Source organism: Gambusia affinis, linkage group LG12 (genome assembly GCF_019740435.1).
Source record: "Gambusia affinis linkage group LG12, SWU_Gaff_1.0, whole genome shotgun sequence".
NCBI classification, from domain to species: Eukaryota; Metazoa; Chordata; class Actinopteri; order Cyprinodontiformes; family Poeciliidae; genus Gambusia; species Gambusia affinis.
The window spans coordinates 645,101-717,189 of NC_057879.1; the positions used below are offsets into that span (position 1 = coordinate 645,101).

Sequence of the window (72,089 nt, forward strand, 5' to 3'; positions counted from 1 at the left end):
GATTGAACATTTTATTTTATATTTTGTCAATTCACAACAAATGTTGTCCCAATGCACTTTGAAATAATTTCAGTTCAATCACATGAACTCAATTGCTAGTACAATAAGCTCAGTTGATTATTAAAGTAGTTTAAAAAGTTTGTACCAACCGAAAACACAGCAGATAATATTGAGCCATTCACTGCAGCTTGACGGAAGCAATCCTCAGCTTGATTGTAGTATATTCATAATCGATGAAATGCTAGCTCCAGATACCACTATATTGCCTCATGTGTTTCAGGGAAGGCAGCAACTAAACAAACCTCCACTGAGAGGTTGTGGTCAGGTCTGTCCTTGTGTGCTGCTCTGTTTAGACACAAAAAATGGCTTCTCTGACGTCATCGGTGGAAAAAGACAAACAATTTAGAGAAAGGTTTCCGAAAAATAACTTACTGAATAACCAACGCAGCGATTTAAAACATAGCACTCCTGCAGCCTACTTGCCATCTCTGCAGCCTACTTGTAGGTCAAGTACAAGGCGCCAAATTTGGCCTCGATGAACACTGACACGATTTCAATTGGATCCACAAAAGCTTCAGTCATAAGGTTTGGCATCCACTCGAATTTTGCATCTTGGGAGATTAGAAGACATCATTCTTAATCCAGGTCCCAAAGTGCATGAATATCAGACTGACAGTTTCGTGTCTCTGCGCGTGTCATTCATTAACAACAAAAGTTCTACACTGTTGGCAGATTTGACATTTTCTAGTCCAAACACAGGGTAAAATTAAACCTGTAAAACCTGCCCAAATGCAAAGAAACAATATGCATATAAACCACTCATATAACTCACGTTAATCATCGTTAATTAGATGTGTTTTATTCACAATCTATTCCTAATATATTCTATATTCCTATATATCCTGTCTCTGCTGTTACTCTATGTTTAAGTCTTTTTCTGGCAGTCATGCCCCGATAGTGTTTGTAGGTAAAGTCTATTTTTCACTAAACATATGTTTCAGTGTTATGGTAACTCAAACTGGGAATGCAATCCTTGGTATTCCTGGTGCTCATGGAACACACCTACACACAAATACTAGCTGAAATCTGAAAACACTTGAGACCTTCTTTAAAAATGTGTTTCACTGCCTATTTTAATCGTGCAAACATCGTTAATTATGGAAACAGAAGAACCTGTTTGTTGGCACTACAGTGACTGAATTGCAAATGTCAAGTAGCATTGCACCAACATACTCCAGTTCTTCAAGCTGTGTTTTCTTAAAATATATCTCCAACATGCATTACGAAAACAAGCCACGTTTCCTCAAACAGGTGTCAACACTAAACCGTGAATATTTGAGGACACATTTTTCAGGAGACGTCTTATTGTGGTACCTCTGGAATTAAACTGAGCACCTGAGAATGACCAGTTTGACAAAATGCTTATAACGGTCCAAATGCAAGCCATTATTTATCTTCTGTCAGTTTGTGAATCAAAATTATTTTTATTCAACCAAGAAGTTTGTTTCTGATTAATTTGACGACTTATCTGTCTAGCTAAGGCTGAACTTAAGGTTGGAAGGTCTCCTTGCCATCACCCTAAGATTTTGTTTGGGACGGACTTTTACCATTTTAAACCTGTCAGAGTGGATGAGGGTGGAAGTGCCCAATTTAATACATCCATGTGACTGGAACTCCAAGTCAATGATTTAAAGGAGTGATACAATACTTTAGGCAATAAAGGGCATCATGTAATGGAATACATGAGTCCAAAGCCCAAGGGATGCTAATTGGGTTCCCCACCCAGCTTCCCCACATTTTTGTGATATAACAGATACATGATGTTTTCATTCTACCTCAATCAATTTTCCCGTGTTTAAGTTGGAATAAAGTAATGTTTCTTTAGCCTTTGAAGAACTGTTAAAATAAGTTTTTATAGGACCTTATATTGTGCAATTTTTCAATCTATGAAAAATTGCACAATATAGGGTCAAAGGGTCAAAACATGCAAATATTATTCTGGGACAAATGTTAAAATAATACTTGTGCATTGAGAATAAACAGAAAACTCATCCAAATCCCACTGAGTAATGTGGGAGACCAGAATGTTCACTGGGTCCATAAAGTAGAATGGAACTAAACAAAGGGTCAGGGTTACGTCCAGTCTGAACACGAGTGAGTCAGCTGTTGAATGAGATGCTTCTGACGACATCAGACTTTATTCATCCCTTAAATCTTCTATGATTTAAGGGAAGTGTAAATCACTACTCAATCGACTACTCAAAGCATGATGAATAGTCATCATCCTTTGATTACTCATCAAGTAGTCAAAGCATGATGAGCTTTGACTACTTTTCTAGGAAACTGATACTCTCCAAATAAGGACATTCCCACAAGATATCAGACTTTACTGAGCATAAATCTTGTGTTTCGTCTAACCAATAAAGGAGTGAGTACAGCGTTAACCATCCCTGAGGCCTCAGTCAGCTCCCTCAGGAATGCACTTGGCTGAGCACAGCACAGATCAGATTACTGCTGATTTTCTTGTTTACTCCATTCACGAACTAATAAATCTGTGCTGGTAAAACTCATGATGTGTTGGTCAGGCATGCAAAGAGCAAAATCATCTACTTGGTTACAACAACACACGCAGATTCATCAACTTTAAACTACAGTAGCTCATCACTCAACAATTTTATTAAATAACTTACACATGGTGCCAAAAGGCTTCATGGCACCTTAGTTTTCTTACCAAGAGTCAAAGAAACATATCAACCCACTAGCTTGTCAGTGGCTTGGTATAACCCTACCCTACACTGTAAAATCCAACAGCTACCCTGACATACAAAAATTAGCTTCTGCTCAGCTCAGCACACAGGATGGAGAACGGAGGGAAACTTGTTGGCTTCAATGTTTATGTAAAACAATAATCTGTGAAAAACTTGTTTTTGCACCATTAAGACATTTAGCAGTGAGTGAATGAGGTTGATTGACGGCACTAAGACCCTCCTCCTGGTTCTGATCGGTTGTTTTGGCCGGAACGTTGCAGAACGTTTAGCCACTCACAGCAGCTCCGGGACAGGTGGAGGAGATTCATTGTTTTCACAGATTATCTGTCTGATAACAAACTGTCATGACATAATGACAGCTTTAACAAATATGGCAAAAACATATCTATTTTTTTACTAAAGTCATATACTGCAGCTTGAATAAAATGCAACTACAAAGCATTTTTTGAGAAGCATTTTTGAGAAATCATGTCTGGATTTTTGCTTCAAGTCTATTTTGCATGTTGCCTGTGACTGTTGCTCATGGGGAGAGACATGCCAGGAATCTAAAACTAATAGAAAAAAAATGTAAGCAACCTTGGATGTTAAATTTATGAGCAGTAAATATTGTGCTAGTTATCAGTATTGAACCAAAGAAATCAAGACCGTTGCATGCTTTTAAAATTGTGACGCTTTTAAGGGGTCAGATAGATGAAATTGTAACAGCAGATATGTGTTAGAAGTGGGCGGGCCCAAGATTCCTGGCGGCGGCCCGGCACTGATGAATCCAGTCGGAGTGCTGAGTTTTGTCCAGGAATTATGCAAGTGGTGACATCTGGAAACTCTCACTTCTTTATAAGTGGATTTAAGAAAAGTTATCAAGTGATGCCTACACTGAACAATGAAAGTGGTTGAACCAACTTAATTGAATTGCTTCAATTGGTAACAAGTAATTCAGTTAAGTTTATGCAAGTTAATTCATTAAGTTGGTTTAATTTAAATCAGTGGTTTGATTTAAATCATTCTTACTCAAATAATTCAGTTTACTTTAAATAAAGAAATAAAGTAATACAGGATCTTTTCTTTAAAGATTTTTGGCTCAATTGACCTTTATTTGAGAGGAGTTAGACAAGAAAGTGGATAATGAAAGAGGGGGAAGACATGCAACTAAGGTCATCAGGTCAGGAATCAAACCTGCGACGGCTGCATGGAGGCCTTAGGCCTCCTTATGTTTGTTGTGCTCTGCTCCTGGTTGGTACAGGATCTGTTCCTGGTGAAGCTTGACTCATGACGTCAGATGTAGGAAACGAATGTGGCATTGAGTTTAACTGTTTCAAATAAAGACAAAGTAAAAAGTTCCTTGAAGTTAAAGATTTGTAACTTTTAAGTTAATTCAACACAGTTGTCATTGCTAAACCAAAAGAATTAACTGAGTTTAATGTAAATAAGTCTATAACATCAACTACAGCCACACTTTTTAGAGTGCATCTATTTGTCAGCATGTTTATTCCTTATCAAGGTTCTAAATGTGTGTACTATTTTATTGACTTTATTATTTTAAAGATGTTTCTAGATATCACTGAAGATTATCTTTAAGGTTGATACAAAAGGAAGAAATATAAAAAGGATGATCAAAGTATAATCTGAGTTATTGCCCTTATTTATTATGTTTAATTGTAATTCAGCTTAATTTATTTTAGCTTATTGAGGAAGCTAAGATCCTTCAAAGTCTGCAGCAACATGCTGCAGATCTTCTATCAGTCTGTTGTTGAGAGTGTCGTCTCTTCAGCCGTCATCTGTTGGGCAGCAGCATCAGAACCAGGGATTTAAAAAGGCTCAACAACCTGATAAAGAATGTTGGTTCAGTTCTGGTTCTGGTTCCGTGACGACTGTGGGTTGTAGATGATGATTCAAAGAAGGATTCTTCATAAAATCAATAAAATGATGGACAACCCTGAACATCCTCTTCAAGAGACTGACTTGAGAAAACAGAGAATCTTCAGTCAGAAGTTTCTTCAGACTCACTGAAATGCAGACTGCTACAGGAGATCTTTCCTGCCCACAGCCATCACCATGTACAATAACTCTTTGAAGAATTTGAATTATTGAGTTACAACAATGTTTAATTTCCATTAGTAATCAATAAAGTATTTATGAATAGAATTGAATTGAGTCTTTTTAAGTGCTATTGGTTTTATTTTTTTTAGCACACAAATCAGATTGCTCAAGTAATTATAACTTTGAGATACTAAGTCAGTTCAACTTCATTAAGTGTTATATGGACTAAACTGAGTAAATTTCACATGCATTAAACTCATGTATAAGTGCACTCTACAAAGAAAGCACAAAGTTATCTGTACTTATTTTTTAAAGTGCAATCCGTTTACCTGCTTTTTTAAAGTAATGATAAGTAATTAAATTCTACAGTGTAGGTTTTGTGCTTAAAGTTGAAGTATGTAACTTTTATAAGATATCATAGTTTTCCTTTGTTTGTTAAAACATTCTGACAGTATAATATGAGACAAGCAATATGTGAAAAATCAAACTCTTCCATCTCCTTCCTGAGCCACTGTTGTCTTCTGAAGAAAAGTACTGCTTCCTGTCAGAAACAACCAATCACAGCCACGAGGACGGTATTAGTGTTGTCAATCACACATGTGTATGCACTGCTCGGTGTACTAATGGTGGAGAAACAACTTTCCATTCTAGCAATGACAACATTTATCCAATGGCCATGCTAACTATCATCTTATATATTATGTTTTATTATCGAAATGGATCTTGTTTTACCCTTGAAGCTAGAAAAAAATTGGTAGCAGCGACATTCCTGCCACTTAGATTATGGAGATGTTTTATATATGAATGCTTCGACCAAATGTCTTCAATCATTAAATACTGTGTATCATTGCGCATTAAGATTTATAACCAGTAGTAGACATTTGACACATCATTGTGATTTGTTCGCGAAAGCTGAATGGCCTCCATTAAGAGTACGGAGAAACAATCATTTAATGATCCTGATATATAAATCTCTACTCGGTCTAACCCCAGCATATTTATGCACTCTTCTACATAGAACTGTCAGTTCTCGTTCTCTATGCTCCAATAACATTGTTCTTCTGCATGTTCCACGCTTTCGTACTAAAAAAGGGAAGCAGGCAATCAGTGGTTTGGCCCCCACAGCGTGGAATCAGTTGCAGTCGGAACTTAAGATGTTGGAAATGATCTCACTGGACTTATTTTGAGCAGTGCTTAAAGATAGGCAACTAGATTTTATGAAACAGTGTCATTGTTTTTAAATTGTTTTATACTTGTGAATATGTATTAATTAGTTTTATTTTGTAACCAGGTTGCTATGTATTGCAAATTTTTGCCTAGGTCCCTCTTGAAAATGAGATCTAGATCTCAACAGGGTTCACCTGCTTAAATAAAGGAAAATGAAAAGAAATGAACTAGTCTGAGCATTGATGGAAGCCTCTGCTCTCAGGAAGAAGCTGCAGCTTAGCAAAGAGTAAGTGCATACACAAGCATTATTGTCAGCACTAAGGCACTCCTTTTGGCTCTGATTGGCTGTTTCTAGTTAGTACTGGGAGTACTGGGAGATGACAACTTGATCTCACAGATTATCTGCCTCATTTCAGCAAATCTGTAGAAGCACTAATGTTTTTCATTTCCATTTGGTAACACCTCTATTGGCTGAGAGGAATTTCCAAAAGCGAGCAGAGAGTCCGACCAGAGACTAAGTGTGAATGCGAGAAGTTTTGAGTACAAGCGTTACAAGTTTTGAGAAGAAAGACATGAAATCCTGCTTTCAGACTGACAATGTGTGCTCTTGGATTATAGCAGAAAAAATCCTCCATAGGCTAGGAAACTGGAATAGTATTGTGAAAATGTCAATTCTGCTAAATGTTTCAGAGGTAAGATCAAATTTTAAATAGCATAATCTCAGTAGCACTGGAAATTGAAATGATGACATTTGTTAAAAAGTTATAGCAAAAACCCTCACCAAGTCACTTTTGACCCACTTATCTGGCTAAGGGCTAATGTGAAGAAAATGAGCAAATTCCCTGGAACTAAAGCGGTTTATTGTGAGTCTGATCTGGGTTAGGCCACAAAGCTTCTCGGTTGTCAAGGCAACAAGAGCTCAAGCTGTTTTTTTCTTACAAAAGAACCACTGATGAGAAGAATAGCTTGTTTTAATTTCCAGACCACAGGCCTTTTTCACACTACATGCCATTCCAATGTGTTACTCACTGCTTTGTCCTTTCTTAGTCCTCTTCAGAAAAAAAAGGACTGAAACTCAAGTTTCCCAATTTTCAAATGAATGTGTACAATTAGTCATAAGGCATTCATGCTCTTCAACACAGGCTTTTGGGGAGGAATTCAGACTGAGCCCCATATGTGCAAACATGTGGAAAGAATCAGCACACAGCAGGCGGACCCTGCATGTTCCCCTAGCTCCACCTCACAGCAGCTCCCACGCTCTCTGCCCTGCTACATAAAAAAAATCTGAGCCGCTGAAAACCAGAGGAGATTCTTTTCAGCTCAGGTAGTTAGTGAAGGACATCAGATTGCCTTGGAACGGGTTCTAGTGTTTTAACATGGCATGTATAAAAACTCTGCTGTCTGTGGGAGCATGTATGACTGCTTGGAGCATGATCACAGGTAAGTCATCAGATCATTGTTTCCTTCTGTTCTGGTACAAGTCATCTGCACCAGCCTCTCTATGAAAACTCCACACAGTGCACTTGAAATGGTACTGTCATGTTTATGGTTTACTTCTGTTGGATAGCATGTCATTACTGAATAAAACTAGTCTATTGGTCTGTAAGAGAGAAGTTCAACTGTCTGCAAACAACCTATGTAATTTAACAATGATGTACATTTTATATACATTGTTAGATGATATTAGGTTGGATATTGTCTGAATGTTTACTGCCTTGCCAGTGTATCCCTGTGGATAAACAGCCTTCTTAGAAACCCACCGGTCAGAGCTTATTAGTTTATCTTCAGGAACTGTTTAGCTTTGCTCCTTTTTGGTGTTCCACCTCACATCTGATTCAGAGTAAAAAGTTCATGTTTACTCTGCTGGTTTAAGGAATACAGAGGAACTTAACACTTTCAGCATGTGATACCCTGCTTTTTACTGAGCCTTTTCAATGATTCGCATGCAGATTCAGATAAAAACTTTACTTTTAGCAGAAATCAAACACTATGGTCAGCACTTATCAGTCTCTTTTACTGATCTGTAACAAATTATAATTCTGTGGGTGGAGATCTTGATAAATGGCTTGTACTTGTGCTTTATCAAGACCAGAGGATCTCACACTACATTCAGTCAGTCACTCATTCACACAAAGATTCACACACTCAGACTAACAGAGCCTGACAGACTGACTCAGGAGTGTATGACTGATAGAGTGACACATTTGGCCAAGGTCACAATGACAGAAGTGGAAAGAGCAGAGATGGATCTGGCAACATGTCGATTGCAGGACAAACTCCTGTCGCCACATTGTAGTATCATAGTAATGTTAGCATCATTCACATTGTAGTATCATAGTAATGTTAGCATCATTCACATTGTAGTATCATAGTAATGTTAGCATCATTCACATTGTAGTATCATAGTAATGTTAGCATCATTATTAAAGATGCAGTATAAAAAATATCTTTTATACATTTGCTTAAATTATCACCAGGTCGTGACAGTATAATATGACACAAATAATCTGTGAAAAAAATGAAGGTCCTGAGCCTTCTCCCTATGGACCGGCCATAAAATACACAGCTCCATCAGAAACAACCAGTCAGAACCAGAAAGAGGGTTTTAATGATGTACATTTACAGATAGCTCACCACAGCAAAGCCTTCCATGAATGCTAAGGCTAGTTAGCATGTCCACTGATGATGGCAGATTAACAGTTTTTCTGGAACACTAAGCTGTTTCTCTGCAATTAGCACAATGAGCAGCGTGTAGATGAGGATGATTGATAGCACTAAAACCCTCTTACTGGTTCTGATTGGTTGTTTGTGACCAGGGTGCATTTCTTCGGACGGTATTAATAGCTCAGGGAGGAGGTGGAGAAGCTTGATCTTTTCACAGATTATCTCTCTTATATTTTACTGTCTTTGGCTGCACAGTGGCACAGTTGGCAGCAAGAAGGTCTTGGGTTCGATTCCCAGCCTGGGGTTTTTCTGCACGGGTTCTCTCCAGGTACTCCGGCTTCCTCCCACAGTCTGAAAAAGAAAAGAAACATGACTGTCAGGTTAATTGGTCTCTCTAAATTCTAAATTCAAGTGTGTGTTGTGTGTGCATGGTTGTTGGGCATGTCTGTCTCTCTTTTGCCCTGCGACAGACTGGTGACTTGTCCAGAGTGACTCCACTTCTCACCCGGAACGTTAGCTGGAGATGGGCACCAGCACCTCCCGACCCCACTAGGGACAAGGGTGTTAGGAAATGAATGGATATTTTGCTGTCAGGAAGACATGGTGACAGTTTGAACAAATATGTAAAAAACACATTTTTGTAAAGGTTGCATACTGCAGCTTTAAAGAATACAATTGTCTAAATTAACAATAACACTTTCAGACACCCAAAGAATGCAGAATGCAGAATCTCAGGTCCATTGGGTTGAAGGGTGTACATTGCAGCTGGAGTTTTCTATTGGTTGCCACGGTACAACCTGGTGGATGTCTACATCACAGCTCACCTTAATGTATAAAACCATCTCAACTCAGACATACACCCCCAAGTATGGTGAGGTGGGAGTTGGAATGGTGAGCATTGATCAGTAGTGTTTCTCAGCTTTGCACATGTGATTTCTTTGCGATGTGGACACAGAGAGGAATCAAGCAGAACGTGTTTTACTCTCAAACAGAAGAAAATAAGGAAGAAAGATCATAGAATCACAAAAAGTAAAGCCACATATCATAATGCTAAACATTCGGTGAAAGGAGTAAAAATCCCTTCCATTCTAAAGAGACAAATGTTTTCTGTTTATATTCCCAGGTGACACTTCTGTTCCCAAAGCACAGAATGTTCATTGGACATCTCTAGATTTTCAAACTATTCTCAAATGGACTGTTGAAGAGTCTGAGCATACATATACCGTCCTGTACTCTGAAAAGTAAGTGAGGACACATGTTTTTATCCTGCCTTTGTTGATCAGTTGTTGCCTGTTAGACTTAGGCAGAGTCACATGACTTGGAATCTAGATTCCATGACTTGAGTCACAAAATTGTGACTTCAGACTTAACTTGGTAAAACCTCAAAAGACTTAGGACTTAACTTATACTTTCATACCAATAACTTAAGACTTCAATTGAATGTGAAACATTTTACTCGAAAAGACTTGAGATCTTAAACCAAGTAGAAAGTTTGTTTTCTGTCTGGTTTCATGTTTATGCCTGCCACATAACAATTAAACTGCTCCAGCCCAGCGCATGGTCCTGGCCATTTCCCAGCAATTCCACCTCCTGTGCACTGCTTCTACTGTTCCGTTTATCTGCTTTCATTCTGCATACTACAAAGAAAGCAAAGATGATGACGGTGCTGGCGATGTCTGTTCATCCAGAGCTATCCAAGAGGTTTGGGAAAAGTTGGCAAAGAAAAAAAGATGACTTGTGCACAGAGTCATCCAACCATCCCATTGGTTACAGCAGCACCATTCTATAAAATAGTGTTAATGCATTTTCAGTAAGACTTTAAATGCAGACAGAAGAATGTTCCTCCAGACCTGTTTGTAATTTCAAGCTGGTGTCAGTTGAAACTACCAACTGTCACCAGCGCAGGTTTGGCTGGTCCATGTTCTGACTGTGGGGTGAACTTGATCTGGTGCAGTGGCAGGACAATGTGTTTGGGACCACGGTAGTTTTCGCTCAGCTCTGGGATCCCAGTAAGGATGGGAAGCAGTGACAGGTGGTTAGCAACGTCGGCTCCGCAACTGAAATAGAGACCGCGTCCTGTCTGCAGAGTTTTAAAAAGGCCAGGGTCAAGGCTGGAGTATAGTCACCAACTGTATGTACTCTGGATCCAGGGTTACTTCAAAGTTGCTGTGCCTCACTTCGCCAGCAAAGACAGAGCTCTCACATGCTTATCTATGTCTCACCATTTCATTCCCCTTCCTTCAGAACGTCCATTAGGAAGATATAAATTGAAAGTAGGTAAATTCAATGCATTCTGGGATTAACAGTTTTGTACCAGTCTCATTGCTCCTTTTTCAAAGACTCAACATCGTTCTGTCCTTCTTGCCTGGAGAGCCAAAAGTGTACATGGCAAGTCTCTGAGCTTTGGGTCTTAACCTAAAGTGCATCTGAGCAGGTAGATGCTGCAGTAATCAACTCTACAACAAAGCCTGTTTTGATACAGATGAATAAATAATTTGATTTGTTCATTAAATGATTTGATCTTTGTCAAATAATATTATAAATCAGGGTTTATTGTTGCATTTGGTTGACATGGGGAATATTTGAAATGTCTATAGGAAATAGATTTTATTTTGTTTTTCATTCTGGGGATAATTGTTTTCCCTCTTTTCTGACCGTTTAATTTTTTTGGCAAATATTTCCAGAAAAAAGAAACATCATTACTATTTTTCCTACATTTTGAAGTTCAGCTTCTATACTGGATGTTCAGACAATCCACAACACTTTTCAAAATTAATTTAAGAATTCAGATGTTATGAATTATTACCCAGTAATTAATAAAAGTAATTGATCGAATGACTTGTTTAATACTTGAAATCAAAAATCTAGGATTTTATCTTGACTTGGTGCTTGCACGTGTTTACTAGGGATTTCACTTGAAATTTGACTTGAGATTTACTTGTGACTTACTAAACAATGCCTTCGTCTAACCTCTTCTTGTTTACAACATCTGCTGTTTATTTCTTTGGTCTAAAATAATTGTCTTGTCGTGTTTGGAGGTTTTTCTTCTGCTAAGATCTAATTTTGTCATAAACCTTTCAGAAATCACAACTGGATGGAAGTTGATAACTGCTTCAGCATATCAGAGACTGAATGTGATATGACTCAACAGCTTGAAGCCTCGGACAAGTGAGACTTTACTGATGACATTTAAGTTTACTTTATAAAATAAATATTTTTTTCTCAGAGAATTTTATTTTTTACTCGCCTTTTGTATCACCATTAATTCATTATGATGAGTTAAAATGATTTCTACCATCTCTTGTAAAACTCAAGAGACAAAGGTACTTTTACTGAACACTTGAAGGGATCTAATTTGAAGTTTGACAAGAGTGTAGTATTCTTTTATGAAAGCAGTTGAAATGTTATAGAAAAACTTTAGGAAGGGTCAACTTTTCTTAAAATTCATCATAAATTTTGGCAGTCCAGGAATATTCACCTTTTATTCTGTATGTCTACATCAGTGACGTGCGGTGAGGTTCATAGCTGGTGAGGCACTGACGTCATCAGAATCAGATTTGCAAATAGATGCATAGATTGACAGCAGTTTACAGGTTATGTTTCACTTCTGCATCCTTACACATACAAACTGTAGCTCACAAAACACACATTTCCTTAAAAAACAAAACAAAATAAATGTTATTACTGTCTTACCCAGGGCCGGATTTAGGAGGATGGGGGCCCCTGGGCTGGAGTCAGGATGGGGGCCCCTGGTTGTTTGTTTTGTTTTAGAGGATGAACAGAAAATGACCGAACAGTAAGTTTTAACAACTTACAACTTTAATAAGCCAGTTGTCACAAACTACAAACAACTCTGAACTCTTTTCTAGAAAGACTAAACCACATGTTGGGGTTGAAACTAGAATATGATGCTTGCATCACAAAATAAAATCACTGAATAGTTATTGTTGCCTGGACTTCAACACAAACTATAAAACAGATTGAGTGCAAGAAATGCAATGCTCAAATATACTTTTACAAAGCAAAGCGAGTAAAACAATATTTATACAAATATCCCCAGCATTTACAAGTCCATATAAGTACAAGTGGAATATATCAAAACTCAAACTTTTTCTTTGGTTTTAAAGTTCTTGGTAAATAGTGGAGGAAATAAATGTCAAAAAAGTGCTTCTCTGCCAGTCAGACAGAACATGGATATAAACAATATCTTCTGGAAAAAAGAGATCAGGCATACTGTAGTTTTCAGAAAATATCCTGACCCAGGTAAGTCCAAAGTGCTGCCCTCTGAAGGATTTTTAAAGTTTAGGCATTTGCGTTCAGTTGCGTGCTTCCAGTCACTGAAACCAGTTTCAAAGTTTGACTGAGTATTAGCATTGCTGAAAATGCGGCATGCAAAACAAAATGCAGCTCCGTGGATGGAGAGTAGAGCACTCACCATTTAACATCTTGCTTTTAAAGTGAGATTTGGAGAAGTGACGCTTTTGATGCTTGTACACCCGTTCTGATGCTTGAAAGCCAACATTCATAGAGACTGAATGTGATATGACTCGTCAACAGCTTGAAGCCTCGGACAAGTGAGACTTTACTGATGACATTTAAGTTTACTTTCCACAGAACCAGTCCAGCCACCGACTCAGTCACGTTAAAGGTTCTAATCTTAGTGCCGGTGTTAGCATAGCTAAGGGTTTGAGGAGCGGGGATAATAATGTTTCCGCTCCATCTCCGCTAACAGGTTTAAAAAAGCCTGTCAGTTTAGGCATTTTGTTTGTCGCCTCTTTGGCGCGATGCTCTTTTTCTTTTCTCTTCCTTCTTTTCTGCGCTCCGCTGTCATATTTCCTGTTGTCCGCCATTGTAAAATAATATTCCCTTGACGCTCCTCCTCCCCAATGCGTAAGATGCGTCAAAAGTGGACCAATAACAAGCAAGCATTCAAGATGGACGTTTGCCAGAACAAATTGGAACATTTTTCATCGGTGCTGTCAAAATCATGGTAGTCATTGATTAAATTCTGACACTATCCATTCACAAAAATATAAAACATCCTTCGTCGAATGCAGCCCCGGGCTGCAGCCCCGGTAAGCCCCTGCTAAAATCCGGCCCAGGTCTTACCTCTTCCCGGATCGTTTAGCCTAGCTCGCTGTCACTTACTCGGCAGTTGAGGAGTGAACAAGACGAACGTCTGGGATCTTGAGCGCCCCCTGCCATGAGGCAAGAGAACTGCCTGCCTCACCTCGAACCTGTTCTCCGCTCATTACACGAAACACGTTACACAAACACAGTTGGTGACAAAAAGCACTGTACATTATATACATAAGCTAAATTATTGGAAATAAGTTCACATATTAAATTTGTTTAAACCATTTTATTGACGCCGTACAGCAACATGCTCTCTCCGCTTAGCAGCCAGCGCAGAGCCAGGGGTTGCGCAATCCAAGGTGAGGCAGAGCTCGCTGCTGCCTCACCGGCATCGCTTCCAAGCATTTGAATGGGAAAATAAGAAAATTCAGCGATTTTGAACAAATAAAAATCGAAATTGGTGAAGCTACATGAAAAATAAATATTTTTTAGTACAAACCACCGGATGAATATAACAATTTAAATGACTTTATGATTATATATTTTCTTTCTTTCCATGATGGCTGGTGAGGCACTGCCTCACCTGCCTCCCCTGACCGCACGTCACTGGTCTACATTTATATGTGTTTCATCAGGTCTGAAGAAATAAAATTAGCAGCTATAGCTATTATCTTCCTGTTGCTTCCTGTCTTTGTAAATTCAATGTTTCCTGCTCAGGGTGTTAGTTGCCTTGAAATCTATTCCCCAAAAATACCACAGACTTGTAACTGTCTTTGAGACAACATGTGCTAAGAATTGACTTCATAAATATAAAATTAATAGAATTAAACTGCCTGATCAAATTTGAGTGAAATGCAGACAGGAACTGATGTGCTAAGGTTTGCTGCCTGCATCACAACCTCGTAACCTAGACACGTGAGCGGCTTTAAAAGTCAAAGTAAATGCTGATGTTAAAATCAGTCAGGCAAACTGTGCGAGTTTGGATGGGGGTTGGTACAGAACAATCAAACCCCAGAAAGAGAAGAACTTTAGGAAAGATTTTCTGTCTTCACAGGAACTATGAAGCTGATATCAGAGCAGACTCTGACCACCTTTCTGAAGAGTTTGGCTCGGACTATGACTTTCCTCATACCTATGCCCCAGTGTTTAATCCCTACAAAGAGAGTAGGTATCACATTACCAAACACCCACACACAGACATGTGAGCACTTGACAACTTTTGCATTTTCTTCTTTATGACTTTCTTGCTGATCCAAATTCCATTTTCATCCATTAAAACTTCCCCCCCCAACTTCAATCCCTTTTTCATCAAAGACCATAATCTGGCTCCACCTCTTTAGTTTAGAATTTTCTCCTCATTATTTTACCAAAAATGTTAATTGAAACATCAAAGTCAAGAACAGACACTAAAAGTTATGTCCATCAACTTATCTTCTGTCCTCTCCCTAATGTAGTGCATTTTATCGCTCATTAGGTGCTGGTGGCCATCTCCAGCAGGGTACGCCCTGGACAGGTCGCAGATGGATAGATAGTTAGATAGATAGTTAAAAATAAATTCTGTTTATTTGCGTAACACAAATTCATAACACATCTGATCAGTTCAAAGCAATCATGCAACAGATTCCAAAACAACAGCATATATTGCAAATTGATTGTTATCAATCCTTGAGGGTTTGTTACATGCATTCTCAGTCTGAGGGATTGACTTTACAGCAATCCCTCAGACTGAGAATGCATGTAGCGACAGTGGAAAGGTAAACTCCTCTCACTGTGAGGTTCTATTTGATCAAGTGACAATTGAAGCTACTACTATGATTACAACTATATCTGTTAACAACTTTTAAATACTAACAAAACAAACATATGCTCAATAACCAGGGTGTTTTCCTAGCTGAATACTTTGAGTTACACAAAATGGCAGTATATATGTGTATATATATAACTATTTTTATTCTGTTTTATGTCTGAAAAAGATAATGGACCCAGATACCAAGTTAGAATACATCAAACTAATCATTATAATTTTTTGACTCAATCAACATTGTAAGCACTAAAAATATTTATTGTTGTTAGTGAGTGATATGTGGGCTCACTTAGCTTCAGTACCTGTGACGTAACTTTCACTGATTCCTGACATGTTAAGCCAGACAAAACATCTCATTATCACTGCTGTCTCATATCGGTAGGCAATATCAGCGCTTTGGAATTTTCCATCACGGATGTTGATGAGGGCACCGTCATCCTCAACATCACACATCCGCTGACCTCCATCACTGTGGGAGGGAAGCGGCAGACCATCAAGGACATTCTGAAAAATGATCTCGGGTATAAGATCATCTACTACAAGTCTGGAAGCACAGGAAAGGTATGCTGCTTATTTGAAAACAGTATCTATGTCAGCGCTTTAGATTTAGAAACTCTGTTTTATATCAACAACTGTGATGATGGTCAAGCCCTTCTTGTTTTTAAATGTTTTTAAACTTCAGTTCAGTGAAACATATATATATGTGTGTGTGTGTGTGTACAACAAATTACAAAAACATACATAATGAATGAAGGAATGTATGTTGAAGCTTAAAGCAAGCAAGAGAACAAAAGTTAGAACTGGGAAAAGGAAAAATACAACAAAATTGGGCAGATTACATAAAAAATTCAATTGAAATTGACAAAGTTTTTAAGGCTTTTGCATTGGTGCAGGACTTTAAAGAAGACAAATATGAAGATGCATAAGTAAAAATAGGCATTCAAATTTTACAGCAGTGGATATTAAATTTTGCTAAATTAACCAGAAAGGATGAATGATGGTTTCCTCAGAGTTGTTGCAAAATGAACTTTTGGCCAACATCTAAATATTATAATATTATCACAATAACATCTATGAAAAATGTAGAAGCTGAATTGCTCATATAGTCTCTTAATTTAACAAGATGTGTGAGTTTATGAAAGATAAACTTAGAGTAGTAAGTTGTGTTAACTTTTTATAAATTTTGTTAAACTTCCAAGAGTTGGATAAACTAGAGTTTTTAGGTTAGCACTTAAAAAAGTGAGAGAAGAAAAAGACAGGAGTGGGAACTATTTCCCAATGTTTTCAGTGGCGTGTTTTTTGTCTCCTGTGTGGCATCATGAATGAGATGGAAGTGTGTTTGTTACATTGATCTAACTCTTGTGTGTCATTAAAGCAAATGTTGGTTTTATTGCTACTAACAGATTGTAAAGCTTGAGAATTCACAGTAAATGTTTTGGAATAGAATTCATTGCGATGTTTAATAACTTTTATTTATCTGAACAGAAATTTTGTTTATGTAACTTGAAACAAGAAATTAAATTATTCTAAAGAAAAAGGCATAGTAATTTTAACTGGATATTGTGAGTAAAACTATTAGAGAAATGTGAGCTTTTTAACTAGGTGAGAGAAGTTTTTTTCTTGCATATTATGAAAAGAAAAAATTGGTTTAAATGAAAGAATAAAGCCCAGGTGGAAGACTGAAGGGAGATGAAAATCAAGCAGAATTGCATAGCAAGGAAAAGTCTAGAATCATTTACCAGCAAAGTGATCTAAAAAGCTGTTTCAACAGTTAAATAGCTTCCTGATGACCAACTGCTTGATGTTTATCACTCTGGTTTCCATGCTCACCACAGTCCTGAGAATCAAAGTGTTCAGTGGCATTCACATCAACAGACTATGGAAGAACCACAGTGCTGGTTCTGTTGGACCTCAGTGTGGTGTTCAACACAATTGACCATAATTATTGAAACATCTAGAGAGCTGGATTGGACTCTCTGATACAGTACTAAACAGGTTAGGTTTAGCACCAGTTAACTAACCTAACTGGTTAAATAAAGGTTACCAGCCTTGATCTGCTCTGCATCCCCAGAACTAGAACCAAACATGGAGAAGCAGCATTCAGCTTGTATGAACCACACATCTGGAACATCTGGGGTGGAGGTGGGTAGAAGCACAGTGGTGCAGGTGGGAAGCAGGTGGATCCACAGATGATGAGATTTTAAAGGGATTCTTGATTGAGGATTGGCTGCAGCAGGGATAAAGTGAGGATGCATCACCCAATGCAGCCTCACCTGCATAATGGCCATGATGGTCTTATGAAGCCACTCATTTGCACAAAAGGCTTCATAATGGCCTTTCTTCACTACTGGCCTAAAGGAACACTAACATGATAACAAGAAACCTCTGGCAGAACCAGAACCTGGCTCAGTGTGAGCAGCTATCTGCCATGAGCTGGGGGTTTGAGACGACAGAGCAGCCAAACCATAAAACCCCACAAATGCATTGATCTAGGTGTATTTTAAATGTTTAAGGAAAGATCGTTTGACTTTCATAAGTTATGAGAAATAAAATGTCAAAACTGAAAAAAACCCTGTTTCTTATTTAGCAGTTCTCTTGATGTCAGAGCTCAGGATCTAAAATGGTTTAAAGTATCTAGTTTTTACTCCACAAATAGTTTAGTTTGAAGTGGATTTTTAGTGGAGTGGATCTTTGTGCTTTCAACAGTGAGAGTCAAAAATCTGATTTCTATCTTACAGAAAGATAAGATTGCTGACTCCAGCTCAGTAGAAGTTTCAGGACTGGATGCTGGACAGAGCTACTGCTTCATGGTGGCAGCTTTCATTCCCTCCCGACCTAAAGCCACCCGACTTGGAGCCTGGAGCACACAGCAGTGTAGACGAGGAGACACACACTTCACACAAGGTGCTTGCACATAAAACAGCAGCAGAGAAGCATTAAGTGTTTTATCCATAGTGTAGTGAAGCAGTAGAGCTATTGTAATTAGTTACTTTCTCTCAAATATCAGTCATTTATGTGTGGGTATATGTGGGTAAACTATGTTTCTAAACATTTATTAGATTTCTGTAACCTCTGTTAAGATAAGTAAGACATTTGAGCTGTGAAAATTCACCCACCTTAAGCTGCGAGGGAGATTTTACCATCTTGTTGAAGATGGGTGAATTCAGCCTGGGTGTCTAATGTGTTTGAATACTAAATGCTGCATATATAGAAGAAACACAAATTAATGTGAAATATACATCTTAGTACAGTGGGGAGAACAAGTATTTGATACACTGTTGATTTTTCAGGTTTTCCCACTTGCAAAGCTTGAAGAAGACTGTAATTTTTATCATAGTTACTCTTCAACTGTGAGTGATGGAATCTAAAACAAAAATCCAGAAAAATACAATGTATGATTTTTAAATAATTAATTTCCATTTTATTGTGTGAAATAAGTATTTGATCATCTATCAACCAGTAAGAATTTTGGCTCTCACAGACATGTTAGTTCTTCTTTAAGAAGCCCTCCTGTTCTCCACTCATTACCTGTATTAACTGCACCTGTTTGAACTCGTTACCTGTATAAAAGACACCTGTCCACACACTCAATCAATCAGACTCCAGCATCTCCACAATGCCCAAGACCAGAGAGCTGTGTAAGGACATCAGGGATAAAATTGTAGACCTGCACAAGGCTGGGATGGGCTACAGGACAATAGGCAAGCAGCTTGGTGAGAAGGCAACAACAGTTGGTGCAATTATTAGAAAATGGAAGAAATACAAAATAACGGAAAATGTCCCTCGGTCTGGGGCGCCATGCAGGATCTCTCCTCGTGGAGCATCATTGATCTTGAGGAAGGTGAGGAATGAGCCCAGAAATACACGGCTGGACCTGGTCAATGACCTGAATAGAGCTGGGACCACAGTCTCAAAGAAAACAATCAGTAACACTCTACGCCGTCAAGGATTAAAATCCTGCAGTGCACGCAAGGTGCCCTTCCTCAAGCCAACGCATGTCAAAGCCCATCTGATGTTTGCAAATGACCATCTGAATGATCCACAGGAGGAATGGGAGAAGGTCATGTGGTCTGATGAGACAAAAATAGAACTTTTTGGTTTAAACTCCACTCGTCATGTTTGGAGGAAGAAGAATGATGAGTACAACCCCAAGAACACCATCCCAACCGTTGAAGCATGGCGGTGGAAGCATCATTCTTTGGGGATGCTTTTCTGCAAAGGGGACAGGACAACTGCACCATATTGTGGGAAGGATGGATGGGGCCATGTATCGTGAGATTTTGGCCAACAACCTCCTTCCCTCAGTAAGAGCACTGAAGATGGGTCGTGGCTGGGTCTTCCAGCATAATAACGACCCAAAACACACAGCCAGGGCAACTGAAGAGTGGCTCCATAGGAAACACCTTAAGGTCCTGGAGTGGCCTGGCCAGTCTCCAGACCTGAATCCAATAGAAAATCTTTGGAGGGAGCTTAAAGTCCGTGTGGCCCAGCGACAGCCCCGAAACCTGAAGGCTCTGGAGGAGATCTGTATGGAGGAGTGGGGCAAAATCCCTGCTGCAGTGTGTGCAAACCTGGTCAAGAACTACAGGAAACGTCTGATCTCTGTAATTGCAAACAAAGGTTTCTGTACCAAATATTAAGTTTCATTTTTCTGGTGTATCAAATATTTATTTCACACAATAAAATGGAAATTAATTATTTAAAAATCATACATTGTATTTTTCAGGATTTTTGTTTTAGATTCCATCACTCACAGTTGAAGAGTACCTATGAGAAAAATGACAGTCTTCTTCAAGCTTTGCAAGTGGGAAAACCTGAAAAATCAACAGTGTATCGAATATTTGTTCTCCCCACTGTACCTTACTTTGATGTCTGAAAATTTTTACTTAATAGTTTAAGCAGATCATAATCCTGAGCCCTTCCATCATGTCTGCAGGTAGGACAGTCATTAAAATGTCCTTCTGTAATATGTAACAAGTATATCTGAAGCTGGGCTCCAGTGTATTAGGCCACGTTGCAAAATATGTACCAGAGAGTTGTAGAACATGAGATTTAGGTGAGAAAATTCTCCTATAATATGACTGCTTCAGTGTCAATACAAATTTAAAAACGAACAACTCGTGTCAGGCAGGGACCAGAGAAACACAAGTGTTCTCAAAGTGAGCAGGTCTCTTCACAGAGCTGGAATCCAGCTGCTCTGTGGGATCAGAAAACCTGGAGTTTCCCCACAAACAAGTTTCCTACATGAAGTATTTTTCTAACCGTGACTCTTTCTGTTCCTGTAGATTTAAGCCTTGGAGCTTGGGTTGGCATCATCTTCATCCTAATCACAGTCATCATTGTCTTCATCACAGCAACTATCCTCTGCTGCAGAAGAAATCACAAAAGGCACAAAAACATCCAAACAGCTCAGTCATCAGTTCCTATTTAAGGCGCACAGTATTTTCTGTCTGTCCTTTTTTTACATTTATCTGAACACATTTCATGCTTTCTGATAGGAGGATGAATAGATGTGCATAATGAAGAAAATAAGGTTTTCAGTCACCAACTCCAGATTGATCCTCCTGCTTTATTGTTTATCAACAAAAAAGTTAAAACAATTCAGAAAGTCAGAACATTGCATTTCCATTAACAGAAAGTTGCCGGTATTACAGCCAAGGAAATGTTAAGTACTTCAGCATTGTTGTATAATTTTTAGGCTGGTTTTCTGTATAGCAACAACAATAAATCAGATAAAGATCCTTGAAAGTAGTTTTCTTTTAGTGTACCAACAATATAAAGAAGAAAGTTTATCTTGTTTATGTGGATGTTCTGATATTTTTTACTTCAATAGTTTATAAATTCTGTTATACATTATATTCCAATAAAAACGAAAAAATATTTCCTCCTTTCTTTCCATTGCACAGACTGAAATGACACTGTGTCGTATAGAGTCACTCCAAATCTTCGTGATTGCTGACGAGGCTGATGGTTGATTACTAACTGTGTTTAGCTGGGAGAGAAAGCAAAGAGGCAGATTGAGGAAAGATGCATAATCAACCTGAGATGAACAGAGACTCAAGGAAACAACAAATCAGCTGGAAAACAGCAACACTGATGTAGGAGAACAAAATACAAATGCACAAAGAACACAAAGAATAAATAAAAAAAGTAAATACTAAGAAACAACCTATGGCAAGACCTTTTCAACAATAGTGGTGGTTTCTGATATGGGCAACAACTGCCCAGGGTGGCATCTTGTGGGGACAGCATGATCGCCTCCACCCTGCCTCCATCCTCCAAAGTCTCTGGGCCCCTGCTCTTACAACAGAGGATCTGGATGCAAATAGTAGGTAATACTTTGTGTTTGTTTATTGTGTTATGTTTTTATTGTGTAAATCACATTGAAATACTTATAGCTAAAATGTGCTATGCAAATAAGCTTGACTTGAATATCACAGGACTTGAGCTGTTATAAACAAACAACAAGGAAGATGGATCAAGTTCTTTAAGATAGTATTTGACATGAATTGGTTCTAAAATATTAACTAAGTTGAATTCATGGATTAATAGTGATGAATTCAGTGTTAACACCAAGGTCAAATATGGCTGTCAAACTGATGGTTTCACTGACAATACTGGATTTGCCGGTAATGGAAAAACTGGGCAGATAAATGGTTGTTATGGTAACCAGTGCAGTTGTAACTGAAGGCAGGACCTGGTAAGTGGGCAGCAAGCCAAGCTGAAGTCAGATTGATTTATCAGCCATCGTGTGTTACAACTCCAAGGTCTTATAAATATAGACCATGCATTCCATTTCACTTTCAAATATGCAAAATATCTTTAAGGTTTAATGTTTCTCCATGACATTGTCTGTCACTTGGTGCTCCTTATATTAAGATGATGTCTCATGTACAATTCAACTGGCACTCTAAATAAATAATCAGACTAGCTGTTGGACTGACAGTTTTATTCCTGGAATACTTCACAAAATGTACCATTTACACTAGAACAGTTTTTTTTTTTATCTGACAGACAATAAACACATTATTACAGCAGGAAACTGTTCCTCCAACAGGTTCAAACACAATTTCGCTGACTGTCATGTGACTTAACATGGCTTTTAACAAACAAAAAGATTAATGAATAAATAGAGACTGTTTAAATGAGGAGGCACAGATAAAGTGTCAACAACTCTTCTGCATGGGTAACATTTTCTGGTTAAAATTGCATTTGCAATCTATAGCATACATAAGAATAAAAAAAGATGGTTTTAGACATTTCCTAAAATGTAACAAAAACCATGCATAGATAGAAAATTTTAATTTTATAACAAAACTATTTGTTCTGTTTATTTATTGGAACTCCCTGTCAGATAATGTAACTTGGAGCAGGTTGTCAGGATTCTAACTGCATCAGTTAATTTCACAATAAAACTGGGTTATGCAAAAATTGATCAGCAAATACATGAACACATTAACAAGAAATAGTTTATTAAAGGAAGATAAAGTATAAAATCTTTCATAACCTGAAAAAGATGCTTTCATCTCATTGCAGCCCTATAGTAGAGTTGATGTATTTCTGAGTGTCATTGGTTGTAGCATTAAACATTTAGTTCCTGTTGCACTCAGTCGATTCTGGACCCCAGTGGCTGCATCAGGCAGTGCATCAGCCCTCTTCTGTTCTTTCCAAGAATCTCTTATGTTTTTCACACCAAGAAACAAACATGATTTTTATGTTTAAATATCATGTCCCGTAATAAAATATTTCAATATTTCTTGCTTATATATGTAAAATCTGGTTAAAAACTGAAGTTAAATCTGTGTTTTGCATGTACCAATAATTTCAGATTCATGGTTCAGTGTGCTTGAATGAGATATTGCATGTTTACTCTGCAATACACAGATGTTCTAAACTGGTATTGGTCGGTCCAACATCGTGTACATGATGCATATATACTGTACATAACAGAGTAAATGTGTTTTACTTTAAAATATCTCATGCACAATAAAAGAGGAATCATATGGTTGGCTTGCTCAACTATGTTCATCTGCTGTGTACAATGGAAGATTTTCAAACACTGAACAAGAAGCAATAATGTTTCAAAAAGACACCTTTATCTTTTCCACACACGACGGCTCGCAGCCAAACTAAAGGTTAGGTCACTTAGCATCCAGCAGAGAATATCTCACTGTTTATAGTTGAACTCTTTCATGTTTTGGTTGTTGTTGTGTGAAACTGCATGTTGCCCTGTAAAAACAGATTTAATATTTGCTACCAATCATTTCACAGTGTTTTTATGTAGCCATGAGGTTTTTAGCGTGAGGATTTAGTTTTCTGTATGTTTATTTCCTTCCTGTGTTGTCCAGTCTGCCTCTTGATTAGGGTTCGTCTCCCCTTATTACCTTCCCTGTGTATTTATACTCACCTGTGTCTCTTGTTCCCTGTCGGGTCCTTGTCTATCATCAATTGTCAGAAGTCTTACATAAGTTGTCGAATGTTTGTTCCAGTTGCTACCAGAATCAAAACTATTACTGCTGATCATCTGTGCTGCCTGGATTTTTGTGCATCAATTTGTCATTGAAAACCATCATTTTTCCACTATTGCTGGGTCCTGCCATGTCCATCCGCACTACTACAAACCGCACATCTTGACATGCAGTGTCTTAAAACATTTTTGGTCAAGATCTTTTTGAGAGCAGTGTGAAGACATAATATCACAGGTGATGGATACTTATCATACATAACAGTCTCCTGTAAAATATCCACCAACCCAAACTTAGATTCCCATTTGAACAAACATATTTCATAGCACTTCTCTTCTTTTTCTACCATTTTATGCCAGTCAGGATTTTCCCTGGATTTTCGCTAAAATCTGCCCCTGTAACCGATATGTTGGAAGTGTTTGGCATTTCTTAGGAAATAAATAAGTAAATGAATGATTAAATAAGACTCTACTCAGAACATGCCAGACAGAGTGCCACACAAGCAATGTGAGGCTGATTTTCAGGACTAAAACCAAATCGTGGCACTTGGACTCTATTCTTAAAAAGGAGATATTTGCTGCCCCAAAGCAGTGGCTTTGGTTAAAATTTACCAATCAACCACACAACCACTTTATTATGTAAATTTGTTCAGTTGCTTATTGGAAGGAATATCAAATAAGCTCATCACATAACGGCAACTCAATGAAACAACTTGCTGAAGCTCAAACCGACCCAGCATGGTCGGGCCGAAGTCCTGAATCTGTCTGATGAAAATCACATCATTTTGTTCTCAGCCTCATGCTGCCTGCCTCTTCTTGTCACAATCTCCCTGGTGAACTTTTCACCCCTCTCAGCATGTGAAACCAATGTGTGTTTAGTCTGATGGTTGTTTAGGAGGGAAAAGTGATAAGACACCAATGTTGACCTTTCATTTCAACTACTCAGATTCATTATTCATTTTCTACATCTGTTCGACTGAAACACTGAACTCCCCTCCTCGGTTCTGGTCTGAAAAAGTAAAATGAGATTTTTCAACTTGATGGTTATTATTTCCTGCTCCGAACTTGTGAACTCGTAATAATTGTTCCTCTCTGCTGTGATCTCTGGATCTACTTTGCTGTAGTAAACCATGCATATGTTATACCACCATAATACATTCTGCAGCAGGAGGACTGTCACAGGAAATCAGCTTGCTGTATTTTCTGGATCTCTAAGAGTGTGCAAAAACTAACGCCCCACAACCATGTGACTGCACGTCAACAGTTTCAGGCAGATAATGCACTCAGAGAGCAATGTTGACATTTCTCTTCAAATATTCCACTTCCACTATCTGGTTTTTGTATCTATAAGAAATATGAATACTTTTGAGGAAAGTTTATGTTACACAGAAAGTAATTCTGTACATTTGTATGGTTCTTCATTAAATAACCACTATAATAATAAGACTCTTGGGGAGGGAAACGGCATTGTCGTTGTCCATGGAGGAGGCTGGCTGAAGAAAGTTGTGGGGCTCTCGCTGTGCACATTTCATAAAGCCGAAATATAGGATTCAAGGAGGCAGCGGTAACCCTGTTGGCTAGGGGTGTAATGGATCCTGAAGTGGAAGAGGTGTCACTCAGGTGATCTGCACCTTTGCATTAAAGTTGTGTGTGAAAAGACCGCAACCACATAACTGCACGTCAACTGTTCACCTTTCCGTTAAGCATATGGTAGACTACAGTGTTTCAGAAACTATGGATCTATTGTAAGAACTATTGTAAGAACTCTCAGGTTTCAGAGAACTCTCTGAAAAAGACCAAATAACCAGTGAGCAACAGTTGTGTTGACTGACATGCCTTGCTCATTTCACATGTCAGAGAAGGACAGACTGCTTCAGAATGGTAGAAATAGAATACATTCTTGTTCCAAAGTATGCAAAATGTCATGAATGAATGCAAAGATGGAGGACCTAGAGGTGAATGACAAACAGCAGCAGAAAAGTATAAAACAAAAAAGCTCTATTCCAGCAAAGGACAAGAAACTGCACCTACAATTCATACAGGAGAACGTGTCCGCTATTGTCATAACTATAGGTCTTGATTTTAGCTGTCAGGGACAAAATTTGGTGAAACAAGTTGAAAGCATGGATTCATCCAGCAAATAGTATTTTACGCCACTGAAACTGAAACGGTTTACCATGCACCAACGGCCCCCACAGTCACCAGACATCAGTCCTACAGATCATCTTTGGGATGAGATGGAACAAGATATTCACATGAGAAATGTGAACTTCTCATGTGAATATCACTGTGCTGGAGACAAGCACACCTGCAGCAGTGACTATGTTACCATGGAAATAGACCTGAACCATAAAGGTATGAACTGCACAGCAGAACTAAAGATCTCCAGCAGATCTTTTGAAATTCTTCAGTTTGTGGCTGAAAGGTGGGCCAGCATATCTGACTGATGATGAATTAGATGAGATCTGGAGAGCCTGGTGTTTGGTGTTGTGTTTATTTCAATGTACTTAAAAACTTATGATGTCTGTAGCATATTATCCTGTTGAAAGGAGGCACCAGTGACCTACATGTCTGTAGGTCACTGATAGATTTTGCTCAAACTGGATGGGTATACAAAGGCAACAAGCTCACAATGTTGTTTTGTGTGAGACTCAATTTGGTTTAGCAAATAAAATCCTTTCTATATTTTATTACTGTGTGGAAGAAAGGAAATAATATTTGCTACTTATACTATTTGACAGGTCTGAGCTGTGGATTTAGCCAATCTTTAAAATTGTTGGGCGCTTCTATATATAATTTGAGAAAACCTTTATTTTTTCCATCAACTGCCTTCACTGTTTTACAATTTGTATTTATTAGGACTTTGTATTCAGGTCAACTCCCACAAAGGATGACTGAAATGAAAGCAACTTTTCAAAAATATTTTCTGCCATTTGCAATTAATTTTTAAAGAAAAGAAAAACAGAAAAAATGTATTAAAATCAGAAATTGTATTTCAAAAAATGGAGATTTTATTTTTAAGCCATATCGCCCAGCCCTAGAATAATGTAAAGAGCATATTAAGGAGCCAAAGTGAAAATGTGCTGCACAGTTTAATCCAACTCAGACGTCATGACAAGCATGTCAGTATTAAGCCTCTCCCACCCTTTATCTGAATCTGAAAGGTCGATAGAGGTCACATAGTTACGGGGGGGCTGGATGTATGTTGAAGTTGTTTATAAAGTTCTACATGTGAAGAAATTAAGGACATTTGTTCAGTCATGTTTGTTAAGGATCATTGATGTAACGATCCTTTTGAATAGTGAATAAAAATTAAGACCTGGAATTCTCAGTGTTCAACAGAATCAGAAAGAGGTGCATTACTTTTGTCACATTTAAGGATTAAGTGTTGATCTCAGAATCAAATTTAAATGATTGGTAATTACCTTCAAGAGGTAAGAAAATTATTTATTTAATTCTATATTTATTTTAAATGTCAAAGAGAACCTATGTTATTTATTTTCTTTTAACATAAATATCAGAAGTGAAATAGACAAATTTTTGATTGGTGTCTCTGTGTTGCAAGGATGACTAATGTACCCTAATGTCATTGTAATGGGCAAGAGGAAGGTGTACCCCACCTCCTACCCATTAGAAGAACTACTTAAAAGTCTGGTATGTAGTCTTTTCCCTGCTCTTGACTTGTTGAGTGTTTTCAAAGAGAGAAACTATAGTTAACCTTGTTTTTTTAATGACCTTCCTTCTCATTTAAAGTCAGACTTAGATCTCTCTATATGTGTTTGTAAGTTCACTTCCTTGGCTCTGGCCCGTTTCCCTAACATATTCCTGGCACTCAGTGGTGACAATGGAAGTGTTTTTGTTTCAATCACAGCTGGAGAATGCTCTGTTTTTTCTCACTCAATTTTTCTTTAGAATAACATATCCCTTCTTTTTTAACTATAATATTTAAAATAACCTCAGGTTTTTCATTAGATTTAGTCCATTTTATTGTAGAGTTGGTTGGAGTGAAACTGACAATGTTCTCAGAGATGACCTTTCTTGTTATCAAATAATTTATCTTTATATCTTATGATGTAACTTCCGTGTGCTCAGGCTTTAAAAGAGAAGCAAAAAAACTATGGGGGAATATTTCTGCTATAATCCAAGAGCACACATTTTCAGTCTGAAAGCAGGATTTTATGTTTTTTTTAGTTCTCAAAAGTTTTAATATTTTTGCTCACATTTATATTTTAAAAGCAAGACTTCATGTCTTTCTTCTCAGAACTTGTAACACTTGTACTCAAAACTTCTCCTCCACACTTAGTCTGTTCTCTGACTGCTCGCTTATGAAACCTGTAACTGCCTTTTGGCACAGTCGCCTGGCAACCTCTCAGCCAATAGAATGAAAGTGTTTTACTGATTGCATTTGTTTCCTTCTAGCGGGTGTGCCTGTGTGGCTATTATTGATTATAAGTCATGTGGCTGTGTGGACAATTGTTTGAACTGTTTTACAATACAAACTGCATTCACTGGTATTACTTTTCACAGCTAAGAATGAAAGAAAATAAAAACCTAATTTTTACAAGCAGAATTACTTGACTTTACAGCCAGACACTAGCTCCTAAACAACAGAGAAATATTTGCTATTTTTTCAAGGCGTAATCACTGATCACTGATTGTTATTTTCTTAGTGTAGCTAACGTTTTCATACTGTGTTTTCTAATGAGAGAGAGCTGTTAGAGGGGAAGTTCATGAAAGACCAGGGGATTTTGTGAGGAGAGGTCAGTCAGGATCAGAGCTGGAGCTGCTGTTCTTCAGTCTCTGTTTCACAGCTCAGCTTCACAATGTCGGTATTTAAATATGCTATAAAGATATTACGAGTCAGGGCCCAACATGCTGAAAATAACTTTTTTTCTGAATTTGAAGGAATCAGATATGTATTTTCTCTGACACTTTTGGATAATTTCTCTTTTATCCTTGGCTTTAGCCTGTGTACCAGGACGTCTCAGAAATCATTGGACTTCTCCCAGTTTGACCAGCAGACTGAACTCCTGCCTGTGGGCAGTGTTCCCAGTATAATATGGATAAATAAATTTGTGTTTATTGCATGCTTTTATTCTTTCACTTTGTATATTTTTAATAGAAATATATATTATACATGTTTTTCTTCATATCTTGAAACATTAAATGCACATTAAATTATGGCATCATGTAAATATGTTTTTGAATAAAACACTGTAGAAGAATGTGTCTGTTCATCAATGTTAATATGAAAACTATTTATCGAATAATTTCTATCAAATAAAAGCATTGTGCTCTTTATTAAGAAATCCCCCCAAAACAATTAAATAACCACATCAAAAGTAAGAAACCTTTGATGTGTAATCAAAGGAACCACTGTCTTTATTGGTTCCTTTGATTACCAAATAAATTAGTGTGTGTAAGGGAATGTGCCAATGACAGGTATTAACTTAATATACTTTGTAGAACAGCACTTTGAGAAATTCGGTCTATTTACTTGTATTAGCTTACTGGCAGATAGGCCACATTCAATATGGCGGACGCTGTGACGTATTGCAGCATTGGGCCGACCCGCTCGATGAGGCGTCTGTGTATTCATGTCTATGTATAGATATATATGTATCTATAGATCATATACATAGAGAGATAGACATGAATATCTCTCTATATACAGAGGTAGATATATATATCTATACAGATAGATATAACTATATATTGATATATCTATCTATGCAGATAGATCGATATCATGTCATGACTATGTTGTCTCTGCGACAGACTGGCGACCTGTCCAGGGTGTACCCCGCCTCTCGCCCGGGACGCAGCTGGAGATGGGCACCAACAACCCTCCCGACCCCATTAGGGACGAAGGGTGTTCAGGAAATGGATGGATGGATGGACTATGTTGTCTTTGGCTGGGCGAACAAAGTCCTGCCTAAGATCAGCAGATGTTAGCGATCAGTAGCACACTGCTGGTGGATGTTTAAGGTGCTACGGAGCAGAAAGCTGACGCCATTGTTTCTTCCTACATCCAGTGGGTGTCGTAGGTTGCTACAATCCATAGTAGCCACACAGGCACACCCACTAGAAGGAAACAAACACACCCAGTAGAACACTTTCGTTGTAGTAGCTGAGAGGTTGCCAGGCGACTGTGCCAAAAGGCAGTTACAGGTTCTTAAGTGAGCAGTGCAGTGAGTCTGAGCAGAGTGTGGAGGAGAAATTTTGAGTACAATCATTACAAATTTTGAGAAGAATGACTAAGTCCTGCTGTCAAAATAAAAATCCTGCTTTCAGACTGAAAATATCTGCTCTTGGATTAAGGCAGAAAAATTCCCCCATAAAAAACACACTTAAACTTAAACTCTGGAGCAACATGTATAGGTATATTGAGGTGTGTTTTAACAGCTGTGCAGTTCAGGATATAATAGAGTAAATTTTCATGCAAAGCAATGACCAAGGCTGAATCAGGATGAGGATCACATTTAAAACTACACAATGTGGAGTGACTGATCAGTGGAGGCCCCTCCATGCTCTGACCACATTCTATGACTGTTTTAGCCTAAACTACTCATTGACAATTACTCTCCAAGTCACAATTGTAGAGTTAATTAATTCATGTATATACACATCTCTGGAGTCTTTCTGGAATGGTATACATTTCCCACAAATAATGTATTCACAGTCAACTGGTCCAGTACTTTTACGTCTTCTCCACCTGAATAACTCCGATTTCTGGATGACAAGTAATTTACTGGCATGGACACATGTAACTCCACAATAATGTATTTTTACTTTCTATATAATGCTAAATTCTTTTCATTAATATTTTCTGTTTAATAACCTATTTTTAATTTAATCTCTATTCTGTTTTCTTTCACAGGAAAACAAAATGTTATTGCCTTTGTCAGAAGACAGTGCAGTTATAGCAGAGATCACTTCAAGTCAATACACTGGGATGTGGCTTTCTCCTTGTTCTGAAAAAAACAAAAACAAAAACATTTGTCATTAGAATAAGCATTTTTCAAGCTCAGTTTAACCCAACTTCCCCACACCAAGGTTAGGCTGAAAACACCTGCATTGTCTTTTAGCTATTTATCCTAAAAGATGTTGCTACGCTCTGCACTTCTCTCTTTTCAGTGATGAATGCTTATTTACTGCACAGGCTTCATAGTGTAGCTTCCCTCATGATGAAGCTGGTGCATTACATAAATAATGTCCAAATGTTAGTGACAAGGAAAAATCAGATCCAGACATTTCCATCTTTACCAGTCCACTCCTCCAGCACGCAGTCATTTCTCAATAGCATGAGCTCCCAATTCCAAGATAACAAATGAATATTATCAAGCTTAGGAAACAGTTTCTGTAAAAAAAGGTTAGTCACCTTAAATGTCTTCAAGATTTCAAACTTACCTTGAGAGATGGTCTTGGAGGTCTTACAGGTCTTTGAGGGTGTACTGGATCTGGAGCAGATTTTGGTGGTGGTTTGTCTTGGCTTTTTTTCAGTGGTTCCAAATCATCAGCTACATCAGGACAACCAATATATCCTCCAGCACCAAATACTGATCCCAGATCAGCTCCAAAAAAAATCTGACTGTTTGGGGAATCAGAAGTAGTTGAGTCATGTTTGGCTGACATTCTGCTGATGGTCTTGTTAAGTGTGTCAGTTGTAGGAATATTGGTGGTGTTGGTAGAAGAGACATCTGTGTAGCCAAGATCCAATCTTTGAATGTTGTTTGATTCTAGATCACTGTCTGAGCTGTTATTGGAAAAACTGAGATTGAGTTCTGTTTCAACAATGCCTTGATTTCCTTTTACGTTGGCTACTTTTTTATGACTGTACATGTCGGGTGTCTCTTGGTTGTCATGGCTATGTAAATCTAGCAATTCCCGATTTTCAGCAATGGTGAGATTCTGGGGTTCCTTGTTATGATGACAATCTGAGTCAAGTACTGCCTGATTTTCTGGGTCATAAAAAGTCAGAAGCTCTTGATTTTCATGACTATCTAAATCCAAAACTTCCTGGTTTTCAGGATATGAAAATCCTTGTAGTTCCTGATTGCCACTGACGTCTCTTTCCAGCACCTCTTGATTATCGTAATTACAAGGTTCAGGGAAATTGTCCTTGTTGATATTTGGACAGGTCTCCACCACCTCCTGATTTTCATGAGAACTGGTATCCACGAGTTCCCTTTTTTCATGGGTAACCAGCCCCTTGTTGAATGAACTAGGTGGCTCTAACACTTCTTGGTTTCCAGTACTTTTATAATTTATGACTTTCTGAAAATTGTAGTCACACTCTTCAAGGACCTCTCGATTTTCATATGTCTGAGCATTCAATACTTCCTGCTTAGCATAGTTGAAGTTCTCCAATTCTTCATGGCTTTCATAGGTTGCTTCCAGGTCATTATTGCCACAGAGGTCTAAAACCACCTGGTTCTCTTCATCAGGACTGAGTTTAAAGCCATAAGGGTCAGAGTCACACACAATTTGACAGGCAGAGATGTCAAACCCATAGGGATCAAAATTTTGCTCATAAGGAGACGATGATGGATCAACATCAAAGAGAACATTTTCTGCATGTTCTGGGCTCAGCTCTGCTTCATCCGGATCTACTAGAGTGTGGCTAGAGTTCTCTGGACTGAGTTTAAACCCATAAGGGTCGAAACAAGATGGACTGGCTGAATTATAGCTTAAATCTAAATCAGTTTGATGAGAGTCAGATTTAATAACATCTTTTTTCTGAGAGTCCATTGGATTGTGGGAGTATTCTGCCTTTCTGGGTTTCTCTGTAGTGTTTTCTACTCCTTTTGTTACCTCACAGGGAGGTAAATCTTGAAGATCAGTTTGCTTTACGTCACTTATGCATTTGGATTCAAACATCAATTTGTCCCTGTGACGATGACTGATAGCCTGAGTTGAAACACAACTGGGACCTAGCAGAAAAAAAAGGCAGGATTACAATGAAGTGTGGAATCTAAATCAGATTGAAATGTGCATACAACCTAGAAGAAAAGAAAAGAGTGTTGTTTATGTTATAAAAAGGCAGAAAATTATAAAGTTTTTGATTTAAGTAAAATGCAAGTCACGAACTATAAAAAAGCTTATTTTTGCTCTCCAGCATTGACCCTTGCTTGTAGTTTTGTCTCATAATAAATTTAAACCATTTAAGAAGTCTCAGCAATAGTTTCTGCATATATTGCAGTTTATATGCAAGTAATGTACCTGAGACACAATGGTTACAACATGTAACTCATGCACCAACCCCCTGAACCAATTCTACTAAACCACAAGAACAATTCCTGCTTTACACTGAAATTGCAGCTCTAAGATACAATTTTTGCAAAACACTGCACACAATTTTCTGCATCTGGCACAACTTCCGTGAAGAAAATCTTTTGTTTTCACAAGGAACAACACTGTCATTTAAAACTCTAAGTCAATTGCTCTACTATAGACACTGACTTTTTACACAGACAAACACCTGTCACAAAGTTTTACAATAATAATTCAGAACCTTAGCATAAAAAATCAACAGGTTTTGGAGCAATGAATTGCAACATTGGAAAAACATCCAGAACCTAAAGAGTTACAGGACGGAAACAGCCAAGGACTTTGCCGTCCTCTGATCATTATCGCTGTAGCACCCATCATCTGGACTTTCCAAAGTGAGAATGGGTAAGACATCTACTCTCTCTAGAAAACTGCAGTACTCAACGACTCCAGCATTGCCTGTGGACTGTTCTGTATGAAACATTACTAACATGTAAGCTGGAATGTCTTCAGTCCCCTTAACAGGAAAATGGAATCATGAATATGATCCTAGAAAATAGTGACATAACATTACGGCAAATGCAAAGGAAAATAATTTTCAAAATATTGATACACTCTAAAACATTTGAATGTGATTTAACTTGGAAATACAATTTCACTCAACAAGAAAATTGTATTGGTTTTTACTCAGAAAATAAAGTTTATAAAGTTGATTTAACAAGAGACACAGTGTCTATTTTCTTTAGCTCTGGTACTTCATTAATCATGAATTGTGAGTTTTAACTTAATGCTTCAATTTAAATCAATTCAATTTCCTTCACCTAGTAAAAAGCAAACATTTCTCTATTAGTTTTACTCAATATCAAGTTAAAATTGCTACTTTTTCTTAGAATAATTTAAATTCTTGTTTCAAGTTACATTAACAACATTTTTGATCTGTAAGTAAGTCCTACATAATCCCACAATTGATTAAAATTCAAAAATACTGTATTAGTCCCAAAGGAAAAATACATTTTCTTGTAACTTATATTAATTCAAATTCTTCAGAGTTATTGTAGATAGTGATGGCAGTTGGCAGAAAAAAAAATCTATTGTAGTGGATCCTGAGAAGTTGCTACAGGTACAGTCTCACTCTCAACAGTGTATATATTACATATATTTCAGAATTGCAATCATAATAATTCACAACAGTGACCATTCCATGTTTATTTCTGATAGTCCTGTGTTTCCGAGTGTCCTTGAGCTAGAGATGGCTGCAGTGGAGCACCAGTTCATCTTCATTGATAAGGTTGGATTCAACTTCACAAAAAGACTGCAGTTAGCCACCACCATGCTGCCCTGGGCCCCGGGCATGGTGTTTTCCATGCTGCCCTGGAAAACACCATGGCAGCATGGTGTTTTCCATGCTGCCCTGGAAAACACCATGGCAGCATGGTGTTTTCCATGCTGCCCTGGAAAACACCATGCTGCCATGGTGTTTTCCATTCATCAGTTTTACATTGAGCGCATCAGTGTTCAACTGGTTTTTATGTCTAATCATCTGATGTGTCTTCTGAAAACAAAACACAATTTTAAGAGAATGTTGTTTTGAATGTGAAGTTCTATTTTTTTAGGAGAATTGAAGTGTTCTGTCCATTGTGTGTTTTTTGATTTGTGTGTAGATTTCTGAAAGTATGAGGCATGCTTTTCGAAATTGCCTAAACAATCAAATCGTTACAATAATAACAGTTCAGTTTTCACTAAGAGTTTTGAGATTAAATCTATGCCAATTTCTGTACCAGAACAGTTCAGTTTTCCAATGTAAAATCTGGAATTAACCAACAGATTTTCTAAACCTACTTCACCTTATGACATGAATTTTATAATTTTGTTGTTTTTTTTCAAACTATGATCAAAAATGAGTTTCAGTTTTTGCCCCATTCAAAGACCAAAACTTTACTTTACCGGATTAAAGTTTTCTTACCTTGTGGTCCTTCTGTGTCCTCAGTGGTAGCCACCTCAGCTAGAAATTCATGGTGGTACTCTATTTTAGAGGGTGAGGAGACAGGACAGAGATCTAGCTCATACCCGCTCGGGTCTGATTCTATGGAATGCTGACCTGGACACTTCCTCTCCAGGGTTGGTTCTGGCATGAACTCTTCTGATGAGCTCTGAATGGGTTTAAAGCCAGTGGAATCGTCTACAACAGCAATGACATCCAAGTCTTCTCTGCTATAGCTGATTTCTATGTCACTATCTTCATCTGGGAATTCAGATTCAAAGCACTGAGTTCCTGTTGAAGCTTTGTTTTCCGCACATGACAAACTGGTGTCTGCCTCATTTTCCAACTCGTCATTAGCACTGGGAAGGAAAATATCTTTTGCAAAAGGATCAGTGCCTTTGAAAGGGTCTGAGGCAAAACCATCTGAAAAATGAGCAGAAAATATGAATAAATAACTGGTTCATTTAACAAATAATCATTTAAACTTGTAACAGGTTAAAAACATCAAGAAAAAAAAGTTTTATAAATGTAAAAGTATTTTCTACAAACTGATTTAGATCAAAAATGCTGTGTTGTGTTTAATTTAGTTCCAATGTGAAAGGTTATTGAGATGTTTAGGAAATGATGGTTCCTTACCAGATGAGTCTGTTTTAGGAAACAGGTCCTCATTGAAGAGATCATCTACAAGGCAAGAAAGAAATAGGAAAACATTTTTTGCAAATGCAGTGCTTGTTATAAGCATTTGACTACCTGCTGAGTACAATCTTTATGCATCTAGCATCTGAACCAAGGCAACTATGCTGCAAAGCAGCCTCAATATTTGATGCTACTACCATAGTGCTCTACAGTAGGAAAACTGTGCTGATTGCTTTACTTTGGTCAATGACGCTTGTTTTTCCAGCTTCTCGAGCCATTTGAGTACCTCAGCTGCTCTTAAGCATCTTTTCCAATTTTCTTTTATATGCCAGTTTGTTGACGTGCTGGCAGGATACGTATAGGAACACCATCAGCTTGAGACTCATTTTGCCAAAGTGCACCACAGAGTCCAAAAGAAAATAATTTCTGCCTCTAGCATTAGGCTTTGCAATGCCCACTTCTGAGCAAATAAATTATCATTTTATATATATATATATATATATATATATATATATATATATATATATATATATATATATATATATATATATATATATATATATATATATATATAGAGAGAGAAAGAGCGATATCTAGATATCTAGATATCTATCTACATAGTGACGTGCGGTCTGGGGACTCCACAACTGCAGAGTAAGAGACAGTAACAGTGAGCTAGCCATAAAGTAAAGTCAAATATAGCGATATATTTATAGTCTTCTCCTCTTACCACAAACAATCAGTTATTAATAATCACATTATTATACCGCCGCAGCGTGGCAGTGCATGACATGTAGAAGAATTGTCTTTTTGCCCTCCAGCGTTGTCCACTTGCGCAAATTATCCTTATGTCAATAATATGCAGGTGGTCTATATTTGTAAATCTGATTATGATTAAGTCAGGGCCTCACCAGCTATGAACCTCACCGCACGTCACTGATATATATGTATATTTTATAAAGTTGGTCTCATATGGTTATATTTGTATTATTTATACTTAATACCTCAGATGAAGTAGCTTGTCAAAGAATGAGCAATTCCTCCTTGGAGATCAATAAAGTATATTCTATTCTATTCTCTTTCAAGACCCTGGTAGTTAAGTTACTGACACTCTCTCTATGGATTGGTGGGTAAAGGAAGTGCTGTCAATGAAATCTCTTTTAAAGATCTCAGTATTCATCCACTGTGTGCATAATTATTAGGCAAGTTTTAGTTTTGACCATATCATCATTTTTAGGTATATTTTCCAACTCCAAGCTGTATAAATTTGGATGCTTATTGAATATAAACATATCAGCTCATTTATATTTGCTTAATGGGGGAGGGTGGGTCCTAATGAGATCAACACTCTATATTAAGGTGTGCATAATTATTAGGCACCTTCAGTTAAAATCGCGAGTGCTGAAAAATTGACCAAAAACGAGATTTAGCTGACTCTGAAATGTACAAAATTGTAAAAACTCTTTCAGAGGGATGTGACAGTGGTGAACCAACAAAGACCCAGGCTATCTATTTTGTATTACAAGAAGTTAAGAAAGATAAAACTGAGAGTTTTCCCATTTCTATCACCTAAGGCCAAGTTGTGAAACCACAATCTTTGCTGGCCAGTGGCCTGCAGCTTTGAGATGTGTCCCTCATCAAGCAGACCTGAATGAAATGGCTGAATTAGCTTTACAGTGAGTCCTGCTAATGACCTATTTGATTCAAGTGTGCTGAAACAGAGATACATCTAAAAGTTGCAGGACAACAACCCTTTGGGATTGGAGTTTGACATGTGTGAACCTAAAGCATTTTCACCTGAGAGGGAAAGGGATTTATCTAACTTGGATCACAAATATTTCTCTAGCTAAAAATGAAACATGCCTTTACAAATGTTGCAGATCATTCTTGCCTTTCTGATCTAAGTCGCAGATACAACTACGTTCCAGATGGCAGTCCTGTCTTCATTTTTATATATTCAGAAAGTAATCCACTCAGGATTTCTTAACCCTCCTGCAGTCTTAGGAGTCAGAGTCATTTAGAATATTTACAAGTATTTTCGTCTGGTTCTGGAAACTGATGGTACGATAGGGCAACACCTCTCTTTCCTGCTGTCCAACCGTGACATCTGCAGCACTCCTCCTGAGTGTTACGCTAAGATAACAGGAGGATTAAATGATGTACCTAGATATATGATGGCTGATTCGCTTCTCTAGGCTTGAAGTGACCTGACACAGCAGCCTATTATCTTCATTGACTACTTCAGTAGTCAATGAAGTCACCACCCCTCAAACTATGTTTTTCAAGATGACTAAAATGCCTCAAATAAAAATTTTCCACCTTTAACTTCCGAAAGGCTGCACCTGCCAAATTTACAAGGGTCTGGAGTTAAATCAAGAATATCTGTCTAGTCTAAAAGAGAGAAACACGTTGCCATAGAAACATTTAGCCAGTTTCAGTTCCATAGTTGAGCATTTACAGATCATGTTATTTGTTTGTTTAGTAGCCTTTCATTTTAGAAATATCAATTGTAAAACCAAAAGTCATCTCTCTGGAGGCTGTTTTGCAATAAAACCTGCATCCAAGCCAGTTTAGGAGTTACTCTCTAGACCATAACACCTTCAAGAGATTCAGGACCACCAGCCAGCTAGGCAACATCATGAAGGTTAGACTTGTCTTTCTGTCAGCCTTTCTGTATTTTCAGTTGCCTATTTGAGTTGTGTGTAAAGATTGTTTCATACCAGAACATGCTAAAAATGTCTGTCAGCTTATATTTCATGGTAACCCCTTAATCTTACCTTTATTAAGTGCATTTAATTTCCCTTTGTGATAAATAAAGTATTTTGAATTTAATTTGTATTTGAAATAAAACTGAGGCATTTTAGTAAATTCTATTAATGACCTTGTGCTTGTTACTTTTGTGTCATATTCTTGTAGACTCAAGAAAAATAGCATCCAGGAGAAGAAATCCTGGAAGCTTTCTTTGAGCTATGTGTACTATACGTACTGTCTGTCTGACAGTAAGTAAACAGGTTGACTTGGTAGAAGTCCAGCTGATTTAGCGGGGTTGGGTTAAGAGTAGCAGCTTCTTCCATCTCATTATTCCTTTCATTGTGCATCTTGCCATTCTCTGGATCTTCTTCCATGTCTGATCGATCCATTTCCTGTTGGCATGTGACAACACTTCATCAAAATTTTAAACCAAACAAGACATTGAGCAAGAATGGTCATCATAGCTGATACTGTGTGGCTGCTTTACACTAATGTAACACTGTGACATAACTGAAACTACAGTATTTGTAAACAGTATGGATTACTAGAATATGCTTGTGATTTGAAACTTCTTTAAATGGTATTTTAAATGTATAGCAAGTAATAATTTTGTTAAATTTTGTGCAATTAGTGTTCCGAGGTAATAAGCATCCCACCTTTGTAGAGCTGCTCCCACTTTCATCATCCTCTCTAGTACCTGCTAGATTATTACAGAAAGATAAATCGCCAGCCCCCTGGTAGAGTCAATCAGATACAGAAAACAGAAAGCAATTAGGAAATGTAAGACATAAGCAAGCAAATGTACATAAAATGAAAAAGTTAAAATTTATCGTATTTTGTTTCAGAGATTTGCTTTTAATGACTACTACATTTTTCCTCATGTCAGTCTGTAAAACTAACATGAACTACCTGTAGAATCCTATGGCTTTCTCTGAAGTTTTTTGTGCACTGTGTAATGTACTGCAAAACTTTTAATATTGCCTAAAAACTAAATTAAATTTATTAAATATGTAGCATATACCAAAAACAACTATTTACAGTGTACTGATAGAGTGGTTTCTAGAAGATCAAGCAGCACCTATCACATCTCTCTCTGGGTTCACCTCTGAAATTGACCACAGCTTTAGAAAGAAGGCTTTACAGCAGACTCAGGACCTGGGATGAAAGCACAGCTAGTATGTGACTGCCTAATGGACTAAATAAAGGCTTGCAACAAATTAGCTTGTGTATTGTATTTTTGCAGTCAAATCAGCCAGAGCACAGATTATAGCTCATCCTACTGTTTTGAGTTGCTGCTCAGTCAACCAGTATTTGGTGTAGCTCCAGCATTTTGTGATTCTCTTGTCAGTGCATGTTCTGGTAGCTCACCAGGATGAATCTGATTTCCTTATTGATGACAGAACATATTAGATGCAGATGTCTCATCTCCCAACTCATTCCAAAAAATTTACATGTGACTGTGGACTCTATCAGTGTGAAATGAACTCATTGTCATTTTCAAGAAACCAGTTTGACAAGATTTGAGATGTGACATGGCACATCATCCAGATGGAAATAGCCATCAGAAAATCAGTACAGTGTGGTCATAAAAAGTTGGACATGATGACCAAAAATGTTCAGGTGGGAGGTGATGTCACAGTTATGAGGACACTGGTGTCTCATGCAATGTCACATAGCATGAGCCCATGTGACATTGTAACCAACATAAGGAACCAGGCTCTGTGCCAACGTTGTGGCCAAGATCCTATTGAAAAAGATGATTATATTTTCCCACAGATTCATAGTATTGTCACATTCTCATAGAATAGCCTGTAGTCCCCTCCCATCTCCAACATAACATGCCTGAATCACAAAACTTCAGTCTTGCCATCTTAAAGGGAGTCCAGTAGCCTCTGTGGATAATCTTTTAAGTGAGCAATAGATCTTGAATTGGCTCTTGATATTTTGCCTCTTTATATTTTCCAGGATCTAGTTACTTCCTCCCATTCCCCCACAACTCTTTCCTCTTCCTCTCATGCCTTCACAAGACCATTAAGCTTTGATTGGTGAGATTGCCTCAGAAGGCTGTAATATGTGGATGATAACCCATCCAATTAAAAGTCAATGATATTACTGTTTGAAAAGAGTCATGTTGTTTTCTTAAAGAAAAATGGAAGTGTTAAATATTCTGCTCAGGTGTCTTGGATTTAGTGTTTTGAGGTCACGTACACCGGGAGACGCCCCTCTGCAGCGGCACAGATGTTCTGAATCTAATTAAGAAGCATGCAGACCAGGAAGGGTGATAAGCCATTGACACTGAGACAGAGGGATGAGAGGAAGACAATATGCGGCTGGATGGAGAGCAGACAAACCCGGGGTGGCTGTGTTGTGGAGTTGGGGCACGGTGCAGGCGGACTGAAGCACAAGAGACTGAGAGACTGATCGCCATTGAGGAGCGGGTGGCTGGATCATTGTCGAGGTTCACCAGGAACCAGAGGATTGGTTGGATCGAGCCAAAAAAGGGTTGGGAGCAGTGGAGGACCGCGCCCTTTTCCCTTTTCCCAGCTAAGAGTCCGCTTTATAGACTTGTTTATTGACTTATTGTCAAGGACTGCCTGCACCTCCTTCTCTTCTGATTATTCGTTTTCAGATAAATAATTGTAAATTTTATGGGTCCTTTTTGAAACTCTGTCCACAATCCCTGCTGTTATTTATTTGGTACACCACTCGGGTGCCACATGTGCAAAATATTTGGATAAATAATGGATTAGACTGATCCTGGTCCTTAGCCTTGTTAATTACTCTTTTTGCTCTTTTTTGAAGTTTGATTAGTGACTAGGGTTGGGCTGTTTCTGTGTTTGTGAACAGAAAGGTGTTTGGTACTGAAACTATGATAAACCCTGACTCATAATGTCTGCTTTTCCATAGATGGACATTCATTCTTGTATGTAGAAGAACATTCATGTCCATTCTTGTAGAATAAAGGCCAACAGCTGCAAAACGTTCAGATAAAAATAATGGTAATACAATGTCAAAATATGAATTTCAAATAAATTTCAGGTTAATGACAAATAGAGAACTAGTGATTAACCTGACCTTCTACCTTGATGATAAACTGGTTTTAGGTTTATTAAGGCTATGAATTTAGTAAAATGCTCTTCACATGACTGGAAATGTCATTTGAATGCTAATGTTCTGAAATTGGCTTTGAGTAGATTTTATTTGAATTTCCGGGGGAACAGACCCCACTAGGACTATGTCACTCTACAGCTGCTTGTGTCACATTAATACATTAATGTTAGCAGATGTTGGCAGCCATGATGTAGTCTTCAGATTCTGTTTCACATATTTACTGCTCTGGAAAAAAATAATCAGTTCTCTGATTTTACTCTTTATAGGTATGTGTTTAAGTAAAATGAACATTGCTGAACTACTGACAACATGTCTCTGAAATTCCAAGCACAAACTTAGTATCTATTTTCAGAAAAAAGAGAAAAGGTCAAAATAACAAAACTGATGAAGTGCTTTCAGACCTCAAACAATGCAAAAAAAAAAAGTTTCTATTCATTTAGAAACAACAAAACTAATGTTTAACTCAGGAAGAGTTCAGAGATCAATATTTGGTGAAATAACCAGGAAGTTTTCAAAAGGGTTCAGTGCAGTGGTCTCTTAATTTTTTTCCCAGAGCTGTATGTAGTTATCAGTTTTAGTTAGACAAAACTATTTCATTTCGTATATGAATGTATGTAAATTAGCGGTGACGTTTAGAAAAATGCACCAACAAATATCTTCTCTTGGGCCTTAGCCCTGCTGGGGGCTAAGCACCCCTAAAGGTCAGATCATAGAATGGCCCCTGGCTCTTTGTTTTCCCTTCATCTCACTCTGCCCATTTCTTGTCTGAAACTCTGGGAATGTTTGACAACTATTTGTCCAATAATCCAATAATCAAATGGATTGATTATTTTGTCAAATTAACATAATCAACTTGACAACATTGATATTGGTTGAATAGCCAACTTCTGGCTAAAGATAAACACATTCTTGTTCATTTCCTAAATGATATATTTATTTGTTGTACTGCCCAGAAAGCAAACCTCGTCATACACAGTCTATACTAGCCTTTAAATTTGGAGTTCCAGCTTCTCCCCCCTGGGCAGAGGACCCTCTGACCGCTACCAGCAGGCAAGGAGAGTGAAGTGTTTTACCCAAGGGGACAGAATCCACAATGACAGAGGTGGGCAGAGAGGGGATCAAACCGGCAAATCACCTTGTACCACCATCCCCATTTCAGTTCAGAGCTAAATTAAAATCATACCTGCTTTTAGCACACAGTGGTACTTTGAAACTTCTATGTTTCTGTCAATGTTGTTAAAATCCTTTGGTTTTATTTGTCTTTATAGTCTGCATTTTTATGAATAGCATGTTGCCTTAGTAGTGGCAGTTTGATTTGATTGATTGATTTCACTGTCTCACTCTACAGAATCTTTCTAACCACCTTTTTTAAATTACAGTTGAACCTGTGAAGTTCCTGTGGTTATTGTGGTTTACCATTATTAGGTCAGCATAAGCAGGCAGTGATTGGCTTCTTCCCCACGGCTTCATAGGAAGAGGATCATCTTCAGTTGTGTCTGCAGGGGATGCAGATTCCTCAAGCTGGCTGTCAGGTGTCACTCCACCTCCTGACAAAGAACACAGAGTGTTCTCTTCCTACAACAAGACAAACGTGAACAAGCTCCTGTAGATGACCACGGTTTGGGTATCTGTGCAACATTTATCAAACACTTAAACACATATGTATGTTGAAATAAAGTTCAATATGTTTGAGATGAGCAATGGATATCTTAACCAATCAATCAGGTTTATTTGTATTGCACATTTCAGCAAAAAGGCAGTTGTTGATGAAATGTGCAGCAATTGCCTTGAAAATCACAAAAGGGTTTTGTGATTTTCTGCCTTACATCAGAAAAACACAAAAATCAATAATTGAAACATTCTATTTTGCCAAGTGCCATCATTACACTTGAAAATGTTGGCTAGTGTTTCATTTATTATGGTAGAAAGCAACTCTAAAGTGGTGGGTCTTATAGGAGATCACTTTCTTTGAGGTTATTTTCAAAAGAAAACTTTCAATTGTCCAATAAGCCTCATAGGAAGAATATTCTAATATATTAACATGACCATATGTGTAGGTATTAATTTTAGAGCTACACCACCTGCTCCTAATGACCAGTCGGCTCCTTCTCCAGTCCTTGTTAAGTTCGTTAGATTTGCAAAATTACATTAAATAAAAAACATTACTTTAGGAATGATTTTGGAATGTCATTTGGTGTCAAACCAGCAACCCAATTCCTTGATGAACTCCTACAAGCATCACCACCATTGCCCCACAAGAACTGTTTTATTTTCTCATTACAGCAAAAGGCTTTTGAAGGTCTGAAAATTGCTTAATCAAGGTGATTCTGTGTGAAGTTTGTATTATGTCTTTATATGCATAGATTTTCTCCAGATATTCCAGGTTTTCCCCACAGCTCAAAAACATTCATGTTTGTTTAAATTACCATTCTAAATTGACTTGACCTTTTCATGAGTTTTACTCCTCCTCTTATTGAATGGTTTTACTTATTTTTTTAACAAACATATCACAGCTTGTTAGAGTCAACACCCTGTTAGAGCCAAGGTCCATCAGCACTGGTGTTTGCTAAGGCTGTGTTACTTCTCCTGTCTTCTTCACTATTTACACAAACAATTGCATCAGCAGTTGCCCTAGGAAATGAAACCTACGTGCAAATTCAAACTGGAAGACTCTTTAGCCCCACCCGCATCATCCAATCGGCGCGTCCCGCCCATCATCGCCGACCTATCAACGCCGGACAAAGCCACGTTACGTCCAATCACTGACCAAGGCCCAGCTGAAAAGGTCCTCCATCCATGGTATCTTCCGCTTTCCAGCTGTGCTCAACCATCCTCCACCTCCTCTCACCCGGCTCTTCAGGCTCGCATCCTTCACCGACCTCCACCACCACTGTCGGGTTCCAGGGGATGACATTCCTAACCTACATCGAGAATGCTTATCCGAGCTTATTGCAATTTACAGCTCGATGTCCTCAGCCAGGGCCCGAGCGCAAAAGAACTTTAAATTTATGTCTGTCAATAAACCTTTTTAATCGCTGTTTTTCTCTGTCTGAGTCTCTCCAGATTGAACTATGTTCCTAGGACAACAACTGCTATTTTTGGCTTGTTGTATAAAGACATGAACTCCTCATCATACACCATATTGCCAAAATTATTCACTCACCTGTCTTGACTCACATATGAGCTTAAGTGACATCTCATTCCTAGTCCATAGGGTTCAACATGATGTTGGTCCACCTAGAACAGGTTCAGCTCTTCTGGAGAGGCTGTTCACAAGGTTTAGGAATGTGCTTATGGCGATTTTTGACCATTTTTAAATGTGACCATTTTTGTCACTCCATACACCACTGCATTCAATGCTTAGCATTGCACTCGGTGATGCATGGCTTGGGTCCAGCTGCTATCCCAGTTCCACGATGGAATTCACTGAGCACCTGAGAACGAGCCATTCTTTCATAAATGTTTGTTAAAACAGTCTGCAAGCCGAGGTGCTTAATTTCATACACCTCTGGGCATGGAAGTGATTGGAACATCATATTTTGATCATCTAGATGGGTGAGCAAATTCTTTTGGCAACATACTGTATATTAACGAGGTCCAGTCTTTTGTTCAGTGGTGTGATGACCAACACCTTGCTATCAGTGCCAGGAAATCCTGACTGAGTCCAGGTCTCTCATAGTCATGACCAAAAACTAAACCAGGCCTGTTCTTCCAAATATCTGAGTGTTCACCTAAATAATCTGTTAAAGAGGAAAAATCCTTTTATTATGTTGTGCTTCTGCCTACAATGGGAGATTGTATTTTTTAAAGAGACTTAGAGACTTAGAGGTTAACCTGACACCTGACATGTTTTTTATTCTATCTATTGGAAAGCATCACCAGGTTTGGAATGTCAGCGTGGTATGGCAATCTATCCAACAGCTGTTTCATTTTCCACCACCTACATTCAAATTCTTTTCAATTCTATTCAAAAAATATTTTTATTGATCCCAAAAGGAAATTAACATGCTGTTCCTTCTTACCTGTAGGATCTCTTCATAAGACTGTCTGATGGAGTCTTGGAGGGGAGTATCTCTCTCTTGAGCCTCCTCCACCTTCCTTTTTGCTCTCTTCACCTCCTCTCTGAGCTTTTTCAGCCTCCACCGAGCTCGGGCAAGTTCTCTTTCATACTCCTCCACCTGGCTCTCGTTTTGTGCTTCTTCTGCTTGCAAGGATAGTATCTATGAACAAACAAGCTTATTCAGTTTTAAAAAATGTTTTTGCTCAGAATTAGGTTATACACTGTAAAATGTAATAAGTTCACTTTACTTAAAAAAAGTTAGTATAGTCAACAGAGTAAGCTGGAATGAGTTAAGGTCACTTTTCTTTTTGAGTAAGATATACTATTACATTTTACAGTGTAAGAAAATTAATATTCAATTCAAATTTCCCTGCAAATCAGCATAAGCACCATTATTAACAAGGAGCAATAAAATCATGGTTTTGTGTATACAACAGCTTCAAAACTATTCATACCCCGTGAACTTTTCCATATTTTGCCACACTGTAAAATGTAATAAGTTCACTTTACTTAAAAAAAGTTAGGAAACCAATTGCCTCAAAATCTCCAAGTAAAGTAGCTAATTCATTTTAAGGTGTTATTGCTATAAATAACTATGTTTAGACCACTCAGATAAAGGCAGTAAACTTGAGTGCCGTTAACTCAAAATCATTAGTAAAGTTGACTATAAAATGTCAATTATGACTACTTCAAATTGTGAGTTATGTCAATTAAGCAGTACTCATAAAAATAAGTTATGCTTACACATTTAAGAGTTCACATTACTTGCAAAATATCAGGAAACCAATTGCCTTGATATGTTCAAGTAAGATGAACCAAAAGTGTTAAGTTATTGGAACGAAGAGCCAACAGACAACAGTTTGAATGGAAAAAAATGTTTAATAATTAAACAAGTTTACCTTAAATACAAGGTTCTCAAGTGTGGTTACATACACACTAACCTGGAAACAAAGTTTTCCATAGACTTTTTTAAGGAAAAAAAAATGACATGACTTTTTTTCTAGGGTAGCCTTCAATCTAATATTGAATCCTTCAAATGGCCCTCAGTCTTTAAAACTTTGAGAATCCCTGCTTAAATGTCTTTGTTGACTGGTGTGAAACAAAAACTCAATTCTCAATACTAGAGCCCAACATTTATCATAACATTGATAAAGTAAATAGTGAAGTAGTGAAGTGAAGTAATGTTTCTCCTCATTAACATAAAACCATTTAGTAGTCTGCAAGTGCAATGATGCTCTCTCCAACAAAAAAGAATCAAACAAGAAATAAAAATCACTTTTCCAATAAGGGTAAAGGTATCAACGTTGATCCATAATGTCACATCACATTCACTCATTGCATCAGAAGATTTTTGAGTGATTGTATTTTTGGTTTTAGGGATTTATGTCCAAGTGACAGAAGCACCCTTTGGATGAAGTCAAAGGTGTACTTCAGTTGTTGAGGGTACTCCAAATTCAGAGAATAAATAAGTCCAAAGAGCAAACACATGGCATGTGGAAGATTCCCAAGATCATTCATGACAAGACTTCCTTCCAAAATGATGGCAGTACTTGAAGACTGGAGGTGCAGTGAGTCAGTGGAGGCCTGCCTGTCCTCAGGAATGATGGTCAGGATCCCAATGGGGGTGTGAGACACGTCTGGGTCTTCGCAGTCCTAACAACAATAGAAGCAACACCACAATTACATATCAACATAACACTTCTTCATGGCTGCTTCTCCTACAGTTTACAGCTGCCCCACCTATGGCAGTCTACTCATCATAAACCTTCTAAAACAGTACAGCGGCTTTTTTAACCCACCAACATCTTTATCCTTATCCCTTTTCCTTTTTTGTTTTGCGCCCCGGACAGCTTTTTTGCTCTGCCGCTCCATCTTGTTGCCACTAAATAAACATGATATTTTCGACTAACGTTAGTCCCAGGCATCGCTAAATCATTACACATAAAGTTAACCTCAAAACCTGGACTTACGGATGAATTATACGGCCGAGATAACGAATATAAGTTTGCTAAAAAACAGTGGGACTTACCGTGACAAAACTTAGCTGCAACAACCGCCGTATTGTTGACAGTTTGGCGCTTCTTTCAAACACGTCGTCACTCGTCAGTGTCCAATGCGCATGTGCGTTCAACGAGAGCTGCCGAATGATGCCGAGTTTTCTGCTGGTTATGCAGATGCGTTTGGCTCACTCATAACTCCAAGTTCGGGTTACTTGCTGCTGATGAGTTTGATTACTTGCCTCAGTAGAAAGTTGTCTTTGCTAAGTTTAAGTTAGTATAGTCAACAGAGTAAGCTGGAATGAGTTAAGGTCACTTTTCTTTTTGAGTAAGATATACTATTACATTTTACAGTGCACATTGCAACCACAAACATTAATACACATATTTAGAATCTTATGTCTGCGATGGACTGATGACCTGTCGAGGGTTTATCCCGCCTCTTGCCCAAAATGTTTGCTGGAGACAGGCACCAACACCTCCTGACTACACTAGGGAGAAGGGTGTACAGAAAATGTATGTATGGATGGATGGAATTTTATGTGAGAGACCAACAAACGGTGGTTTACAATTTACAATTTCCGAAGTTGAACAAGGAGAGCTCTGATCAGAGATGCAGCCAAGAGGCCCATGGTGACTCTGGACCAAAGTCAGAGATCCACAGCTCAGAGGAGGAATCTGTCCACAGGACAACTGTTAGTCATCACTGCACAAATGTGCAAGAAGAAAGCAGTTAAGATAAAACCAAAAGAAGTCATCTTTGCAGTTTTCCAGAAGCCATGTTGGACAAGGCAAACATGTGGAAGAGGGACCTTTGGTCAGACCAGAACAAAATTCATCTCATTCTATCCCTTTCCATAATAATGGGAAAATAATTCACCACACAAAAGTAAGTCTTTGTTACCTTTTGACTTTCTTCATAGCAGAGCTGTCTGGTTGCCTTTATCTGCTGGATCAATTTCTCTTTGTGTTTCTCAAATTTCAGCATTGTCTCTTCTAAGTCCTTACAGTCTGATTGCTGCTCCTGAAGTTCCATGTTCTCCACTGCTAATGCATTTTCCAGCTCCTGTAAAAACACAAAAATAGACACAGACATCAACAATTTAGTTTAGATGAAATAATTCTCAATATCAGGAATATGATTTTGATGTTTGAGATAAGAAGCACACATTTAGGTGTTTATACATTGAAAAGATACCAATGTATCAGATGCAGACTATAAAGATATATATATATATATATATATATATATATATATATATATATATATATATATATATATATATATATATATATATATATATATATATATATATATATATATATATATATATATATATATATATATATATATATATATATATACACACACACACACACAAACATAGAGAGAGAGAGAGAGTCTGCAACATATTCAGTCATCTCATTTATGTCCTCACTTTGTGGCTGGTATAGTGGATCTCAGTCTGTTGAACCAAAACAACTAGTGCTGTAGTCAAGACCACAACAACAAGTAAACAAGCACAAGGTCTAGTTAGGTGGTCTTGACTACAATATCAGGTAGTACCATATAATGAAATACTTTGTTGGAATGTATGAAAGACATACACATCATTGATGGATCCATGTAGGCAGTACTTGCTAACCTGCTGCATAGATGTGTTATTATCTGATATATATATAAATCTGTGTGTTAACACCACCCAAACAAGACCAGTGAGATGCCAGTGACCTTAAGGAATTGCTAAACAAGAAAAAAAGGAGGGACACTGGGAATTATTGAGAAGTATTCACCAACAAATAAAACTTAAGATTATACTTAGCTGGGGCCATACAAGAAGAAGCTGGAGAATAAGTTGCAGTAGAACAATATCACAAATGTGTTGTCGGGGATTAAGAAGATCACAAGCTTCAAGCAGAAAACACAAAATATTCTACAATATTTTAAGGAACAAGCTCATTATCGTCCTCTCCTTTCCCCAGCCAAACAGACATCCTAACCTCCTTTCATTCTAGAATTGCAACTCTTTTGCAATGTGGCAGCACCTTGGAGTAGCTCTGTACTTTCAATTATATTTTTTTCTGTTTTTCAAATGTACTTTCCTGTGTTTTTAGAGAAAAATAATTTTTTTTTTGGATAACTCTTCCTTCTTTTTTGGTTACTATGTAGTTGGGTTGATTTGGGGCAATATTTTTAACATTTTTGCTATTTTCTTATGATTTGTGAGCATAGCAACAGGGTAGTTTACAACAGGGAGCAGCTGATGAACATTGGAAAAACTGAAATATTACCACAGCTGAAACCAGAAATCCCAGAGAAATTGAAAAGGAGGCATTGTGAATGCGGAGCAGGAGCAAAAGGGAGAGAAAGAAGGAGAAAGTTGAAACCATATCTACCGTCCATCGTAATGAGAAAAAACAAACTCTGACAAACCCCTTATTAAAAGGCTACCTGTTAGTGTGGAGAATTCTCCATTCTCCATGCTGAGTTCTTGCTGTATGAGATTTAAAAAGAGTCAGTGAGTTGAATTCATAAATTCAATTTAATAACAAAATACAGCTGGTCCATTTCACATGCTACCTTCAGGAGCTAGCAAGACAAAATGGCAACTAAGAACAGTTTTTGATCTGCTTTGTTAGTCTCTATCTAAGCTACGCTCTAAAGAAGGCGTTTCCTAGTGTGTCATTTCCTCTAAGCCTAGTTTTCATTTGCATTTCCTAACATGTCATTTCCTTTAGGTTTAGTTTAGCAACTAGCTAAAAGAGATAGAAGGAAAACAGAATTATTTATTCTCAACATTAGGAAGATGACTGTTGAGAAATGGTCAAAGGATGCAGAAGTTGTTTTGAAGCAACTGATTGGACAACTCACCGCCAGCCACATAGAGATAACATCAGTGGCATGACTGTGTGTGTGACTGGCTATATAAACTTCTATGTGGACAGAACCATCCCCACCAGAATAGTGAGATGCTTCCCAAATAGCTGTTTCTTATTGCCCTAAAGTTGGAGTTAAAGGCAAGGGAAGGCAAGGCAACTTTATTTATATAGCACCTTTCAGCCAAGGACAATTCAAAGTGCTTGTACAAAACAAGTTAAAAACAACAAGAAGATAATAAAAAGAAAGTAAAATTAAAGACCAAGCAGATTAAAAATGTACAAAATAAACATTGCAGTTTTGAATATAGTTAAAAACAACACATTTAAGAATATGCAATGTCAAGTAAGAAGGTTTTTAACCTTGTTTTAAATAAACTCAAGGTAGGGGCAGTCTTACAGTGAGCAGGAAGTTTATTCCATAGTGTTGGAGCATAAAAACTAAAAGCTGCTTCACTATGTTTGGTTCTGACTCTCTGAATAGCTAGAAAATTTGATTGTGATGATCTTAAAGATCTGAGTGGTTTATATGGTTGAAGAAGATCAGAAATGTAGTCTGGGTTTCTATTATGAAGTGCTTTGTAAACCATTAAGGAGATTTTAAAGTCTATTGTTTGAGTAATGGGTAGCCAGTGCAGGGATCTTAGAACTGGACTGATATGCTGATCTCTTTTTGTTTTAGTCAGGACTCTTGCAGCAGCATTCTGGAGAAGCTGAAGCGGTCTTATTGCTTTTTTTGATAATCCAGTAAAAATAGCGTTGCAGTAATCGAGTCTACTAAAAACAAAGGCGTGAACTAATTTTTCAGAGTCTTGTGGGGACAAGAGTCGTCTAATTTTAGCAATGTTTTTTAGATGGTAGTATGATGTTTTTATGATAGATTTGATGTGATTATTAAAGTTCAGATCAGGATCCATGATCACCCCCAGATTCTTGGCTTCATCAGAGCATTTTAATCCAATGGATTGAAGGTGGGAGATTATACTTAATCTATGCTCTTTTGGTCCAAATACTAATATTTCAGTTTTGTTCTTATTTAGTTGGAGAAAATTTTGGCCCATCCAAACATTAATCTGCTCAATACATTCAGTGAGTTTATGAATCTGACTATAATCTCCAGGTGATAGACTAATGTACAACTGTGTGTCATCGGCATTTGTGGTATTCCATCTTAATATTTCATAATGTAATTTCATTCAGTTTGGATTTAAAATTGCCTATGGACACACAAAAGGTTCTATTGGACAGGTAGGATTTAAGCCAGTTGAGTGCTATACCTGAAATGCCAACCCAATTTTCTAATCGTGATAATAAAATTTCATGATCGACTGTGTCAAATGCAGCACTCAAGTCAAGTAAAACTAATATTGACATTTTATTATGGTCAGTGTTTAGACGGAGGTCATTGAATATTTTGACCAGCGCAGTTTCAGTACTATAATGTTGACGGAAGCCTGATTGATGGACATCCAAACAGTTTTTCAGGGCCAAAAAGTTATTAATCTGCTGAAAAACAATTTTTTCTAGTATTTTAGACACAAAAGGTAAGTTAGATATTGGTCGATAATTGCTTAAAGTTGATGGGTCTAGATTATGCTTTTTAAGAAATGGTTTAATTACCGCAGTCTTTAGAGCCTGAGGAAAGACTCCAGAGGAGAGTGACTTGTTGATTATTTGTAGGAGGTCCGGAGCCAAAACCTCTGAGACCTTTAAGAATAAACTTGTAGGTATAATGTCAAGGGAACAGGTGGATGATTTCATATGATGTAAAGTGTAACTCAAATCTTTTTGAGTGATCAGGTTAAAGTGGGTCGTCAAAAGTAAATTCTGTTTTGGGGGAAATATAGTTAGTTGTTTCCCAACAGCAGATACAGACGAGTTAATTTTTTCCCTTATTTTCACCGTTTTATTTATGAAAAAGGTGGCAAATTTGTCACAGGCCTCAGTGGAGAAAAATTCACGGTTAACAGAAAAAGATGGATTTGTCAATCTGTCAACAATTGAGAACAGTGCACGAGAGTTGTTGATAGAGGTAGAAATGATATTCGAAAAAAAAAACTCTCTCTTGCATTTCTTAGTTCAGAATTAAACATTTTGAGTTTATCTTTGTAGCTATCTAGATGTGTTTGTAGTTTAGTTTTACACCACCGACGTTCTGCTCTCCGGCACACTTTTTTTCCTATTCTAACCGACTCAAAATTTCTCCAAGGTGGTTTACATTTCCCAGAGACTACTTTTGTAGTAACAGGAGCAATCGTGTCAATAACCTTCTCACTTTTAAAAATAAAATTGTCTATTGGGTCACTCAAAGAAGTACAGGAGTGTATAGCAGTTGAAGAAAAAGCTTGAATAAATTGATCCGCAGTAGTTTCCGTGATGCATCTTTTTGAAATTACCTGTGTATAATTGTCTTTTTGTGCTGGGAGAAAGCTGTCCCAAAAAATACAAAAATGATCTGAGAGTGCTACATCAAACACTACACTTTTAGATATAATGAGTCCCTTAGAGATAATAAGGTCCAAAGTATGTCCATGAATATGCGTGGGTTCCAAGAGATGTTGGATCAGTCCATAGTTATTCAGGATCTGGTGTAGCTCTTTACTGCCCCGATCCAATGGATTGTCAATATGAAAGTTAAAATCACCAACAATAAGGATAAAATCAAAATCCACCAAAATTAGGGATAATAATTCAGAGAAATCATCAAAGAAGTTTGCAAAGAGTTTTAGAGGTCTCTATATATTCAGCAGCAAGATTCAAGAGAACGATTTTAGTTGCAAGGCAACATGTTTAAAAGATAAAAAGTTTCCATAGGATATCTGCTTACAAGTAAAGGCAGAATTATACAAAACTGCGACTCCACCTCCTCTTTTGTCAGTTCTGGTCTGGCTTATAAAGCTAAAATTTGGAGGACCTGATTCAATAAGGATAGATGAACTGTTATTTTGATTCAGCCAAGTTTCGGTCAGGAATAAAAAATCTAGACGATGATCAATAATAAAATCTTGAATTAAAAATGATTTTCCTGCCAAGGATCTGATATTTAATGAAGCCAACTTTAATGTGCAGCATGAAGCTTTCAGATTTCTGTTTGGTTTCAGCATTGGTTGAAGTGGAATAGATATTAAATTTTGCAGTCTAGAGACTTTCTTGTCTCTGTGTGATTTTACTAAATTTGGTCCTTTGTTTTTCAGAACTGATATTTTTGAGGGTTCCTGTAAAGTAGAAGTTGATTTCACTGAGCTGAAGTCAGTAGGATGAATCTCACCAACTTGTATATTTCTTACAGCTTTATTCTGTAATCCCTCATTTTCACGAGGAGGCGACACACGTCTAGCTAGATAAATAGTAGAGGAGGTATTCTTAAAAGCAGGTTGTGTTGATGCAGGTGGTCAATTTTGATTATTTAAAGTCACGGAAATACAGTAATGCAGATTAGTTTTTAGTTTCCTGCTACCATTGTTGTTTAGATGAACACCAGCCCTTGTAAAGAGGTACCCACGAACCCAAAATAAGTTAAAATTATCAATAAAAGAAATATTCAGAGTTTTACATGTAAACTGCAACCAGGTATGCAGGCTGAGGATTCTGCTAAAACGTCCAGAGCCACGACCGAAAGTGGGGATGGGCCCAGAGATAAAAACAGTTTGATCACAAGTCTCTAGGAAATCCAAAAGTTTGCTAAAATCTTAAATCTTAAAGACACCTGCTTCAACACCCTCTGGTCATCTGAATACAGCAGGGAGCGTTATGAGGATCATGTTCTTTAATCTCTGCCTGCACTGCATTTTTCACAACTGAGCTTGACTTGCTTCGTCAGAAACTTCAGAGACACAGGTGGAGGCCTCAACAGTCGCCTGGATGGGCGTGCTGTGGTGGCGTAGGGGACAGCGCAACCCACATTTGGAGGCCTTGAGTCCTCGACGCGGCCGTTGCGGGTTCGATTCCCGGACCTGGCGACATTTACCGCATGTCTTCCCCTCTCTCTCCCCCTTTCCTGTCAGCCTACTGTCATATAAGGGACACTAGAGCCCACAAAAAGACCCCCTAGTGTGGAGAAAAAAAACCAAAACAACAATCGCCTGGATCAATGACTGTTTGAGAGTCCGGAGGGTCATGTGTTTAACCAGGTGGTCAGCACCACCTCTTCTTTTCACTCTGTAAACGCCAGACTTTTGAGTCTTGTCAGAATCACAGAAGATGATGTAGATTTCAGGATAAACAGTTTTTAGATCACAGCCTATATCCATCATGGGAGAAGAAGTGGACATGGAGGATGAAAATAAATATCTTGGTGTTCACCTGGATAACAAACAGATAAATGGTGAAGCTGTCTAAGAAAGGGTCGAACCGCCTATACTTCTTAAGAAAGCATAGGTTCTTGCCTTCAGCAAAACGCTGCATATCTTCTATTGGTCTGTTGTGAAGAGTGTAATCTACTCCTGTATCATCTAGGGTAGGGTGAATAATTTATTAAGATAAGTCCTGTAGTTAAATCCTACTGCTCAGAGCTGAATGTATGACATCACATGGGAGCACTGTGGGAAATGCAGTGATGGAACGGCCTCAAACTGCAAACACAGTAAGTACATACTGTTTTGCTTCTGAACCATGTCATTTTAGCATTATTAAAACAAAGTCATGCAAAAACAAAAGCTCACATAAGGTGCACAAAAAGCCAACAGATAGAGAAAAAAACACAGACAGGCGCACACACCAGAGGCAGGTGCTGCGGTCTTACTCTGATCTCGGCTGCCTTGGCCAGGACTCGGTCATCCATTTCTATGACATCTGTGTCTCCAGGAGATGACCAACATATAAAGCAAGAATGCTTAAGCAAATTTGAGAAAGAGCATTCATTTTTCCAATCTGCCTTTCTTCTATCCTCCCCTTGTTCCTGTGATTTCTCTATTTTTTCTTGCTGCACTGCTGGCTCCTCCATTGCTGCCCTCCCTTGCTGTCGCTTCACTGCAGAGGAGGCGGAGCTGCCTCTGCATGTGTGTGCGTGTGTGTGTGTATATGACATTGCGGATCAGTGTATTAAGGCAAATTTGAACCACTTCAGAAACAGAAAATAACTAAATGAAAGTAAGTCAGTAAGGATTGATAAGAGCAAAGCAGAAAGCTTTTCCCATTTATGGATTGTATTTGATTTTTATGCCTTCGCATGATTAATTTTCACCCCCTCTTCCCTCCGACCGTTGGGCTGTTCTGCACTCTGTCTCACACCTCAATCCAGCTCTCCCTCCCCCACCATTCATCACTCTCACTGGCCTCTGCAGTATGCGTCAGTCTACACACAAAATGTGAGTCATTCATAAAAATCTAAGTAATTATGTAGAATATCATGAATTTCAATGGTCAAAAATAAAACTGCTTGTTTTATCTTGTGCTCTCTACCACATACAATTGTGTTTTTTACTAATTGTATAAAATTCTTCCAATTTTTCTGTGAATAACTGAACAGAATAATATGTGGGCAATAAGATAACGTCCACACATGTGGCTAGAAGCTAATTAGCTTATATTACTTGTCATTGGACAACCAATGATACAGTTACTCACAGTTTTGCTTCAGAAAGACATAACACACTTAATGGCATCTCTGTGATTGACTTGTTTCTTATCATATCTTTACTCAGTTCTTGTGAGCATTCATAAATGCTATGAAATTAACTTCTACACTATTGCTCAGAAAAAAGGCTGAGGAAGTTAACATATTAATATTTCTGTTCATGAAATAGAGACACGTTCAAATCTAAGTACATTTCCACAAGGTTCCTGAAGGTTGGCAGAATTTTTTTTGAGAAACTTTGTATTTAAAATGACTCCCTGTCATCCTGAAGAAACTGCCAGACTTGATATACTATTTCCTCTGAATCCACCTTTCAGGTGAATTTCTAACCAAAATCTGCAGCACCCTTCGTAATAGACAGGGATGTTAGTAACATGTTTATTACTAAGTAACTACTAATCTGATAACCTTAATCAATAATGAGTAATCATACTATTACTATTTCCAAACCAGTAATCAGATTAAAATCACTGATCCAAGTCACTGTGAATTACTATACAAAGAAAACTCCTGTTAATTAGGGGTGATTTAGCCAGATGATGGTGGGTAGATGAGCACACACAAAGCAACCAGAAGCACAAAAGGGTCATTTTCTGAATTCGGTGCATTTTATTTCAAAGACTTTCATATAATGCAAACAACATTTTTTGAGAAAATCAATAAATGGAAATATCCATTTATTGACGGATATTTCAATTTTTTAATGTAACATGTAAATATATTTTAAAAATTATGTTTTGAAAAATTTTATGAGTTGTTGAAGTGTAGAGGTCAGCCAAATGAACATGTCCCCACTGACCAATGTTAATTTTTCAGTGGATATAAAACAAATAAAAATAGCCAGTAACTGAAAGTTATTTCTACTAATATAAACATTTTTAGGTATACTTTAACTTAAATAAAAGAAATATGATAAAAATATATGAATTATTTATAAAACAGCACTTTTTAATCATGTCCCTCCAGCATATTAATCCCTCCTTTTTATAAATAAAGGCTCAGTCCAATTTCATTAACACCCTGGAAGTGACATCACTTAAGTCTTTTCCTGCTCGCACTGTAAAGAGATTTAAGTGTTAGTATAGTTTCTTGCCTATATTTGATTATTTTTATCCATAGATTGTCATCGTCAAGCTCAACCTTTCAAAACTGTTATGCACAATGTTATTTATTGTCATTTGGGGAAAAAGTAAAGAATTCTTTGAAACGTATTCATTTCTTGTTTTCATCATATCATATGTTACTCCACACCATAGCTAATTTGGACTTATGGCAGCTTTTAGCGAAAATCTTCAACCCCATAACGTTCAACCCTGTTAGAAAAACAGTGGTTTTGTAACGGGGTTAAACGTTGGACTGTTGTTAAACCAGCCAGAGTGTTCAACCCTGTTACAGTCTGGTTAACTTTTCTACTGGGTTCAACCCCATTAGTTGGTACTACATTATTATACATTTTTTATAATAACAGCAAATATTAGACTAATATTTGTTGGACTGTATGCAAAGTTTAAAGAAGCCAAAAATATAAAAAGCCTGATTTAATGTTTATTTTAAAGTTTATTTTCATGATCTATGAAAAGCGCTTTTACATCAAGTTGCCATATTTTACTTATCAGTCTAATTATTATGATTAAGAATCAAATAAAATATACTTACAATTAGTTATTTTAATCTAGGGAGAGGTGATCTTAAAGGAACTTGAAGAATTAGTTTAATTGTGTTATAGAGTTATACTCAGAGGAATGAAATTGTCTCGTTACGGGGTAGAATTTATAGCAACCTAAGTGACAAAGAAATTTGTATTAATGTTTGGGATTTCATGCGTTAAGGTGCGGAGACATATTTTCTTGGAGGTTCAAAGAGTCCTTCAAAAGATATAGTGTTCAAAAACATAATTATTTTAGGTATATTTTTAGCAAACTGAGACCCCATAATATACCGAATTCAGAGAATCACCCAAAAATAAACAGCAATGGAGAGAGGAGCAAGATCTATGCTTTCCAACAGGACATACCTTCAATATTTTGAGTTTGTATCAGATAAAGATGTCGATCAGGGAGAGAAGCAGAGAGCTGCAACTATGCAGGAGTTGCATTAGCTAAGCAAGCACTAAACAAGCTGGAATGTGGTGCAAAACCTAAACATTACTTTTATAAAAACAAGTTTTTATGTTATGCAAAATCAGGAAAGATGCTCTATATTTTATATTTATTTAAGACACATATTTTGGGGGCGTGCTGTGGTGGTACAGGGGGTTAGCATGCCCCACACCTTGGAGGCCTTAGTCCTCGACGTGGATGTTGCTGGTTCGACTCCCGGTCCCGACAACCTTTGTTGCATGTCTTCCCCCCTCTCCTCACCCTCTTTCCTGTCTGCCTACTGTCACAAAAAATACGAGCCACTAGCGCCGCAAAAACTCTTTGGAAAAAACAACACATATTTTGCATAAAAGCACTTACAATACTTTTACAAAAGGACTAGGCTATGCACTCAGTGTGAAACAGTCAGTGGAATGGAAAGGTTAACAAAAGAATCAAGCAAAGAACAATAAGAAAATATTTGCATTTCCTGTGAAGATGCAGTGGGAATGCTATAAGCTGAATGTTTTGGTGAAAATTGCAGAAGCATTTTAGTCAACTGCAGAAGACTTGCAGACACATAGGCAGAAGCAGCAGAACATTGTATAATCCTGCAAACCTACAGAAAACTTGAAGAGGAGGAAACATTTTCAACCAATGCAAAAATCCCACCCAAAAGTCTGAGACATTGGTGTAGAACAGCCTTTTATTTGAGCCTTGCTCATCCCAGGCTGAACAAGGTTAGTGAGGATAAATACAGGCAATTAGCAGAAGAGCAGAAGTTCTGAGTAAAGACATTACAAATTTAGAAAAGACATGAAGTCCTGCTTTCAAACTGAAAATGTAAGCAGAAGTATTAAAAGTTTTTAGAACAAAAGACATGAAATTCTGCTTCCGCACTTAAAATCCATGCTCTTGAATTATGGCATAAAATTTCCACCATAGATGTGCTTTTTTCCTCTTCAGCAGATCAGCGACCTGTCCAAGGTGTACCCCACTTCACGCCCGAAATGTTTGTTGGAGAGAGGCACCAGCACCCCTCCTGACCCCACCAGGGACAAGGGTGTACAGAAAATGGAAGGATGTGCTTTCTTCTCCTAAAAACTATTGTTTGTTGGAGTTGTACTATCATCTTTAGAAGAAAAACTGCACTCGACTTGCGCACGTATGTGCACTTTGACTGAGTCCACACTTCATAGAGGGGTGTAGGGTGCAGCCTGAGTATTGGGACAGGGCCTAATTGCCATTGTTCCCTTAAAAGGCAGTAGATGGTTGTAAAAGAGCCACTTTCCTCACAAGATCAGTAAATAGAGTGGTGCTTCTGTGTGTGTAAGTCACCAACCCCCTGCGTGCTAACCCCCTGCACCACCACAGCACACCCCAATACGGTAGAATTAAATCCTTCTCACTGATGCAATTGTAACATTGTATTACTCTTATTTTAACTTGGGGTTTGTGATTTTACTTAGATGTTCTAACCTAACTGCTGTCCAGTATCAACAACAGACAAGCTGTTCAGCAAGTTGCTCTGGCTGTCAGACATTTAATGCACCAGGTTCCTTTGCATGATCTGGATCCCTGGCTAGTCTTTTTGCATTCTCACTGTAAGTGAACTGTACCAGGGGTGACTTGCAAGGTAACCAAAACCAAATGATTATTTGGTCGACACCAGAGTTTCTCTATACCAAGTGTCTTCAACTCCAGACCTCAAGGGCTGCTGTCCTACACAATAGAATCAAATGGCTGAACATGTGGCATGTAGTCTAGTTCTCCCAGAGTCCTGCTAATCACCTCATTATTTGACTCAGGTGGGTTGAAGCACCGGAGTCCAAAAATGGCAGGACACCTGCCCTTGAAAACTGGATTTTGAAGATCCCTGGTTTAGATGGTAATTACTTTACAACATAGGCCCCCAAAGTGGGCCCTACAGGGCAGGCATCCTGCATGTTTTAGTTCTCTCCCTGGTTCAACGCATCTGAATCAGATGATGGCTCGTTAGAGGGCCTAAAAAGAACATTAACATGCTGAAAAGGTTCGTGCCACCAGGGAGAGAACTAAAACATGCAGGTTGCCGGCCCTCGAGGACCGACTTTGGGGACCCCTGATTTACTACATAAGACCAAATTGATTTGGATAGGTTATTTCTCTTAATTAATAAACTCATCATTTGTACATAAACAGTGTGTTTTGGCATAATATAAACATTTGTTTAATGATCTGAAACATTTAAGTGTGGAAAAAAAATTCTAAAACAAGAACTTAGTTGGAGGGAAAATAGATTTTCACAGTGTTGTATGATCTTTGTCTCTTGAGTGTTTGTGTGCCATGTGTGGACATTTGTGCATGTTTTCTATGTTAAATGTCTTTGTACATCACTGTAAGCCATGATAGCAGTGGCATTGTTTCTGATCACAGATGGTCTTTTGTTCTCACCAACTGAGGCCTGAAAGTATTTTTTGACAACATGGTCCTACTATATATATATATATATATATATATGTGTGTGTGTGTGTGTGTGTGTGTGTGTGCGTGTGTAGGTGTGTGTGTGTGTGTGTGTGTGTGTGCTTAGCATACATAAAGGCATTTAATGTATTTATGTCTCCAGTTTCCTGGAGAGCAGTCTGCTTGAAAGAGGATTTTCCTCAAACATGCCAGCAGAGGGCGTTCAGATGACGCAAAATACCGAGTGTGTCAAGAATGATTAAAGCACTAAAACACTCGGTGCAGCAGTAATTCAAGGACTTTAAAGCAAGGGTGCTCAAGTCCAGTCCTCCAGAACTACCATCCTGCAACTTTTAGTCCAACAGACCAGGATCAGCTCTGAACAGACCTGTTAATGAGCCATTCATTTGATTAAGTGTGTTGGAGCAGGGAAGCCTCTGAAAGCTGCAGGACAGTAGCTCTCTAGCACTGGATTTGAGCAACCCTGCTTTAAAAAGTTCGTGTGAAGAGAATTTCAAAGTCACTCAATTTTCTCTCTTGAGAAAAGAGAGTCAAGTTTTCAGCTCTTTCAATAAGCAACAGATGGTGACTTAGGAAAACCTCATCATCCTGATATTTTACTTAAAGGCTAAATGTTGGTTAATTGCATAAAACAAATTCTAAATATTTTTTTTTTCTTTTAAAACTGTTACAACCCATCCCCTTTCCCCCACAAATCAAGCTGGTCTGCTTACTTGCCATTGATCCTCCATTCATTCTCAACCAGCCCAGCTGTCAGTCACTTCCATGTCACTGCATCTCTAACGGCTGAATTTTCAGAGCCAACTTCCACTCTGTCTGAGCTCACTGCTGCAATTCAGTTGATCACCTCTACAACAAAGACTAAGAATAAAATCCCTGAGTTCTTGTCAGTTTATGATGGTTTGTTCCCATGCTTGAAATCGGACAAAAAATTGAGTAAGTAGAGTATATTTTTGAGCTGGGCCATGGAATAACTGATGGAAGCAAAAATAAAAATAAAAAAGCTGTTAATATATGAAATAACATATCAGAAAAAATATCAGGAGAGAATGAAGTAATGTTATAATTTCTCCTTTCAGACAGACAATGCAGCTCTGCTGTCACTGACAGATTTATGTTTTGAATAACTAAAAATACAGACATATTGTTTAGCCCCCAGGGCAGACTCATACAGTAGAGAAGCTACGCCAGAAGGGGGTGGGGCTCACACATCCAGCCACCAAAAGAGATCCAATAAAGGTGGAGGGGCTGGGATTATGCAGCTCAGTCAGACTATGGAAGATTATGTCTGACCACAACAGACTCCACTGGAGAAGCAGATTAACAACTATTTTCAAACAGTTTTGTTGGGTGAAAACAATCAGCTTTGTGATTAAGGGCTGGGCATTAAAAGACCCACAGATGTAAAAGCAATGGGACCAAAAGATAAGTCTTTTCTTCAAATCCTCTCAAATAAAATTGGTTTAAATTGATAGTCGTGAGAAGTTCTGCTTTAATTGGCTTAAATTTTAGTTATTAAGAAAGAATTTCACTGAATAATCGGAATAATTAAACAAAAATGCCCCGGACATGGAAAATTTTTTTAGGAGTATCCTAACCACTGACCCAACACTGAAAGACAATTTCATATTTTATTCAAAAATATACTTTTTTCTAATAGGTCTAATTTTCTTAGCAGGTATTTTTATAGCTGTTGTGTTGAAACGTAGAATGAGAAACCATCAATCAGTTTTAAATTCATATCACCTATCACTCAAGAAACTGTGGTCTGTCAAGGGCATAGACCAAAGGAAAGACAGAAATCTCATGAAATTTCTGGTAATAGTTCTCCTCTTCAAATATGCTTGTGCAAAGCCATGTTTTGAACTAATATTGTAACTGTAAGTCTCTTTGGATGGAGACATGTGACCAGGTTTTTGTTTTCAGCAGTAATTAGTTGTAAACCTTTCAGTATTTATGTTAACATGTTTAGTCATTTTTAAATGTCAACACATTGTCACAGCAGGTACATACATTTTTATACAGGCAAGCTTGTGTGTAAAATATGGTCCCGCACATTTCTTGTGCATACCCACATTTTATACATGAGGCCTCTGGGTTTATGGTTTTTTTTGTTTTTTTTGGTTTGTTTTGCTTTGTTTTGCTTTGAGGGGGGTGTTTAAAGTTAGCGTCCCGATCCACACTCCATTCCAGTAGATGGCGGTAATGCACATCTAAAAGTTGCTTGCCAACCGCCATAAAAAAGAAGAAGAAGCCTGGCTTCAGATAGACCATCACTACTCTTGGGCCCTGACAGCCCCATATCTATCTAATGGGTAAAAGCTCAACTAAATGATAACGATATTTTCTACCTCTACAATGCCTGGCTCCAACACTAATTAGCTTTATGAAAATAAACATAATTAGATGCTAATGACTCACACAAGAAGTATAGGCGTAAATTCAAACTGGAAGACTTTATTCATCTCACCTGCCCAACCAAAGATGTCGTCATGCGCATAAATTCTAACCTATCGGTGACGGTCTCATCAAGCGTCTTCCTTGATGAGGTCCAGCTGTTCGTCAACTTCCGCTCGTTGGCTGAGCTTCAAGCAAGCCGCTGCTCAACCTCGTCATGGCCTTATGATTTTGTGTCTCCTCGCTCTTTTGTGGAAATATCGGACTCTTAGAGTTGTCCCTACAACAGGGGTATCAAACTCCAGTCCTCAAGGGCCGCTGTCCTGTAACTTTTAGATGTGTCTCTGCTGCAGCACCTGAATAGAATAATGAGGTCATTAAGGTTCTGGAGAACTGATCTACACCAGGAGGAGGTCATGAAGACATTTCATTCCAGTGTTTTGTACTTGTAGCACATCTAAACAAATCTACTGCCATTTTACCAATTAAGTCCTAATAATATCTATTTAACCTTAACAACAACTTTACTGCAGACTGCTTTATAGATCAAAAAATGATAATTGTGGAAAACTCCCTGCTGGAGCCAGCGTTGTGACGTCAGAGACATTATTGGGGATGTACCACGTGCCTGTGTGCATTCATGACTCTTGACTTTCAGTGTGCTTCGCTAGCAGACACTTGCAGTTCTGTTCCAGCACCTCACTAAAATGTTGAATTCTTTGTGTGTACGTGTGCGTTGATGACAATAGACCACACACAGGTCACATACACACACACACACACATGCTTATCAATAAATCCCATAATATCATCTAAAGTCGCAGCTGTTCTCTGACCGGAGCACACAGTCAGTGAGGGAGCAACTAGCCATCGACGTACACGTCCGTCACAATAATAATCAGTGATTGATTTTAAACTCTGCCAATAAACCTGGTCTACATCTCACAGAATAACCTTATCTTTATTTAAACATGTTAATGATGCTGAGGTTCTTAGTAGGAAGGGTTTCGGGGAGTTCAGTCTAAGGCCCCATATTACCTTGGGCTGGCCCTGCATGAAGAGCCGCAGCAATGCGCATCTCTGATCACCTGGAATCTTCCTGGAATTTTCCCAGTGGCCCCTATGCCAGTCCGCTGATGCTTGGGGGACATTTTGATTCATTTAATCAAAATGGTTTGGCCCGAATCTTCCTTTAACACTTCAGATTCTGCAGTAACTTCTATTTACAGCCGCAAACCTCCAGCCCAGATCCTGTCAGCAGCGGCTTTAACCCGCCTGTTAGAAACGTAAAGGAGAAGCAGAGAAGGTGGTACCAGGTGGTACCAGGTGGTACCGGGGCTTTGAGTTGCGTCGCGACTCACGGTGACAGTCTGTACCATGTCTTATATCAGGATGTCTGAAATAAAGACAGACATTCTTTATATCTGTCTTTGGACCAACTCCTGTAGTGAACCGGGCATTTAGCAGCCTGATTAAGGTAAAGTCAGAAGTTTTCTCTGCAGCCGAAACATTTCTGTGTTTAGGGGCGAGGAGGGTTTAGTCCCGCTACTGGGAGGACAATTAAGAGAATATAAATGGAAATAGTTTTTCTAACATCAACATCAAACCTACGTTTTTATTCACAAACCAGTGTATGAAAAAATATTCTTGCCCATAATTTGATAGTTACAGGACACAGATCAGCCCCCCTCCTCCTCATAATGGACCTGGTGTCTGAACAACATGGAGTCATTATTAGACTATTTAGACTATTTTGCTAAATTATTATATTTAGCTAAATATTCTTGCTGAGGGGCACAAACAGGCCTTCCGACATACAGTTTTTAAAAGAAATAATAATAATAATAATAATAATAATAATAATAATAATAATAATAATAATAATAATAATAATAATAATAATAATAATAATAAAAACCCTCTGTGACAGACTGGCAACCTGTCCTGGGTGTACCCCGCCTCGCGCCCGGAACGTTAGCTGGGGATAGGCACTAGCAACCCTCCCGACCCCATTAGGGACAAAGGGTGTATAGAAAATGGATGGATGGATGGATGGATGGATGGATGGATAAAAGCCCTTTGAAAAAAAAAAAACTCAAAAAGGACATTAGGGGCATCAAGCATAAAAGGCGCAGGGGCTCAAGGCCTCCTTTGCTCACCCCCCTACACGTGCCTGCCCTCCAGCCATCTTCAGCAGTATGCAAACCTTCAACCTTGTTGAGATTCTCCTTCCTCCAATCCAGTTTTAAATTTCTCACCATAGCCATTTAACCTAAACCTGAAGATGTCCCTCCCTTCAACGCTTTTCATCAGTTCCCTTCCAATCACCGATGTTCAGTTTGTCTGTTTCACTCATCTCGCTGGCCATTACTTCAGGACATTCCTCAACTGCTCCAGAAGGTGTCGCCACCAGCCTGCCACGTCTACACCTTTGTCGCTCAGGCCTCAGCTCACCTCGTAGCACTTCCCATCGCCTTCTGTCCTATTGAAGCCTTTACAGGCCCCAGACGCCATTTCAGGCAATTCTCAATGCCTTGGCAGGCATTCTTGTCTTTCTCTGTCCATGCCCTCACATTGCCCATGCAGGCATTTCATGCACAAGCAGGCATTCCTCCCCATCTCTTTCTATCGATCGATTGTACAAATTGGTCCATTTTAACACAATCACAGAGACATTTAACATTGATGTGAATCGGTTTTGGTTTGGCACTTGATGATCAAAGAGCAGGCTGAGTCCTAAAGTTCAGGGTGTCCTTCCCCTCTGAAAATGTTCTTTTCAAATGTCTTTTCAACCAACGCCCACTCATTGCCTTAGTGGGTGCCCAAGCAGGCATTCTCTCCGTCTTTCTGTATCAACACCCTCAAAGACTCCCAACGCCTATTGAGGCCCTTCTACACATTCTCTCTGTTTCCTATCAATGCCTTCACAAGCAGCTGATGCATTTGAAAATCGATATCATCATTATCATCTTCAGTTTCACCAATGCCTTGACAGGCACTCTCAATTCTCATTTGTCTACTCAGAAAACTTTCTCTTTACAACTTCTCGGCACCTTTGTACCATCTTCTAGTCTTTTCTGCCACTTCTCTTCTCCTTGCAATTTCAGAAATGTTGTTCACCTTCACAGAATCTCACAGTCCATTTCTCCTCTTCAATTTTTTTTTTCTCCAGAGTTTTTGCGGCGCTAGTGGCCTATATTTTTGCAACCGTATAGGCAGACAGGAAGGAGGGCGAGGAAAGGGGGGAAGACATGCGGCAAAGGTCGTCGGGACCGGGAGTTGAACCCGCGACGTCCACAACGGACTAAGGCCTCCAAACATGGGGCGTGCTAACCCCCTGCGCCACCACAGCATGCCCCCTCCTCTTCATTTTTAACCATGCAGCTTATAAGAGTTTGTTGCCTTAGCAGGCATACTCAATCTCCCTTTTCTGTTTCTCTAGATGCCTTTGGCTTCAGCTTGGTCCCAATAGTCTATATATTTTTTGGGGGAAGATGTCTTTAATATTCTTACACAGCAGCTCATTCTCTCTGATAGCGGTTACCGGTGCAACATCTTCCTCCTGGGTCCAAGCGCCAAGGTCTTTCATTTGTCAATTAAACTTTCTAATACCACTCTTCTCTCTGTGTATGATTCTCTCCAAGTTGAACAGGTAAACACACAGCAACACAAAGCAGTCCTACCTACGCAAACTACCAATCAGATTAAATCCCAAGCTCTGCTCTTTCCAACAATACCAGAATTACAATGTTATGAGCAAACCAGCAGTCAAAGGAGACAAAAAATTATAGCTAATTTCACAAAGCTAAAAGCATAAATTTCTCCCTTTGCTGACTCATGATCATATTCCACGATAGAGCAAATATTTCCACTCAGGTCCTGTAATCCATTGTCCTTGTGTCACACTGATGTGATTTAAGTTTTTCCTATAATGTCTCCTACAAGACCACTGCCACCAAATGTTGCAAAAAGCTTTACATCTTTCCTCTATAGATGATTTTATGTTTACCACTGTCATTCTGTGTTTAACCTTGTCTCTGTCCTGAATAAATCATTTAACGGTAAACAGGCCTCCTCCTCCTCCTCTTCCTCCTCCTTTTTCCTCTTTCCTCCTCGGTCTTGGCATGTCTTCTCTTGACAAAGTCTCTAATGGAGTTATGATAGCAACTTTTCCATACTCAATTTTTCTTTCACATGAAAAATAATCATGAACTAGAGCTTCTGTGTTATTGGCGGTTTTTTTATGGTAAAAGATTGCTCCTTTACACTTGCTTGCTCAGGATTGGGGATTGCTGTAAAGCTGACTGAGATCAAAGATTATTATCAATTCTTCTTCTTATTATTATTATTATTATTGAAGATATTTATTATTGGACCTTCTTTTGATGGAGTTTCTATACTAAAACAAACATTTTACTGTTGGGTTATAACGTTGTCTCATTTAGCAGAGTACTGTGATGTAGGCATCTTTGGAGCATAAGAATTGCACAATGAATAAGAATTACACTAAGATCCAGTTCACTGACGTTGGGCCTTTCATTCTATTAACTCTGAATTCCTTTAACTGGATCTCTAAATACTTGGGCCCCATATCTGGGCTAGCCCCTGCTGGGAGGGCATATGGGATGCTTTGTTGGAAAGAAAGGAGTGTGTGTGCAGAGTTCACCAATCATTCACTTGCCCATGGAGTTAAACAAATTGATTGGCAGGCTAGTGGTTCCCTCTGCACTGTGGTCTCCCTTTTACACAGAGAGCTAAGAAACGTCTGAGGAGCTCAGTCTAAAAGACTAAGATTATTATTATAAATAGATCTTTATTTTCATTGTCACAACAACAACAAAATTTAAAAAGTGCCATCAGTCAGTGCATATGATTAAAAATAACTGTCTCACAGTTTACACACAATGTAAGAGATACATAACAAATAACTGATAAAAAAAACCCCTAATAAATAAGAATAGCCACATTCTCACACACACTTCATTCATGATGATTAATGGTTGTTTTTGATTGCATTTAGTTTTGTTATTGCTGTAGAGTAAAAACTGTCTCTGAGACGGTTGGTTCTGGTTCTGATTGTTCTGTATCGTCTGCCTGAAGGCAGCAGTGAGAACAGAGAATGTCTGGGGTGAGAAGTGTTCTTTGTGATGTGTTGTGCTTTCTTTAGACAGCGGTCGCTGTGCAAGTCCTCCAGTGAGGGGAGAGGGCAGCCAATGATTTTTTGGGCTGTATTCACAACCCTTTGGAGAGCTTTCCTTTGAGCCGCAGTGCTGCTGTTATAACATACGCAGATTATCATAAACTAAGTTTCCACTTTTGTCAGCATGTCAAGAATTCAATGAAGGCCACATGACAGGAACACTGATTTAAATTGGTAGGAAAAAACATGTAGTGTGTTATATTTTTCCTTTTTCAGGCATTTTTTTATCTTTGTTTAGATAGGTAGTCAGGCAATCACAGTGCTATGTTTTGCCCAAACTGTGAAAAAGAAGAAAGTTGGACTTTGTGGTATGTCCCGACTCAAAATATCCTTAGATAGTGGTAGCTACATTCTCTTTCTTCTTTTCTGTATTGACAGATTGCAAACGAGAGTCACCTACTGGACATTGTAAAGTAGTGTGGTCAAGGATCAGCAAGGTGAACAAAACAAAAAAAACAGCATCAGCCTCCAGTTCCAGATTCTTCTGATGACTTTTATTAGTTACTTTATTTAGTTATAACCATCCCCAGCTTCCAAGAACTCACTGTTTTTATAGCCAATTGGCAAAACACCAGCACAATTAAACAGGAAAAAAAATCTAAACAGAGAAACAAGAATAAAATTATCAATCTAATTCTTTCAGTAACTGCTTTTGTATCAACAGTAACATTCATGTTTTCAAGAAATGTGCTACAGCCAGAAATAATTCCTGTTCTAAATCCAATAATGGAATCCTCTAATCAGTGATCCCTTTTGGAAAAAAACAAAACAAAAAAAAACTAAGTGTATAAAATCTTTAAAACCAAGTAATACACCTAATGGAAAAAACATCAGTGTAATTTATTTGTCATGCATTCTGTTAGCTTAAATTATAAATTTTTGTGGATTGCTTGATGCAAATTTTACTTTGAATTACTAAATACCTACTAATCATTTTTCAAGGTCATATAAATTAAGAAAACCAATTTTCTTGAATGAGTCCCGGTTCTTCCTCTCTCTTTCACTTCTTTTTTTTTAAAATGAAGTTTTATTGGCTCTGTGGCCTTTATTTGTGGGAAAAGAAGGGGCCCTGTGATGGCCACGTCAAGGACTTTACCCCTCTACCTCACTTCACATTACACCAAATATTTGAAATACATAATATATACAAAAAATATTCTGTCTACATAACACAATGTAGATGAAATCACTCTCACTCTTGACCATCACTGTTGTTTGCAGGTGTTGCTTGTGTGTTACGTTTGCAGGAGTACCTCAAACACAATACAAAGGTTCCAGCTTGAGACCTTAGTATGTAAAAAAAAAAAAAAAATGTAATTAATTGTGTTGATGGACCAAATCATTAAATGTCGACTGTGGTGACATCCCTAACCATAGGTCAACACATAGTACTAGTCCTGTCTTTGACAGGAACTGACTGTTATTGTTGATAACTCATAATAAGACAAGAAAATCTATGGATATTAATAATAGTAATAATGATAATAACAAATGGACATACAACATCAGAATAATTAACTCCTTGCCAATGTACGTCTTTTTATTCAGTTTTTTTTAAACAAAATGTAAAAAAATAAATAAAAAAATAAATAAAGAATGATAATGACACTAAGAAAATGGTAAGTTACCAACAGTGGTTGTAGTAACAGAAGTACTATTATTTGTGGTGATGAAGTGGTGAGGTAGACGCAGTGCACCAAGGTTTGAGGAATGAGATGATGATTCATGGTAATTAAGAATAAAGCACAAAATCCAGGCAGCACAGGTGGGCAGAAGGCTAGGAGCTCAGAACTGGTAGCAACTGGCAATTCAGCTAGAGGCAATGACATAAAACAACAGTAAAGACGACAACCTGACAAGGAACAAGAGACACAGGTGGGATTAAATACACAGAGACAGCTGGGATCAGTCAAGGGGTAGACGGGACAAAGCAGAGACTCAACTGACAAGGAAACCAAAATAAGCACACAGCAAACTCAAATCCTCACAAGAAGAAAGGAAGAAAAAAAATCATATTTGTGTTAATTCCTTTCTTCCCCGTACAATGTGAATAACATAGCTTTGTATTTATTTTTGAACTAGTTGATGCTTGGACAACGATTTAGTTCCATATTCAGTTCTTTCCATTGTTTTAACCCATTTACAGTGATATAAAATCTTCTCATAGTTGTTCGAATGCTGCATATTTTGAAATTCAGTGTTCCCCTTAAGTTGTATCCAGCCTCCCTTTCATAAAACATTTCCTGAAGATGTTTAGGTAACAGATTATAATGGATTTTATATAGAAATAGTACAGTTTAATATTTCACTGTCCCACAATTTTAAGTTAAAGTTAAGAAATGAACAGGCCCGTGCAGAGAACTTTACTGTTTAACCTCCATAGCAACTTGGCTGCAGACTGCTTTAAAGATCAAAAAAGCTCAGAGGGATTAACTCTACATCATTTTTGATGTTAGCAGATCTAGAATTGTGAGACTGAGATATCAAGGAAAAGAAAACTCAGGACCTACTGGCAGGGCCCCTCCAGGCATTCAGGGCTCCTAAAAATGGTTGAAATGTAACACAGACAGATCTAAAACTTTAGCATTCATTTAGTGACAGTGACAATGATATTAAATTTTATTTTATGCTTTCAGCAGACACAAAATAAAAACAAAAAATTGTACAGTTAGGATTTAATTAGGAAATTTACTTTGTAAAAGTACAAAGAATCATGTTGATAACTTTATTGTTGTGTTACCATGGCTAGAATATGGTGTAACCTTTGTGTTTGAGCTAGGCTTGTTCACAAATACATCACAACAAATAACGCCCAATAATCAGTGGTTGATCTTATGCTCGGCCAATTAACCTTGGCCCACTCTCACAGACTTTACTAAATACATTTACCAGAGACTGCTAGTCATACTGACATTCTTGGAAGGCAGGTGAGGGGGAGTTAAATCAGATTCTGCCTAAAGCTCCATATTACCTTGGCCGGCCCTGCAGGAAGAGCTAGAGCCTCTGCAGCTCGCTGTGCATCTCTCTGTTGGATGCTCACCTCCAGCCATGATCCCATCAGCAGTGGGGCAAACTGCCTGGTAGGAACATTAAGGTGAAGCAGAGCAAACAGTGAGCAGGCCAGGCGTGCCCCGAGTGATAGTCGGGGTACAGTTTCTTTATATCAGGATATCTGGTTCTGACCCACAGTGGTGGGATCGAATCAGGATGCTTGTAGCAAACCAGGTATTTAGTCCAGCACTGGGGCAGCCTGATAAAGTTAAAGTTAAACATTTTCTCTGAAGCCAAGACATTCCTGTGTTTAGGGGTGAGGAGGGTTTTCTAACTTCTATATCAGATATGGTTTTATTCACAGACAAGTGTAGGTTGAAAAACTATATATTTTTGCCCATAATTTGATAGAGGGTGCTGTTCTGTCCCTCTCCACCATGCACCTGGTGTCTTGACAACATGGAGGCAGAGGATCTGCTCAGTCGTTGTTAGACCCAGGGCAGCCACATTAATACATTTTATAAATTGTTATTATTAGCTAAATACTGTTGCTGAGGGGCACAAGCATACTTGCTGATACACACGCCCACCCACACACACACATGTACACCCCCATGCCCCCCCCCCCCCCCCCCCACACACACACACACACACACACAAATAAGTAAATAAAAGGTCCTTGGGGAATCAACGATAAAAGGGGCAGGGACTCAAGTGACCTT

At 38.1% G+C, this 72,089-nt stretch overlaps 2 protein-coding genes across 4 annotated transcripts; one reads left to right on the forward strand and one right to left on the reverse strand.

Annotated features, from left to right (window-relative positions):
• The first annotated feature begins 7,176 nt into the window (after positions 1–7,176).
• LOC122840771 (tissue factor-like) lies at positions 7,177–22,527 on the forward strand. Of its 2 annotated transcripts, XM_044133401.1 has the most exons (7): positions 7,177–7,412; positions 9,760–9,877; positions 11,718–11,804; positions 14,767–14,876; positions 15,899–16,077; positions 18,255–18,420; positions 20,802–22,527. In XM_044133401.1, the coding sequence occupies exons 1-7, from the start codon at positions 7,349–7,351 to the stop codon at positions 20,945–20,947; spliced, it is 870 nt and encodes a 289-aa protein (XP_043989336.1). In that variant the 5' UTR covers positions 7,177–7,348; the 3' UTR covers positions 20,948–22,527. The 2 variants fall into 2 exon arrangements, with proteins under 2 accessions (XP_043989336.1, XP_043989337.1); XM_044133402.1 differs by lacking the exon at positions 9,760–9,877 and having other exon boundaries at positions 7,270–7,412.
• Positions 22,528–30,228: 7,701 nt separating this feature from the next.
• LOC122840773 lies at positions 30,229–55,621 on the reverse strand. 2 transcript variants are annotated; one of them, XM_044133404.1, is made up of 10 exons: positions 55,405–55,621; positions 48,691–48,852; positions 45,752–45,949; positions 43,146–43,304; positions 39,275–39,352; positions 38,854–39,010; positions 35,868–35,912; positions 35,214–35,654; positions 31,391–32,913; positions 30,229–30,954 (listed from the first exon to the last, which is right to left on the reverse strand). In XM_044133404.1, the coding sequence occupies exons 1-10, from the start codon at positions 55,603–55,605 to the stop codon at positions 30,913–30,915; spliced, it is 3,006 nt and encodes a 1,001-aa protein (XP_043989339.1). In that variant the 5' UTR covers positions 55,606–55,621; the 3' UTR covers positions 30,229–30,912. The 2 variants fall into 2 exon arrangements, with proteins under 2 accessions (XP_043989339.1, XP_043989338.1); XM_044133403.1 differs by having other exon boundaries at positions 55,381–55,621.
• Between the last annotated feature and the right edge of the window lie 16,468 nt (positions 55,622–72,089).

Bases quoted from the DNA above. Each gene is read 5' to 3' on its own strand.
- LOC122840771 (XM_044133401.1), top strand. From the start codon at position 7,349: ATGGCATGTATAAAAACTCTGCTGTCTGTGGGAGCATGTATGACTGCT. The intron at 9,878-11,717 runs GTAAGTGAGGAC...TAAACCTTTCAG, and splicing joins ACCGTCCTGTACTCTGAAAA to AAATCACAACTGGATGGAAG. The intron at 14,877-15,898 runs GTAGGTATCACA...TCATATCGGTAG, and splicing joins GTTTAATCCCTACAAAGAGA to GCAATATCAGCGCTTTGGAA.
- LOC122840773 (XM_044133403.1), bottom strand. From the start codon at position 55,605: ATGGAGGAGCCAGCAGTGCAGCAAGAAAAAATAGAGAAATCACAGGAA. The intron at 43,305-45,751 runs GTAAGAAGGAAC...GTCTTGTTGTAG, and splicing joins CTTATGAAGAGATCCTACAG to GAAGAGAACACTCTGTGTTC. The intron at 32,914-35,213 runs GTAAGAAAACTT...TTTTTCTGCTAG, and splicing joins GGACACAGAAGGACCACAAG to GTCCCAGTTGTGTTTCAACT.